This window comes from Mustela nivalis, assembly GCF_964662115.1.
Source record: "Mustela nivalis genome assembly, chromosome: 16".
Taxonomy (NCBI): Eukaryota; Metazoa; Chordata; class Mammalia; order Carnivora; family Mustelidae; genus Mustela; species Mustela nivalis.
In genome coordinates this window covers 49,597,898-49,669,986 of record NC_139035.1, presented here as the reverse complement: position 1 = coordinate 49,669,986, position 72,089 = coordinate 49,597,898, and the positions used below count along the sequence as shown (strand labels likewise).

At 33.8% G+C, this 72,089-nt stretch overlaps 1 protein-coding gene across 1 annotated transcript; it reads left to right on the top strand.

Moving 5' to 3' along the window:
- The first annotated feature begins 24,151 nt into the window (after positions 1–24,151).
- Positions 24,152–47,348, top strand: RGS18 (regulator of G protein signaling 18). The gene is made up of 5 exons (XM_082703865.1): positions 24,152–24,565; positions 25,292–25,393; positions 26,452–26,513; positions 41,931–42,097; positions 43,580–47,348. Exons 1-5 carry the CDS (start codon positions 24,447–24,449, stop codon positions 43,835–43,837), a joined length of 708 nt encoding a protein of 235 aa, XP_082559991.1. The 5' UTR covers positions 24,152–24,446; the 3' UTR covers positions 43,838–47,348.
- The last annotated feature ends 24,741 nt before the right edge of the window (positions 47,349–72,089 follow it).

Below are 72,089 nucleotides of genomic sequence, written 5' to 3'. Positions count from 1 at the left end.
ACAGAGATGAGCTATGTGAATTCCACCTTAACAATAATGATCTGCAATGCAAATGTTAGTAATATATAACTATATTTATTGATCTAGAAAAATGTACCTGATAGGTTTTCAATGAAAAAGGCTTCTAGAAATCTGTATAGTATACTCTCCTTTTTTAAATGCTAGATAAACAATGGAGGTCCATATCCAATATTAAGATTTTGCATACAAAACTTAATAATTTGGAGTAGAAAAATATGGGTAATTTATTCATTTTTCATTCTGGAATTTCATATTTTGCTTTAGACCAAATCTATTAATTATGTAATCAGAAGTAATAGAGAAACACCAGTTTGGAATAAACCATTCATATTATCCATATACAGCCTGGCATATGAAAAATATATACATTGAGACACAGCAGATGAGAAGGACAAATCAAGATCAAGAGTCATAATCCTCACTGTACACATCAGGTATCTCTGATAGAAAATAATATCCATGTGGCCAGCCTGAAAGGTAAAATAACATGTTCATTTTGTACAGAATCCTAGAAAGTTCCACTAGTATAATAACAATAACAACAAAAAGGGCATTTTCCTAAAGGCATTCATTGCCCATCATTTTTATAAGTATTAATGCTCAAAATAAGCTTGATAGATCTTATAGATAGATAACTAATCTGACAAATTAGTGTTTGTTTCAGTTCTTCATACTACCAATTCTGAGAGTTTACTTAGTTTAGGGTATATTTCAGGGATGCTTTCAAAACCTAAAAAAAGGGGGCGCCTGGGTGGCTCAGTGGGTTGGGCTTCTGCCTTCAGCATGATCTCAGGGTCCTGGGATCAAGCCCTGCATTGGGCTCCCGGCTCAGCAGGGAGCCTGCTTACCCTTCTCTCTCTCTGCCTGCCTCTGTGCCTACTTGTGATCTCTCTCTCTCTCTCAAATAAATAAATAAAATCTTTTAAAAATTAATTTAAAAAACCTAAAAAATTATATTAGAATTATGTATTAATTAATTTAATTTTATTTGTAGACATAATTTATACTCTACCTGTTTTTTTCAATGTGACTATTTACAGGATGCTTGGAATATAAGCTATTACCAGAAAAGAGTGATGTGACAAGGAGCTAAAATTTTAGAGCCAGGGCTAGTTCCTTGGGAATGTGACCTATGCAGTGACACAGGGTCCAGTGCTCAGAGGGTCCCCACACTTGGTTTAATGCTCTGATGTTGTCATCTTGAAATTCTTAATAATTTTTGAGAAAGAAGCATTTAATTATATTTTTCTCTGGGCTCCACAAATTATAACAGCTGATCCTCCTTATAGTATCTTATAATTTGTGATCTACGTTGTTCTGGGATGAGATGGGAAAAGTCACACAATCAAACACAAAAGATTAATTCATTGGACATCAAATATACAGGTGTTAGAAATAACCAAATGAGGGGTGCCTGGGTGGCTCAGTGGGTTGGGGCCTCTGCCTTTGGCTCAGGTCATGAGGGTCCTGGGTCATGAGGTCTCAGGGTCCTGAGATCGAGCCCCACATCTGGCTCTCTGCTTCCCCCCCTCCTCTCTCTGCCTACTTGTGATCTCTGTCTGTCAAATAAAAATTAAAAAAAAAAAAAAAAGGAAAGAAATAACCAAATGACTATTTGGGTATTGACCAAATTTTCTTTTGAAATTGCTTCAGTTATTCCCTGATATAAAAGAATATTTTTTTCAAAGATCCTATTTATTTATTTGACAGAGAGAACGAGAACATAAACAGGGAGAGCAGCAGAGGGAGAAGCAGGGTTCCCACTGAGCAGGGAACCTGATGCAGAGCTGGATTCCAGGACACTGGGATCATGACCTGAGTCAAGGCGAATGCTTAACTGACTGATCCACTCAGGTGCCCCTGAAAGAATTATTTCATGAAGAATTTAAGGTAACAGAATCAGGAAATAAAGTAGAATTTCTAGAATTGGTTGGATTGTTTGAGTGTGACTTCGTCTGTGTCAGGACCTGTGACCAGCAGAAGCTGTCAACTATAAGCAACCCCTGGATCTTCGAGTGGTAAGAAGCAATTAAACTTTTACAACGTCTTTGAAAAGGCAGGACATAAGCTGACCATGGTAGTCTTTAAAGAGAGCTGTGCACGCGTGTGTAGAAGGTGGAGAAGAGATTTTGTTTTTCTAATAAAAACAAGAGCACGGCTTGGTGAATATGATACCTTCTCATAAACCCATAAAGAACCTAAGTTTATGCAATTTTAAAATACCTCAGGAAATGTTCATGAATATCTTTTAATTCCAAGTCATTTAACTTGCATTTAAACATGCTAGCCTAGCAAAATCATATTGGTAATTTCATTGGTACAAATGAAATAGATATGAATGGAGTGGGATTTGGGGAAAAGAAAGAAAATTAAAATTATTGCCTTTAGGAAATAACACTTTTATAACATAAGAAAATTTTAATAACTTTAAGCTTACCTACCTAAAAAAATTTTTTTTTAAAAGAGTTTGAATCCAAGCAATTAGCTGAGCTGGAGAGACTATTGTGAAAATCCTCACTCTTTTACTTAAGATCTGACCAAGGGTATATGACATAACCTCTCTCAGGAGCACATCATTCATGTGATTGTAATACTTTTTTAAATGTTATTTAGAGATTAAATGTGAAAATATATGCAAAATGATTGGCATATTGATGCACAAAAGATGCAACTTCTAGATCTCTATTTTTATTTAGTAAAATAATATAATCATATACCACATGTATAAACATTTGCTTATCAGTTTATTGTCCATCTACTTAGTTGGCATAAACGAGAACCCAAAGTCCATCTCTCTCTCTCTGTCTCTCTTCTCATCTCCCCTCTTAACTTCTCCAGCCTTTCCCTAGGATCTGACTTGTTCTTTACTCAGTCTCTGCCCTACATCATTTAATCCTGCCAGGTACTGGAATGGTATGAAGGGCTTATGCAATTCCAGGTGAGAGGGAAAGGAAAAACAAATTTTTTCCCAATACAACTTTAAAATGAAACAACTAGTAGGCAAACATATTTTACCACACCTAAGATTGTCTACCACCTAGCATTAACTTAATATGCTAGAAAGAGTCCCTGTTTTTCTTTTCCAACCATCACAGAAGCTCCCTTCTGTTCTCCCAGATTGATTAGGCCATGCCTAGAAGATACTGTGGTGGTACCCTGCTTTGAGAAAGGGATAATCCTGGGAGTCAGGAATTCTAAAACATAAGCATACAGAGAAAGGTGTATACATAAACATAGAGTATATTTTATATAACAATTAGTTGGTAAGTGAGACACATTTTGAGCATTTAAGGATAAATGCACTATTCTGAGGAGATTGGATAGTTTTACTGCAGGAAGATGAACAAAGCAAAGTGAGTTTTATAAATATTGATCTCAGTGGAAGCAGACACAGACTCCACACTATGTAAATCTTCATAGGATCCAAACTTCCCAGTAAAAATACAAATTATTTATATTAGAGTATCAGACTAAAAGCAGTAAGACTTCTTACAAAAAATGATTAGGAAAGCCTGAATGAGTCAAAGAAAATAGCAGTGTAAAATAATAATTGTTTATATGGCAGGTTTCCTCTTTGAATCTAAGCATGTAAGCACTAAGGAATATATTAGGGAAAACTGCTCCATACAAAATTTTTATTTGCCCAAAAATGACAAAGAAGAGACAAGCAGTTACACTTGAACAGTTTAAGGGAGGGTATTTCAGGAGGCTTCTGTTTGTCATTAGGACAGCACAGTTTGGATCATAAATTACATGCCTGAGAAATGCTATGGTTTAGTGAGATTAATTCTTTTAATATCACACAATGCATTGACATTACAAACTGCATTTGTTTTTGTGTAACAGAGGCCTTTACATTACTTTACATATAGTTATATAGAGAAACTATGAGTGAACTTTGTCTGAGTGGTTAATTGCCCTGATATATTTGAAGGAAGAATCTTTATAAGGAAACGCCCCTTCCTACCCATGAATGGAACATTAGGTAAACTCTCCCAAGGTCCCAACATTTCGAAAGCTCTCCATTCCATCTTAGCAACATGTAGTGCCTCTAAGTTGGCAGATACTGATAGAAGATTCTCCTCCACATTATGGGAATTTAGGAAATGTTTGTCTTTCCTGGTCAAAGTCTAGTATTTAATTGGTTCTCAACAATAAATCAATGAAAATAATATTGACATGGAATTTTTTAAAACTATGAGAAATATCCAAGAAGCACTATATCTTCCCATGTAATAATAGTATGTATATCTCCATAGATATACATACTATACACATTAACAAATAATCCAAGATACATACATATACACACAACACTCACACATACAAGTGATAAAACATTTTTTTCTAGGAAATCAATAGCAACTATTTTAGATATTAAATATAATATAATCAAATATACAAGTGGTCTGGTATAGCTAAGTATTCTTCAGTACGCGTATTGAGCCTTATTCTAATTGATTTATGTATGAATTCCTCATGTAAGTTATTTCTACCCTAAGAAATTATTCAGTGTGGTTAATATTCATGGTAAAAAATGCTGATGGGAAATACAGAGAAAGTAATCTCTTCCTCTGTCAAGGATTTGCATTTAAGATTAGAAAGCAATAAATAGAACTTTTATAAAGTAGTCAGAAAATAGCTTTATTATAGGCATTATCAACTGAAGTTCAAAATACTAAATTAAACTAACTTGGTCACAATCTTTACAAATTATCCCTCTGTTTAAAAATATTTTTAAAGTAATTATTCATTAATTTTACAAAATTATTAGCATAAATCAATATTAAATCCTGTAACTGATGCTATACTATCTAGAAATAACAATTTATGCTTTTTTCTCATTCATATCTATGTAGTGTCTCCACTGATTGGGAACAAATGAATATGTTCACCTAGAATCTTATTATGAAACTGTCTGATCCTAATGCTTGTATCTAAAATAGCATATGGTTACGATCCAGCAATCCTACTTCTAAGTATATATCCAAAGAAAATGAAATCAGTATCTCAAAGAGATATCTGCACTTCCATATTCATTACAGCATTATTCACAATAGCCACAATATGGAAACAACCTAAGTGTCTATGAATGAATGAATGGATAAAGATTTATGTATATAAAAGGTAGTGTTATTCAGCCAAGAGAAAAAAAGAAATCCTGCCATTTGCTATACATAGATGGGCCCTGAGAGGTTCATGCTAAGTAAGATCAGTCACATAGACAGACACTGTGGAATATCAGTTAAATGTGGAATAGATAAAAGTCCAGCTCATAGAAACAGAGCATCGTGGTTCCCAGGGGCTGGGTGTTGGAGGAAATGGGGAAATGTTGGTTAAAGGGTACAAATTTTCAATTATAAAATCAATAAGTTGTGGGTATTTAATGTACAACATAGTGATTATAGTTAGTAAAACTATACTATGTACTTAAAAGATTTTAAGTGTCCTCACCCCAAAAAAGAAATGGTAATTTTGTGAGGTGACAGAGGTTTTAGTCAATGCTATCATGGTAGTCAATATATAAGTGAATCAAATCAACATGTACATCTTACACTTATACAGAGGTCTATGTTACTTATATCTTAATAAAACTGGAAAAATAAAATAACATATGGTTAATAAAAATGTAAAATGTAGATTGCTTGCATTCATCAGTTATTATGCATAACATGTGGCCTTAAAAGCACTCATTTATTAATGTAGGTGGTGCATCTTTGCATTCTTATTCAGCATGTGACATCATGATAGAATGATAAAATTCCATTAAATGTAAAATTATGCAAATTTTATTTCATGCTATAAAAATACTGTGATTTACTTAGTCTTTCAAGAATTTAAAATATGTTGAAAAGTAAGTTTTGTTTGAATTAAACTATAATTCAAAATCTAATTCTTTTTTTTCTTTTGCTAAATCCTAGATCTCCATGTGAGCCAAGACCCATTTTTAAATCACATTTAAAAAATAAATTTATGTTATTTCCTAGTTAAGAATGATGTCTATAAGACAATTATCCAAAATGGAAATTGAAAATTTTACATGCTATTATATTAAACCATTTTAAATGACTTTCTTAAGAATAATACAAGATAAATTGCAAGCATTAACATGGTATGTGAGAGGTTCAGTGATTTCTTCTTTCCCTTCTTTTCCATCTTTATCTCAAGTCTCCACTTAGCCCCTGCCTCATTCTTTATATCAGGGTCCACAGAGACAACAGTCTTCAGAGGTTCGACAGCTTACCTAAATGTGTGCCCACAGTTGGTTCCTCCTCCTTAACTCCTAAGTGCACCTCTAAATTTACCTGAAGCTGTATAAAAACAGTTTTTGGCATGTTGATAGTATCTCACTCTACACACAGTATCTCTCTCCTTCACTACATGAACATTAACTATAACCCCATGGAAGCTAACTGCTGACTGGTAAGTTCTTTGAAAACGGGAGCCACAACTTATTCTCAAAGGGGAATAATACCAGGCACTGGTATGACCACAACACCTAAAATAAAATGAATAAATGAATGCTTTTTATTTCCCAAAAAAGTTCTTAGATGTCAGGCAGTGTTTTAAGTGATTTCCTATATTAGTTCATTTAATCCTGACGACAATCTCTTGAGGTATGTACTACTATTATCAGTATTTTTATTTTTTTTATTTCTTTTTATTTCTTTTCTTTTCTTTATTTTTTATTTATTTTCAGCATAACAGTATTCACTATTTTTTCACCACACCCAGTGCTCTTATTTTTTCACCACACCCAGTGCTCTTACACCGTACACAAAGATAAACTCAAAATGGATAAAAGACCTCAACGTGAGACAGAAATCCATCAGAATCCTAGAGGAGAATATAGGCAGTAATCTCTTCGATATCAGCCACAGCAACTTCTTTCAAGATATGTCTCCAAAGGCAAAGGAAACAAAAGCGAAAATAAACTTTTGGGATTTCATCAAAATCAAAAGCTTCTGCACAGCAAAGGAAACAGTCAAAACAACAAAGAGGCAACCCACGGAATGGGAGAAGATATTTGCAAATGACAGTATTATCAGTATTTTTAAAATGACAAAATTGAAGCAGAGTGAGGCTAATTGACTTGCAGGTCATACAGCTAGCAATTTATGAGCCCAGGACAGCTGAAACTCGAATCTATGTTATTCACAGCTCCCTGTCAATGTTCCTCTTAAGTATCAAAGCATAATATCTAACCAATATAAAACATCATTCACTATAATTTTTAAAAGATCTCAATATCTAATCTGAGTTAACCCCTGTTCTGCCTCTACCTGGTTTTCAAAAGAAGCTAAAATTCTCTCTCAAATTAAAGAATATTATTTACAAACGTACTAGTAAGAAAATATTTGAAGTGCAACATTCCTAAACATCATATGATTTGTAAGTGATCAGAGTAGATTTCCTTTTGTACCAGAAATTTACTTTAAAAATTTATTTAACACCTTATGAAAAATAAGATGCTCTGTGTAGGTGTTACTGGTTTTTAGAGGTCTCTATTCCTTTGAGAAAAGATTCAATGATTGTTTCTGAAAAGTGAATGATAAATTATCAATTCTCAGTTCATTGTTTAGCTATGTAAATAAAACCAAAATGTTAGGCTCCTACTACAGATACTGCTATTGGCAGTAGTCTTGGTAAATTTCAGAGAACAAACCTCAAGTGACACTGCAAGTCCTGTTTCACTCTGTGTGCATCCTGTTTCCTGTCGACAGTGGCTATAACGGGCACATAAACTAAAATTCACACACTATTTAATCTGCAAATGTTCTGTGTCCTTAGCCTTTAGCAATGGAAATATGCCAGTCTCTTCTTCTTATATAACACCCTGTTTTTATCAGATTTGAGGCAATTTTATCTATCATGAAATTATAAATTGTTAATGTCATTTCTGCATTAATATGTTCCTAATAATCTTTTTAAAAGATTTTATTTATTTATTTGACAGAAAGAGATTCCAAGCAGGCAGATGCAGGCAGAGAGAGAGAGAGAGAGGAGGAAGCAGGCTCCCTGCTGAGCAGAGAGCCAGCTGTGGGGCTTGATCCCAGGACCCTGAGATCATGACCTGAGCCAAAGGCAGAGGCTTAATGCACTGAGCCACCCAGGTGCCCCTCTTCCTAATAATCTTAAATCTAGATAAAGAGTTAAAGTAAAATTATACCACAGTCATCTGATCAGAAAGGCCTACAGTACATATCTAAAACATATTCCATTAAAAACAACTACAAATGCATCATCTAAATAAACTTGAGGAACTATTTAAAAATTTAGGAGTCCTTGGCCAAATCTCAAATGAAAGATGAAATGTCTAAAAAAATTATCTAAATGAATAAGACAAAGCGAAGAGATTTATTTTGTTAGCCAAACCATGTAATTTAACATTGACCTCTACTTTTTTACTAACCTAAATTTTCTGTAATCTCATTTAAGCCATTATTTAGGTACATGATTTATTTGCCACGTTCTTCTGTTCTAAGTGAATCTCAATAAGCAAACAGGACTTTTTATATGTGATGATCATTTAGAGTTTCAATCTCTCTTGTTTTTTCTAATAAATGTTATAGTAAATATATTTTACCAAAATATATAGTAAATATATTTTATGAAAAATTCTGTACCAAAAAGTACAGAAGGGAAATTAAATAAAAAGTTATGACCATACACATATGTGATATTTGCCCATTGATAGTTAAGTTTGTGTATCTCACCAAATGCATTATTTTATTTTTCTAAAAGTTACTTTCCAAATATGTTTCCATAAAACACAGTCTGCTCTCCAGCATAGAAAACTACTCAGTAAAACAATGTACTTTAGGTTTCAGGTAGAAATTTTAGTGTTATAAATATCTACAAAATAGTCTTCACTTGTATGGAACTGGTATTAATCATAAGTGGGAATACTGTTTCTTGAAAGCTTACATCAGGAATAAAATGTGAAGACACATTAGGCTTAATAGTTTTAAGAATTTGATCTGAGATGTTATGGGGTAATTATCAAGTAACATTTAATGAGCATATCTTAATTTTGTAAAATAAGTTAATTTTAAATTATTTCTTTATTTTATACTAGACAACTACCAGAGATGGGATAAAAATCAATTTATTTGCACATTTCTCTTTCAGAATTTTCAACACTTTTTCTTTGTAAATTTCTAAGTTCTTCTTTTTAAGTGTCAAAATTGAGACAATAGTATTTTGCAGTGCTCTGAAATATTTAAACAGTGTTGTTGACAGAAAATAGGAAGATAGATTTGAGAGGTTTTTGACTTATAGGAAGTAGTTTGCAGTTAACTACTAAGGACCTATGAACCTGAATATCTATGTGTACAAAGCTGCATAAAATGAATATGTAGATGACATCATACACTTCATGTTCCATTGCCCAAAACATATGCATGTGTCATAATAAATATTGTACACACTTACTTAACACCATTAATTAAATCATAGTACTTTTTGTTTTGACATATTTTTTAATCAATAGATGCTAAGAGAATCACAACTAGCTTGATACAAATTTGCATTGATATATAAAAAATCTTTGTGTTCAAAATACTTTGGAAATACTGGAAGGTGTGTCACCAAGAGGATAATTATTTATGTGCTTAATTTCAGAGTATTTACTGATCATTTTGGGTGTGATGTAGAGAATAACATTAATATGTCACTATAGTAAAAGAACCATTTTCTATCAGGAGTGAGGAGGTGAAGGAGATAAATGGTAAAGACAAAAAAAAAATAATCCTTTTCATTCCACATTTACATTTTTACTAGAAACCCAGACTATAATATTCAGGCATCAAAGAGACCATAGAAGAAAACTATTTGAGCAATGAAGTATATGAGGGCACAAAATCACTCTTACTTTCAAAATTATATCCTGTCATTAAACCAAACTCAGCTATCAGGAAAATTTAATTTTACCCTCATCCTGTTTTCTGGACTTTTCTTGTTAGGAATTATGTGTGGGAGAGAGACTAATGGCCATCCAAAGATGTCCAGGCCCCATCCTTAAGAACTTGTGGATATGTGAAATGCCCAAGGGGAATAAGGTAATAGATGGAATTCAGATTGCTAGTCAGCTGACCTTAAAATACAGCGATTATCATGGATTATCCAGATGCAACCAGTGTAATCACAAGGGTACTTAAACGTGGAAGAGGGAGGTGGAAAAGTCAGTATCAAAGTGATGTCATGAAAAAAAAGACTCAACTGGACATTGCAACGTATGGAGCAGAACTCTGAGCTTTCTAGAAGCTGGAAAAGGCAAGAAAATGGATTTACTCCTAGAGCCCTCCGAAAAAAACACAGCCCTGCTGACACTTTGATCTTAACCCAGTCAGGCACACTTTGGACTTTCGGCCTCCAAAACCCGTAAGAAAATAAATCTGGGTTGCTTGAAGCCACTGTGTTTATAGTAATTTGATACAGCAGCAATAGGAAACCAGTAGAGTATGCTAAGGCGTATGCATTTGATAAATATGTAAATTTTCATGAACATAGAAAGAATTAAAGGAAATAACAATGAACTAGGTTAGCCCTCTCCCAACATAACTGCTTAAACATCAAGCATTATTTTTTGATGTAAGGAGAAGAGATGACCTGCTTTTTCTCAGAAAAGAACATTTGAGACAGTAGGATGAGGCAGAAACCTGGATAGGTGCCTCACGTTGATGGGGATGAGCAAAGCACTGAGCCAGTGCTGTTCAATCCTGGCCATTTCAGGACCACCTGGTCTTGACTTGATCATCAGAGCGCTGATTCTGCACAGAGATGGGCCGAACAACTTAATGAAACCACATGATTCATAGGTGAGTGTGAGTACTTTATGGGAGATTTTAGGACATCCTGTGGGAGAAGAAATCCCTGGGTAGGAGGAGATAAAGTTAGAAAGGAAAGGATGAATTTGTTCTGGAAGAGACAGTAGAAGCTCTAAGTAACCATAATTTTGTTATTTAGAAGACCTGCAAACTCAAGGGTAGAAAGCATTAATCATTTGATTTACATTTGAATTTGTCTTTCTTCGTGTATTAATTGAGGAGAAAAAAGAAAAAAAGAAAGAAACCTTTGTTCTATAAAGAGAGTTTAGAGAGAGGTTAGCTGATAACTCTAACAGAGCCTCTCAAGGTGTGAGGGCAAGTTCCAAGTCCCAGGACTGGTACTCATTTTGTCAGGAGCCCAGTTGTGACAATACAGTCCAAGTCGGTTAGGGCCCAAAAGAGGGATTCCTACAATCAAACTTAATGATAATAAACCAGGGATGTAATTTATGTGTTCAAAACGAGAGCACTTCTTCCCTGTGTCTTCTGTCAAGAGCACTTCCTTCTCAGCGCCAAGGCAACTGAGGTACTTAAAAGCCTGCTTTTCCCTTATGGACAGAGAATAAAAGCAAAGGAAGTAGAAGTCCTGAAAGAATATTTTATCCAGTCATGAAAAACCTTGATGAACCATTCTTCCTCACAAACATAACTTTCTGGTGAGCTGAACACTAATGTCACTTGAAATACTCTAGTATTTCTCTCAATTTCTTGCACTCATACTAACTTGGAAAGAAAATGTCAAATTTTAGTGTTTAAAGTGTTAGAGTAAGTAGTTAGTTAGGTTCTAACAGGATGCCTGGAGGGCAGCTAGGAAGAAGTTATTGCTAACTATGAGAGTCAGAGGCCTGTCCTGGCAGCAATCCAAAACAAAACCACAAACCAGATCAAACCAGACAGGACCAAGATGGCTGACAAAGCAGGCTAGAAGCCCCTGAGCAAATAAGGAAGAAAAGGTACTGTAACCCACATTCGTGGAAGAGAGCACCCTGCTTCCAAGAAATCCCCACCTCAAGTAACGAATATTTCACCCCCTTGTAACAACTATCAGTAAAAGATAGAGACCCAAACCCCAGCACCCAGCTCTCCCATGAGCTCCCTGCTCTCATATCTCAAGAATATAATTTCACTTTAATAAACCTCGCTGCTTCTGCTGTTCATCTACTGTGTTTGTCCTTGAATAATTTCTCGTGGCAAGACCAAGACACTTTAGCAATATCTTTCAGATGGTCTGTGTTGAGGCCTCAGGGCCCAAGTTCTCCCCAGTCCAACCAGCAACAAAACCACTTTTATGAACTTATATGAATCATATTTAAACGCAAAGTTAGGAAAAATAGCTTAAAATATAAAAACACAATTTATCTGTTACGTATCATTTTTAGTTTTATTTCTATCCTAAATATAAAACCTGGTCACCTGGAATTTGAGCATCTCTTGCCTCATTAGGAATGCAATTATAAGCAGTATTTCAAGTTGGATTTCTAAAGATTGTTTATCTTTCTTTCACTCTCCCTCTTTCTCTCACTGTTTGTCCCTAGACACAGAGGTACTTTAATTATTATAGTAATCCTCAATTTTGACATCAGCTCTATATCCTAGAGATACTTATATTCTACTATTAAAAAAATAAAGCAAATAAGCAATGCTTAGGGAATGTGAGTATGAAAGTTGCCAGGTTCCATGAGCAGAGTAAAACTAAGACCAAAGAAGGTTTTCATTCAAACTGTTTCTCAGAGGTCATTTCTTTCACACACTTCCTAAGAATGATAACATACTCATCACCGAAGGAAACTTGGAGTCACAGGTAATCACTGATAAATGTCAACACGTCCATTCAAGACCACAAAGGAAATGTAGCAACATCATCAAACAGCGGCCATCTTTACCCTTAAAAAAAAGAGTGGTGTGAGTGAATATATGCATGTGGAGCTGGGAGGGAATTTCATTACAAAAACACTCCAGGAGTCTGTGTGAAATGTTCCTGAAATTAAAAATAACAAAATTATGTGGAATTGTCCAACCGAGATGCCTACAACTACAATATATATTTAGTCATTACTGGCCTCCTCTGATTGAGACACTCATCTGTAGTAAATGTGAAAGAATCACCACAATCAAGCTAAAACACTTATCCTCCTCTCTAAATAGCTACCATTATGTGTGTGTCTGGGTGTGTGTGTGTGTGTGCATAGAAGATTTAAGATCTATCCTCTTAGCATATTTAAAGCATACAATGCAGTTTTGTTAACTATTATCGCCATGCTGTTCTTTAGATCTCCAGAACTCATTCATCTTGTATAACTGAAAAGTTCTACTTTTTGGAGGTCTAATGTAAGTAACTGAATTATAGACCTCATTTAGATTTACCCAATATTTCCATAAATACCTCTATTAGTTTGTTTGATTCTCCCTTATCCAATGACTAAGACTTAGCATAGCTTCATATATTTACGTCCCACTTGCATTTACAGCTTCTGCCATTTTTCCTTCGAGTTTTGGTCTTACTCTTTCTGATTTTTAGGAGCTCTTTAAATATTAGGCTACTTTGGGCGCCTGGGTGGCTCAGTGGGTTAAGCTGCTGCCTTCGGCTCAGGTCATGATCTCAGGGTCCTGGGATCGAGGCCAGCATCGGGCTCTCTGCTCAGCAGGGAGCCTGCTTCCCTCTCTCTCTCTCTGCCTGCCTCTCCATCTACTTGTGATCTCTCTCTGTCAAATAAATAAATAAAATATTTTTAAAAAAATATTAGGCTACTTTTATTAGATATTAATTTTCTCTACTCTTTAAGTCTACTTCTAAACCTCAGATTTTTTTCTTTCAATCTATCAAAAATTGCAGCAATTGCATTTTTTAAACTGTGAAAACTTTATAATTTGTTAAGTATAGTCTTCTTCCCTTTGTTATGTGACTTTCTTAGTCATTGATATTTATTTTTTATGTCTGTGTCATTGTTTAAATTAATTAGTCTAGCACTGGATTGGTGGGCAGGGGCACTGTTTGTATCTTACTGAGCTTTTATTATGACTGTGTCTAATCTTTAAACTAAAAGTAAAGTCTATTTGTATTTAATGAGTGTTCTAAAGTTGTGCCCCAGATGCATTCAATGTATTTTTTTTTATTATTTTATGCTACATTTCAAAAGGGAGAATAAGATCTAGGATATTTTTCTTGTAAATCAACTATAAATGAGAATCTTAGAAATTGTATCACAGTAGTAAAGCATATATAAATACTATACATCAAAAATGAATTATTTAAAAAATAAGGACCAAGGATAATAAAGTGTGACAGAACATTGCTAATTTTGAAATTGAGGATTAAAGTACATAGAAAACTATGATATTTTGTCTACTTTCAAGTGACAGTGAACATTGTATGTTTCTTTCCAAGATTTTTTTTTATCAGCAAAAAAATTTCAGTAATTAAAAGTTTCTTTTCAGTATTTGTTGATATCTAATAATTTTTTGCTTCCCATAACATTTCCTTCTTAAAAAGCTTGCAACCAGCAACTAATTTGAATGAGCTAATTCAAATGAGTACCAATGACAAAAGCTAGATCTATTGTACATCAAAAAAAAAAATACTGTGGTCACCATACAGTCAGAAAAATAAAAATATACATGAGTTTATACTGATAGAATAAGTTGGTGAATAAAAAAAATGGGAAAGAAGAGACAAATGTTCCTTACAAAAGAATTAGAAATAATTTCTGTAGATACTCCCTCCTCCAGGAGATAGAACTTAATTCTGTGCCTTCCCACTTGAGCGTGGGCTAAACTTAGTGACTTGCTTCCTAAGATTAGAGCTTATAAATATTAGAAAAATGACTTTAGAAACTTTAGAAAAATCTGACAAACACTAATTCAGCCACGTGAATAAGGTTAGAATCACCAATGCAAGTTATACTGATAGTATGTACCCATTAATATGTTACAGTATAGGCATTCCACTTCTGTGGTATTCTTTTTCTAAACTCATCCTGTCTAGTCATGATAAAAAACATCAAACAAACCCAAAGTGAGAGATGTTCTGCAAAATACCTTACCAGTGTTCCTCGGAACTTCCAAAGTCATGAAAAACAAGGAAAGACTGAGATACTGTCATGGACAGAGGCAACTAAACAGACATGACTAGGAAATGCAACAAGGAAAAAATAAAATAAAAAAAAATAAGTGCAATGTGGAATTCTCAACAGGATCTTGGAACAGAAAAAAAAAAAATGACATGAGTGGAAAAAAGTGAAATCCAAATAAAATCATTGCATAGGAACCAACAGTGATTTCTTAGATTTGACAAAAATACCATGGTTATGTAAGATGTTAACAATAGTGGAAACTGGAGAAAGAATATATGGGGATCTCCTATACTATCTTTGCAACATTTCCACAAATCTATAATTCTTTCAAAATAAAATGTTTATTAAAAATAAATTAAATATTCAATCATATTTAAAAACTTACAATATATTACTTGAGTCCTAGTAAAATCAACAGTTAAGGATCAGAAATAAGCCCTTAATGGGTCTGCAGATGGGGAAGAACACGATCAAACTATGTAATAGTAGAACATACAAAGTGGGAGACTTGTGGGAGAAACAAGAGGCTAGATGAGAAGCAGACTAATGGTAGCTGTTTGTCTCTAGCTTTTAAAATCCAGTTGCAGGTTAAAGCTCCAGTGGAAGAGAAAAAGGAACCTTATCAGAGGCTAGTAAAGTCAAAAGCAAAGGGAGATGCTGGACATGGGAAAAGAGTAGAGCATTTTCCAAGCTAAAAGCTTTTAGTCACTTGTAGACGAGCTTAGAGAAGACCCGGGAGCTATAAAACTCATATTCCAGTTTCAACTCTGCCAGTAATATGCTGACAGTGAGCGAGTCGTTAATTTTTTCTCATTCTTGGTTCTTTCGACTATGGGTTAAAATCCACCATGGCTTTGATTCTATGAATTTACAAAGACAAGTTTTTCAATCCCTTTGGATATGTTACATGAAGTTTTATATTTGATAATGACATAAAAATTAAAATATATTGCAATCCTAAAAGGAAAAAAAAATAGATTCAGTCAGTCTATAAAAGTTTAAATTCTTATTTTGGCAAGTCCTTGGACATGGTACAAGCTAATTTATCATACAATTATAGTGTCGGCAGTTTTGACCATAGATAGTTATGCTTTTAATTCCTGAAGTATTCATCATGTTTGCTATAATAATACCTGAGAGTATCATTCATAAGCAGAAGGATATGTTGAACTGCACCATGAATGTGCAATCAGCAGGATTGAGATGGTGGGGAAAATTATAGCTCAGTTTTTCAACAGATAAATTGTAAGGAAAAGAAGGGGATTGATGAGGGACCTAGTAAAAGAAACTTAGATGTCATAGTAAGTTGAAAAAGGGAGAGGATAAATATAATATCAAAGGATACGTATCTAAGTTATAAAGTTAAAAATGAAGCGATCTTTTTGAAATTCAGAAAAATAGTTACCCATGAGAAGATAGAGGATTGGTAATTGTGGTGGGACACATGGGTGGAGCTTCTGGGTTCCTGGTGAAGTACTCTTTTTTTTATCCGAATAGTGATTATAAGGGTGTTAACCTTTTGATAATTTTTATGACATCCATTTGTTTTGTGTGGTTTTCATCATATTTTTCTGTGTATTACAGTGTGTAATAAATGTTCATGTGTCACTAACACAGTGCTATGTGCTACATTTACAAAAATAGGTAAGAAAATCTCCTATTGTCAGATGCTAGAATCCAGTAAAAAAAAAAAAATACAGATTTCTTGGTGGCTCAGTCAGTTAAGAGTCTGCCTTTGGCTCGGGTCAAAATCCTAGGGCTCTGGGATCTAGTCCTGCTTAGCCAGGAGCCTGCTTCTCCCTCTCTTTATGTCCTTCCCTGCCTCTGCTCTTGCTCCCTGTCTCTGTCTCTCTCTCTCAAATAAATAAATAAAATTTTTTTTTAAATGCAAGTGACAGAATCATGCAATTCCTATGAATACTTTGAAGAAATAATATGATGCTTAAACTTAACACTTACAGATTAATCACTTGGTTAATGAACAAGAGGTTGGGGCCATCTAGAAGAGGAGGCTGAATATTCTGTTGAAAGATGTTTCCAAAAAGGTAAAATCATGATTCTTATATAAATGTAAAATAAATATATATGTAAGATTTTATTTAACTCACTATTTAATAAGGGAATCAGTAAAATGGTATGGAGGTTCAAAAGAAAACTCAAAACACAAGGGTGCCTGGGTGGCTCAGTGGGTTAAAGCCTCTGCCTTCAGCTTGGGTCATGATCTCAGGGTCTTGGGATCAAGTCCTGCATCGGGCTCCCTGCTCAGCGGGGAGCCTGCTTCCTCCTTTCTCTCTCTCTCTGCCTGCCTGCTTGTGAGCTCTCTCTGTCAAATAAATACATTTTAAAACACACACGTATACTGTTCATGAGGAATGCTAAAATGAATTTACACATAGGTACAAAATTCATCAGTATCTGCAGGGCAATAATAATAATAGGCCTAATCTGCATTTATGTGAACAGGAATCACAGGCATTACTATTAGGATTGAACAATTTATAGACTTATACTTCAAAGACAATGGAAAGGGACGATGACTCTGAAGGCTGAACTGGAGAGGCCACTCAGAAATCTTTTCTTTATTTTAAAGTCTTTAACTATTTTACCTGACAATATAAAGACAAGGTGTTGCACAACAGCATGATCTAATCTAAGAATGGCAATAGTTCTTTATATCTGGAGCTAAAAGAACAAAAGGGATGGGGTAGGGAGTGAGGTTGGAAAGATGGGCAAGGCCCCTATAATGAAGCTAAATGACACCTTTTATTTTATTTGGCATTGGGGATAGGCAGAGAGAAATGTGGATGGCCCTGGTGGTCATTTCCTCTTTTTCTGTAGTTTAGGAGTAATTGAGCATTGCAGTTGTGTTAGTTCAATAGAAGAGTGTAGAAAACTATGGGGATTCTCCCCTTCTAATAAGAGCATTCCTCAATGGGTGCACTCCCACTGATACACAGATGCTCTCTGTCTTCCTTTCCTTATAAATACTTTGAGTGATTGAGGTAAAGCCTCCATCTTGGAGCTCTTCCATGAAGTTGTCAAGGGCCACTATGTCCATGGCAAGCTTGCTTTTAGGTGGAATAATTCAAGTATGGAAGACCCCATGCACTTTGCTGCTTCTCCACCTATGAGTTTCCTCAATAAAACATAAATAATATTTCCTCTGAGGACCTTAGGAATGTTTGTATATTTTCCACCTTTGCATTAAGGGTAGCCAACAAATTTGTTTTCTGTTTGATTTTTTAATTGTTATTTCTAGTAATAGAAATCTTTGGATTTTCCAGTTAGTAAAATCAGGTAGAATATTGGAAGAACTAATGTGATCCAGTATTTACATTGGGCTGCTGGGTTGAAAAATCACCAAATTACTATGATTGTAATAGTTGGAGATAATTATGGAAAAGAAGATTTGATTAGTTTTCTGGTATGTAAGTTCTTGTTGAGTTCCCTTACTTGGCGATATTTATACAGTTTACTGTTAAAATGGCTAGTAAAATAGTATGTCAATTTTTACTATTTGACTGGTCATAGCACATGGATGTTTTTTAGGTAAAAATCACTTAAGACTTTCAGGTAGAATTAATTAAGCAAATAGTCCTTTATTTGAGAAACATATTTGACTTATAGATTGATGTTTTTCAGTCAACCCAGAGACAATTCTGTTTCTCACTTATTTCAATCTCCCATTTTCCCTTACAGTTTACCTGCTGAAGAGCTGGGCTGCAGTTTCCCCCAGTCTGGATCTCACTGACAGCACATTCATGGTGTAGGTCACCACATTCTCTCATTCCTGCTAGTTGGCAGCTGGGTTCAGAGACTGGATCAAACTCTGATTTGATCTCTTTGGAAAACTAGAAGTAGAGTATGGAAAGGCTATAAGAAGTCCATAATGTTTATCTCTTTATGTGATTTTAGTAACAACTAAAGCCTATATCTAATTATTTGTTTGAAAAGTTGAAATTTTGATGCTATTATTTCACTTTTCTTTGTTAGAATACTTTTAAAAGAAATACTTGCTTTTATCTACTGGTTGATAAAATTCTTACCTGTGGTAGAATTAATAGGAAGGGCAAGATAACTGCTCAGTTCTTCCCTTTATTATTAAGTTTTCATGATAAAGTGTTGATTTCTAAAATCTTCTGAACGTAGACAATTCGTTTATATCTTTTGAATTGACTCCATTAGTCTTTGATAGCTTTCTTGCTAACTGATATGACAAGATGGGCCAGGCTAGGCATTAGTCTTTGATAGCTTTCTTGCTAACTGATATGACAAGATGGACCAGGCTAGGCTTGTACACCTCCTATCTCAGACCTCAGCAATGTCTCCACTAAATTTAGGTTGCTATTAGAGAAAAGTGACATTTCAAGACTATAATCTGGGTCATATTTCTAATGGATTAATAATTATATTGAGGTCTTTAAAGTATAAAGAGGTAAAAAATATTAACAGGTAGGAAAAATATATATCCTATCTTTATAAAAGACTAGAAACTATGGACAACCCAGTATCAACTTGCTAAATTTATAGTGATACCTGCAATCAAATTTCAAGATCACAGAAATTTTAACTAAACTCTTACCAAATGCAACTGTGTGCCTCTTATTTCACCCTATGAATTCAGTTTCTCAATGTGACAGGGAATGATAAATTAGAACATCCACTAATTAACCATTTTTAAAATTATTCTCGAAATAATCCTACCTCCACTGTGATTGCTGAATTAAATAAAGCTAGAAAATCTTCCTTGAAACCAAGTTCATTCTAAAAGTACAAGAAAACTATTTTCACAACAGAAGTGTATCAAGAGAAAATAAACAAGAAATGTACCAAGTTTAAATTCCATATGGAGTTATAATAAGGAGAATAAGGAACACAACTGTGTTATATATTGTGTAAGTTCACAAGAGATAAGTATGAAACCCAGCCTTGTTTTATTTATTTCTATTTATTTACTTTTAAAAGGTTTATTTATTTATTTGAGAGAAAAGGAGAAAGAGAGAGAAAGCTTAAATTGGGGAATGGGTAGAGGGAGAGAATCTCAAGCAGACTCCCTGCTGAGCACAGAGCCAGAAGACAAGGGACTCAGTCTCACAACCCTGCCAGAGATCATGGCCTGAACTAAAACCAAGAGTTGGATGCTTAACCAACTGAGCCAACCAGGCACCCCTGAAATTCTGCCTCATTTTAATGGGCCTCAATTTTTCCTAAAGCAAAGGAAAAGAAGAGAAGAATTCCAACTGTCAACTTTTTATACCAAAGTTATAAACTAATATTAGATTGGAAAATAAATTAGAGCATAACAATTTTAAAAGGGTGGTAGAAACTAATAATATTTGTAAAGAATCTATTTATTAATAAATTAAGAAAACTGATTTAAAAATCTGTGAATAATTCTATGAGCAATGATAGCAATAATAGAATTCAGTAAGATAACCAGACATATACATCTCAGGTAAAAGATGGCAGTGATCCTGATGGATTAGCTATCAAACATATTACTTTCTGCCATAACAAAGTAGAAAACTGAAAAAAACATGTAATACAACTGTTTTTAGGCACTGAAAAATCTGTAATCCATTAACAGATGAGAGAGAGATGAAGTGAGCCATACAGCTTCAACCACTTTCTTAAAAGACTTCAGTGTAGGGAGGAAGTTATCAGTCTCATTTAGAGACTGAGAGGTTTATAGGGTACTCCTTAAATAGAGGGGAAAAGTACTATATTAAGTTGAGGAAATAGTGACAGCAAGAGGACTGAAATTTGCAAGACAAAGTATTAGAGTTCAAGAAATTTGTGCAAGGTTACCTTTGAGTCTGGCTTAATACCAAGCAGCTCACATGCAGGATAAAACTCCATGAGTATTGGCAAAGAATACTTACCATAAGATATAAGTTAATAATTTTTGGAGCTCACACAGGGCTGAGGACATGTAATTTCTTAATTTTCAAATATAAGAAAGTTTTAATGAAGACCCTGGTAATTCATTATAAATTAAGAGTCATGATACTTTAATAATTAAGGCTAGTCTATGTCCACGATATCAAAGTTTAAATAAAAGTCTTTAAAGACAAAGTCAGTACTTACATAACTGCTGGTCGGTTTCAACTCCATCATCATTAAATGAAAACTAACAAAATCCTGATACTTAATATCATGAAATTCAAATGTCTGTCATCCAATAAATAGTTATTGGACATCTGATGGATTGGGAAAATGTGTTACCATCAGGAAGAAAATCGTGTATGAAAGCAGACCCAGAACACAGAGATGAAATTTTCAGAAAAGAGCTTCAGTATAGGTATTTTCAATATGTTCAAGTAATAAATAAAAAAGAAGATAAAAAAATTCAAATGATAAAAAAAATCAAATCTCTGCAGCTGAAATAAAAACATTACTGGATAAACTTAAAACAAATAAGGCACTGTGGCAAGAAAAGATCAGTGACTATTCTTGAAGACACTACAATGAAAAATGTCTGGGAAATAGACAGAAAAGAGGCAAAAAATTTAATATTTCCTAAGTGACCAGTGAAGCAGTGTCAAGGGGTCAAACATATTTGTAATTTGAGTCTCTGAAGATGAGATAAATGGCAACAAAGTGGAGAGTTAATACCCAGAAGTTTCTAACTTTGACAAAACCTATCAACCCACAAATCCAAAAAACTCAATAAATCCCAAGTAGAATTAACACCTTTCATATATTAACCAAATCTTTAGAAATCAAAGATAAAGAAGAAATCTGAAAAGTGGTCACACTCTTACATTAAAATGTAAGTCTATTAAACAAATTACCAGTGACTTCTCAACAGGAGAAATGGTGGCCAGAAGACAACAATGCAACATCTTGAAAATTGCTGAAGATTAAAAAAAAAAAAAAAAAAAAAAAAAAGCAACTGTCAATCTAGAGTTCTATCCTGTGAAAATGTCCTTCCAACTGAAGAGGAAAAAAAATTTTAAAGGAATATTTTCAGAATATCAAGAGCTAAGCAAATGTGTTTTCAGCAGACTTTCATTTCAGAAAATGTTGAAGGCCATAAAGCTAAAGGACAATGTTCCAGATGGACTCGTGCACTTCTGCACAAAGCGAAGAAGCTGGAAATGTTAAATATGTAGGTAAATTTAAAAGACAATTTGTTCTCATTTCAAATATGTATTTAAGAGATAATTGTATCCAAAAGTGATTATTAGCTGGTCACCCTGCAGCATCCACCCGTTTTCTTCCTCTCCTGTTTCCACCTCTTTGCATACACAAAGAGTAAATGCACACATCTTCTAATTCTTTTTTACACCTTTATGCAGGCCTTTATTGCAGTTTCCTTGCGTCTGTATTTTCACAATATCTCTTTCCATAGTTCTGTCAGCTTGCAGGTAGCGCACCTTGCACACAATTTCAACCAATCTTATGAAAAGCATCACTAAGTTTCTGTCTCTCTTCTGGATATGGTACTTCAAATATAGTCTTTTTACAGTCAATTTTCAGCTAAGGTGAATTTAAAAATGTTCAAAGTGAAAGTTATAGAATCAGGAATGAGTGTGTATAAATATGTACTAAATATTCTTTAATTTCAATTCTGCAAATGTTTTGAGCTCCTAGGTGGTATCCGTGCAACTACTTTCTTGAAAAGTGTCTTTTTTTTTTTTTTTTTTTTTTTTTTTTAAAAGATTTTTTTATTTTTTTTATTTGACAGAGAGAGATTACAAGTAGGCAGAGAGGCAGGCAGAGAGAGAGGAGGAAGCAGGCTCCCTGTGGAGCAGAGAGCCTGATGCGGGACTCGATCCCAGGACCCTGAGATCATGACCTGAGCCGAAGGCAGTGGCCTAACCCACTGAGCCACCCAGGCGCTTGAAACTACTTTCTTGAAATCAATAACTTGAACAGACTAAAAATAAAACAGGTTTCTTTTACATTTGTTAACTTGTTTTTTAATAAGTACAATTTTAGAGGAATTGAAGTATTCACTACTGGAGATCAAAGTTATCTTAGAAAGACGAAATCACATGCTCTGGTTATCAAAGGTTCTAATAATTCCAGATCTTCTATTCCACTGACCTCCCAGACTTTGCAAGAATAAGTCACTTAATATCTATCATTCTTGGTTTCCTTTTCTATAAAATGTGAATTATGGACTACATCAGTATTTCTTATATATTAGAGTTGTCATGAAACAGTAAAAGAAGCAGAGGCTGAACCAAATTCAGGTTGCCATTTCTTTTTTAATAAGGACATAAAATAACAAATATACAAACTGCTATCTCTAGTTACAATCTTTCATTAAAAAGAACATTGTAACAATAAAAAAGATAGGCAAATTCAAAATAATGAATTCCTTCATATAAATATATATGTGGTTTAAGAAAAAAATTTACAGGGACTTGGGTGGCTCACTCAGTTGAGCATCTGACTCTCTATTTCAGCTCAGGTCTTAATCTCAGTGTCCTGGGATAGAGCCCCAGGAAGGGTCTACATTTGAGCAGGGAGTCTGTTTGAGGATTCTCTCTCTCCCTCTCATTCTGATCCTATCCCCACTCACATGCACCTCTCTCTCTTCCTCTCAAATAAATAAAACCTAAAAAAAAAAAAAAAGAAAAAGAAAAAAGTAAAGAAAAAAATTACATATTATCTTTTTCCCCCATTTTCACCATGGACTGATAAAAATTTCTTGAATGTCTAACATCATTCCATGAACCTGTGCTTAAAAATTATTGAATGAAATGATTTCTATTGTCTCTTTCAACTATAAAACTCCATCTATATCCTTACTTTGATATAATATGTTAAGCAAATGTAACTTACATTACATTCCATTGTGTCAATTAAATGTAATTTACTTAATTCATTGTAATTAAAATAAGTTTAAAAAATTTAGGAACAAGGGGAAATATCTCCTAGTGTTCAATGTAATACTTCACCACAACATATTTAAATACATACTATACACATTTAAGAATTTTTTAGGGGTGGGTGGGTGGCTCAGTCGGTTAAGCATCTGCCTTCAGCTTAGGTCAGGCTCCCAGGATCCTTGGATCGAGCTCTGCATTAGGCTTCCTGCTCAGCAGAGAGCCTGCTTCACTCTCTCCTTCTGTCTCTCCGTCTGCTCATGCTTGCTCTCTCTGAGTCTCTTTGTCAAATAAATAAATAAAGCCTTTAAAAAAAATTTTTTTTAAAGTTCCTGTGGGAAATGACAGTGTCATTTGGGTCTACTAAAGCATCATTCTGGTTGCACAAACTAGAAAGAGAAGTTGCACTGTTGTAATACCCGTCTTTATCTTAGAGACCAAGAGTCATTTTGAAAATTTGTAGTATCATTTCCCTAAACAACTTAGGACCAAATTGTACTTCTGTTCCTCAGTTCTACTTTTTTGTGGAGAGAGAAACACAGCTCTTGACTCTATTTTTACTTTATTTTTTTAAGCACTGCTGACAGAGTTAAGATAACTTTTATTATACCATGTATAACTATGAAATAGCATTAACAGGGGAAGGATGTAATAAATTAGACATCTCTTCATTTTAGAGAGAGAAGATGGAAACATCATTGGTTTTCTTTCCTCAATTAAATATGTGTGAGTCAAAAGAAAAAGCTTTTTTCAAGTTAATACATGGTTCAGGAAAAGAAGAAACAAGCAAAGAAGCGAAAATCAGGTAAAAATCATAATTTTTAAAATCAGTTTTATACTTTTAAAAACATGATTGATGTTGAATATTTGTTAGCACTTATTTTTAAAGTATTTGGTTGAAAATATATTGAATGTAGTGTTACAACTGGGAAAAAGGTCTTTGTTTATTAGGAGTAAACATCTGTTAAATCTAAAGTGTTGGGTTTGTTTTTGTTTTTTTAAGATTTTATTTATTTATTTGATGGAAAGAGAGAGAGAGAGAGGGAGCATGACCAGGGAGAAGGGCAGAAGGAGGGGCAGAGGGAAAAGTAGATCCTCCCCAACCCCCACCAAGCAGGGACCCTGATGTAAGTCTAGATCCTATGACATCCGGATCATGACCTGAGCCCAGGACAGACGATTAACCAACTAAGCCATCCAGGCTCCCCTAAAATGTTTTTCTCTTTGAAAAAGTGCAACAATTTTAACCACACAGAACAACTAGTGACAATCTTAATTGAAATATAATCTCAAATACTTTACAATCACTGAGGGGAAAAAAGCAAAATATATTTCACATACGCTATCCTAATTCTTCTGCAAATTGAATGAAATTCACTAGGAAAACCATTGTGAGTGTGTGTGTGGGGGGTGAATGTTGGCGAGAAAAGGTGTTCAGGTGATTACCAATCCCAGATTTATTTGACAGTTAGAAGGAAATATTTTAATTGTCATCCAAATTGTCCTGAAGCTAACACTTTTTCATTTTCAGAGCTAAGGAAAAAAGAAATAGGTTAAGTCTTCTTGTGCAGAAACCCGAGTTTCATGAAGAAGCCCACTCCAGTAGATCTGGGCACTTGGCCAAAGAAACAAGGTGAATAACTTTTAATTATTTGAGGGAAGATTTTGCTGATTCTATCATTAAAGGTTTAAGAAAGAGGAAATTAGGGATTTCCATTTTATTGGAAATTACACAGTAATATAAGGAAGGTTAGAGATCTCATTTCAAAAAACTAGGAATATTCCATAAAATTAAAACACTTTAATGGCTTAAATTAAATAACCTTATAAAAATTTAAAGGTGCGCTTTTAAAATTATATACCTGTCAATTTTAAATGATATATTTTACTCCTTATAAACTGATGAAATACTCATTAATTTAAGAGTTTCACAATGTAATATTGTCATAGATGAGAGCTATTCATTTCCTTCCTTAGTAGTTTGAAAAAATGCCTCTAGGTATAAAAGCAAAAAGCATAAAAAGGGATGTTTTGTCATTTTTAGCCATTCAAACAGAAAATGAAGTGGTCTTACGTACTTATATACTTAAATACTAAAATACAAATTTTTCCAATAATGAAATGACAAATATATTCAACCTTTTAAATTGTTACTATAAAATATTTGTTGTATTGCAAGTTTTTAAACATATTTCTTATCCCTTTAGAAACTCATAAGCCAAACTTCCTGTGTCTGTTTAAAAAAAAAAAAAATTGTTGCATGTTGTGTTAAGAGCTTCAAGGAAATTGCAGTTAAAAAACGTTTGGCTAAAAGTTACTGTTAGTTTAGGTTCTTCTATTTGCTGAATTAAACTGGATATGCAGAGATGAATAAAGAAAAAAATAAAAAGATAATTGACCTGATCTCTTTTTCTTTGTTTTTAACCTGACACATGATTAATTTTAAATAAAATAATTTATACACTTGGGAGAAAATATTTAATGTTATTTTAACATATTGTTTGATAGGCAAAATCAATTAAAAAGTTGACAAATGTTTTTGAAGTTTCGAATGTAAATACAACTTTCATTACATAGTAATAAAAGAAGAAACCCTATGACTGAAAAGAGCAGTGTTAAACAGTGTGTTAGAGCAGATCCAGAAACAGACTTTCTGCATACTCCATTACAAACATTTTGTTTCTTGAACAGAGTCTCCCCTGAAGAAGCAGTGATATGGGGTGAATCATTTGACAAACTGCTTTCCCATAAAGGTTAGTGGTGTTTTTCCCCAAATGCTTTACATTTTAATGGATAATTATGCAAAGTGTGCACATAACTATACAAAACAGGCTGTTATAAAAATGTAGTCCGATTAGTAATTTACAGCAATCTGAGTTTCTGATCAAGAGAAATAACTAAATAATAGAATAGTAAACAAATGGAAAAATTTTTAAATATTCTGATTTTACTAAAAATACTTATTGTGGTTGAAATATTACCTCTTTGTGTTGTGATTAATGGTTTCATATTTTTTAATTTATTGATTCTTTTAATGAGATCCTTCATTTTAAAATACCTGATTACACATGTTAATTTTATTGATCTAAAATTTAAAGTACTTCTTTCATTGGAAATTCAGGTAACCATCATGAAAATACTTTCTTTTCAAATTTTGTAAATATTTCACTCTTCATATCAATCATCTATTTTTAAAGTAGAATTTTGTAGAAGAGCTGAGAATCAGGTGGATATTTATGATGGAGCTTTTTAGGTGAGGTGAAAGATGAGAACAAATATTAAATCCTTATTTGACTGTTCAACACTGATAAGCCATGATTCAGGACTGGCTTCCTAGATTGTTTCTCTCTCTCTCTCTCTCCCTCCACCCTTTTTTAAAATTAATTTGACAGTTTATTATAAGGAAGCAAATGTCTTTTCATCTCTGGAGGCTCAAACCCATCACATCACCGGATAAATATTAAGTGCTTAGATAATATAAACAAATTTATTTCTAGGAAAAGTTTAGCCCACTGTTCCTTTGAGATCTGAGCTCTGATTCTCTTGCAGTACATAATGGTTGCATAGTCTTAGTTAATCTTCCTACTTTCTCTGACTTTCAGCTTCTTCAACTGTAAATGGAGATAACAATGTCTTTAGTTCCAAAAGGAAGTAAATTATTACTTCTATTATGAAAAATAATAATTATCAGCAATAAATTTATTTTTTTGAAGACTTTATTTATTTATTTGACAGAGAGTTAGAGCACAAGTAGGCTGAGCGGCAAGCAGAGGGAGAGGGAGAAACAGGCTCTTCATTGAGCAGGGAGCCTGATCCAGGACTCTATCCCAGGACCCTAAGATCAGGACCTGAGCTGAAGGCAACCCCTTAGCCAAATGAGCCACCCAGATGCCCCTCAACAATAAATTTAATAATCTTTTCCTATTTTCCAGTTAATTCCCAACTGGGTGAAATAACTTACAAGGTAAAATTTCAATTATAAGAAAGATATAAGCTGTATTTATTTATTGAACTTAATAAATTGGTACATAATAATTTCATCTTACTCTCATGACCCATACAGAGAGAAGAAAGCTTCAGCAAGGGTAATTAGCCCTACAGAAAAATTTCCCCCGGCATTCTGTAATCATTCTGTATTACAAGTAGTCAAAACTGAATGGAAAAAAATTGAATCTGCTTCTTTCTCTAGCTTCTCTGCTTGCTGGTGGAAATATTAAAGAACTGCAAAATAGCAGCAATTTGAATCACGAGAGTTCAACATGATAATGAAAGTCAGCCCCACTGACCCACTTGGACATTATTATCATTGCTCTTGATCAAAGTGCTAATTAAATTATATTGAATTCACAAAAAAATTATGTTACTAGTATCCATTTAATCAATCCCTCCAAAATCCAATTATTTTTAATTGCAAAGCTTATTGTAATATTAAATTATAAAGCATATAATAATCAGTTAAAAAAGTCTTTTGGTTGCAATGGTTAAATTCAGTTCATTTCTACTGTCTTGACTCCAGGCAAACAAAAAAAGGAAGGAAAGATCTTACACTCATTAATACACACACACATACACACACACACACACACGCACATATATGCACTTCAAGAAAGACTTTACAGTATCAAATTTTACAAAATTCCCCTGTGGTTAAATGAGTACGTTTCTTAAATTCTGTATGTCATGTCTATATAAAGGAAAAGGAGATTGTATTAAATTTAGCCAAATGAGAAATGCAGTGATAAATCAAACTAAATACAAATCAAAATACAATAGAAATTTGATTATTATTTTGACAAAAATGGCTGATATTAAAATTAATAAATGCTAATTATTAGCAACTTTAGGAATGGAACCACAAAATAGATGGTTCTTACTTTAGATTTTAGGGAGTTTAATCAAAATTCACTAGCTGGACAAGGAGAGAGGCCATCCAAGTGCAGAACCAACATAAGCATGGGGGATTAACCAGTGCAATTTATTTAGGGAATTAAAAATAAAGTAATTCTTTGTTGTGAAACAATTTGAAAAAAGAAAGGGAGGCTTAGAGTGACAGACAATAGACAGATGAGACTAAAACAGAAAGAGCATTGTTTTAGCTATATTCCACAGAAATGACAGAATCCATGGAGTGTTTTGATAATCTGGCTATTTCATCCAAATTTCATCCTTCAAATGTAGTTTAGCTCTTTTAAAAATTAAAAAAAAAAAAAACCCACAGACGATAAAATCCAAGAAAATCTAAACAAAGTATCGACTTTAGTTAATAAAAGTGTAACAGTATTTGTTTATCAATTATAACACGTACTTTGCCAATATGAGATGTTGTTAATAGGAGGAAACTTGGTTGTGAGGTATAAGGACACTGCCCTGTCATCATAACTTTTCCATAAATCTAAGTCTATTCTAAAATAAACTGTTCCTCTTGTTTCTATACAGATATTAGCATACATCCTTATTCATTGACAAATTTGTCTGAAATTGTGAATCATAAAAATTTATAATTTAATTACACATACAAAATCAATGATTTCTAAATGCTATATCAGATTATATATGATTCATAATCACCAATTTCAAATTTAGTTATCAGTCTTTTTATTTATTGACTTTATAAAAGTAAATGTTACCAATATAAAGTTAGCAAATCAATTCTAGTGGTATTATGTGTATGTGTATATTGTGTTTGTATACATATATGTATATGGTTCTACCTAAGATATCTTTGAAAGTAAAATAATTCTGCTGACTAATATATGTTTGAAAATAATTAGCTAAATAGTTTTAAAAATGCTATGTAACTTGCAATGTATTGTGTAACCTTTTAAAAATTATTAAAAGAGATTATACGGATGTGTTTCAGGATTTCAACAGGCAGAAGAAAAAATAACTCCTGAGCTGAGAAAAAGGCAGGAAAATGGCTAGAGAGACAAGAGATTTTGATATAACTTGGAAAATAAACCAGTTCACTTTCACTGGGACAGACTAGTGAACAAACACATTGGAAAGTCAAGTTGGGGACAAAGTTCAGAAAGTTTGTTAGAAAACTGATGGACAGAAAAGTAGAATTCTATACATGTAATATGGACTACCTACAAGATTGTTACAAATATAAAAGCTAACCTCAAAGTAAGGGCTATTTTGGAAAGAAAGACGGCTGAACTTGGTGACTGATTGAATCTGTGTGTGTATTGTGAAGTGAGATGATGAAGAGATGAAGAAAAAGGATCATCCAAAAATCTCTAGATTTTATTCCATATTAATAGGAAGGTGACAGTGCCTTTTACAGATGAGAAAAAAAAGTGGGAGCACAAGATTTGTGAGAAGATAACAGGTCAGAGTTTGAACTTATTTAGTTGCTGGTAAACTTTATTGAAAGTTTTGCAGGGCTTTATAGGGACACACCTAGAATATTTAAGAGTACTTGATTATAAATAGAGATTTTCTAACCATCACATCTTCAATCAGTTAACTAAAGATGTGTGAAAGAGGATGTTATTTCCTGCAGGGAGTCTCGGTAAAGAAAATATTCCAACTACTACATACCTGTACATTTTCTGGTCATTGCAAATAATTCCAATTTTTTTACCTTTTCATTAATGAATATTTGCTTGGACTTTTTTGCAACCTGTATTGTGGTTCTACTAAACTTGATTCTGAGAATAATTCATAATGATGAGGGACGTAGGATATGTAGGTCATGGCTCCTCCTTGCTTTAAAAATATAAACCGATACTATGGAAAATACTTACTACTGACTTTGCATAAAGCCTGCAAGGAAATGAGTACTCTACCTCCTTGCAGAAGGAAGTGAGTACTTCTCCTTACACGTTTTACCTTGTGGCTTTTCAGCTTGCTCTTCCCAATTTTCAATTACTGATTTTCTGCAAGATAAAGAATTCCAGTGTTCTGGAAAGTGAAATTTCTGAATCAGGCTGACCCATAACTAACAATAACTAACACTCAGTTTCTTAATCTGTCTCAGGATAAAAGTAAGTAAAATCCAGTCTACATTATAAATGGATCACATAAATACATCATTATTGCAGAAGTAACCACAACATTCTGTGTCAGGTCAAGAGCTATGAAACCAAATATTTAAGGGGGAAACATGCAACCAACCTAGTAATACCGTACTTGGGTTGCCAACCTGAGAGTTTCTTGACTTTTTGTTTCATTTGATTTCTTGGCATCAGAAAAATTCTCCAACAGATGCCAGAGTTTCAATTTAGAAACATGCAATCACAAGCATTTCATATTTGTATGACACATTGAGTCAGCTTCTTCCAGTGTGAATTCTAATCCCAGGTTCCATCAAGTACTTTTGGCAGCTGCATTCACCACTGCTGCCTTCTAAAGGACTGTTTGGTAAATTACTCCTTCTGTGTGCAAATGGTTCCGTTGTGACCTGACTTAATGTAGCTGCCCAAAGTAAGAGAAACAGGAAGTAACTAAGGGGCTGGGATAATCTTGCACAACATGGCATGTTACTTTTTAAAAAGTAATTTACCTAAGCCTTTAAATAAATGAACTACTTTTCCTTCATTATTAATTCATTTCTTGAATCAGTACTTACTCTTCCTTATTATATATTCATATTTTGCCAACTGAGCCCATTCACTTCAATTAACCCATTATCAGCAGGTTTAGGACATAGCACTTTTCCCACTGTTAGTTCTGTGACTTCATTCTGAATGTCTACATGAAACCCAAGACTAATCATGTAACAAAGTTGTTATGCATATCCCTGAGCACAGTGGCTGGTACATAGTTGACACATATTTTGTGCATTAGTAAAGGACTATATATTAAGAAGCATTTATTTTATTTTTTTTTTGAAAGTTTCTATTTGGATTCCAGGCAAATTGATTTTCCTCTGCTGCTCCAAACAGAATAAATAACCCCCAGAAATGTCCTTCATTAGTCCTTGGGTTATAAATGCCTGTCTTGCCTACTCATTGACTTTCATATTCCTCAGCAGCAGGGAGTTTGTTGTTTGATGGCAGTTTATAACTTTGAACAAAAAACATCTGGGTTCTATCTTCTGCACTGTATTTTACCAGCTGTAAACTTAGAGGAACTTAACTTTCTTTTTTTTTTCTTTTGCTTTTTCCAGTGTGCAACTTAACTCTTTGTACCTCAACCTCATCTGTAAAAATGGGTTGCTCCAGTAGGGTTGACATGAAAATTAAATGGAGCTGGGCCAATAAAAGGCATATAGCAATGTGTCAAGACCTTAGCAAACACCTAAAATGTCTATTTTAATTAATATTACTGCATTTCATTATATAATACAGTCCTCATGTTCATACTAGGTGTTTTATAAATAAAAGGTGAAGAAAGTTATTTTTAATATGTAACAATTTCAGTTGCCTGACATATGGATGATTCCTTTTAGATGTTTAGTGAAAAACACTTTATTATAATAGAGATCTGTTAATAGGAAAAGTAATGGTCATTTTCCCCAAAATTATAACTTTATTAACTCACTTTAGGAATAATTTGGCATTTAAAAACTGGTCAACCAGGGTGCCTGGGTGGCTCAATGGGTTAAGCATCTGCCTTCGGCTCAGGTCATGATCCCAGGGTCCTGGGATCGAGCCCCACATCAGGCTCTAAGCTCAGCAGGGAGCCTGCTTCCTCCTCTCTCTCTGCCTGCCTCTCTGCCTACTTGTGATCTCTGTCAAATAAATAAATAAAATCTTTAAAAAAATAAAATAAAAACTGATCAACCGTACTTATACATGACATATGGATAGCAAAAGTTGAAATCAGAAAGGTTTTTTCCTTCACTTGGGTCAATGTGACTTTATTTACAGTCCCAATAATGCTTATACTTAATTTCCTCTTTCCAAACTAGGTTTAATCTGGAACAGACTATTGTTTCATTGCAAGACAGCAGGCATTTTATTTTGACTCGGAAACATACATATTTAGGTATTTGAGGAAAATCTACATATCAAAATACTTCAAAGAATCTTTACCCATTTATATTTCCCTTCTACATTTGGAGAAAAGCACACTACACAGCATTAAGAAATAAACCTTGATTGCATGGAGCACCGGGTGTGGTGAAAAAATGAATACTGTTATGCTGAAAATAAATAGATTAATTAAAAAAAAGAAATAAACCTTGAAAATCAAACACAAACTAAAAAATAAGAAAAGTTGTTAAATATCCTACATTGATCATTCTTGCTTATTCTCAGTGATGAGTTTGTAAACTCATTCAGGAACTGTTTGGCACTAAGACCTCTTTAAAAAGGTGGTGCTTAACAAGTTCTGACTTGCTTGTCCATCTTAAATGATAGCTTCTCAAATTCTTGTAGCCTGACCTTTGCTTGTCTTCCTAGTTTCTTCACAAACATTTAACTAGCACCTGTTTCTCAGGATTAATTTATAGAGAAAAAAAAATCTCCCCTTAGTCCAGTGAAAACACCAATGGAAGGAATAGTGGGATAGAGCTGCATGATTCTTTTGTCATGGTAGCAGTTGAAATCATCTCATACTCAATACTTTGCAAGTGTCTATGGGTTGACATGTCATTTTCTGTTTCTGTATCTCTAACATATTTTTAAAAATTGCTTACAACATAAAAAAATGGTGCTTCATGAGAAAGAGGACAAGTTCTATATATAGGAAAAATAAAAAGTATATTGGTGAAATGTAAAAATATATATGGGGAAATAAAAAACATAGTTCGAGGATTGTATTAGTTTCCCCTTGCTGCTATAACAAATTTCCCTAACTTTAGTGATTTAAAAAAAACACAAATATAGTACCTCACAGTTCTGTAGGTCAGAAGTACAGTATAGGTCTTATCAGGGGGAAAAAAAAAATCAAGGTGTGATTGTCTCTTCTGGAGGGTCTAGGGCAGAATCCCTTTCCAGGTTTTTAGTAGAATTCGATTCTTTGCAGTTTTGGGCCAAGGTCTCCATTATGTTGCTGGCTCTAAACTCAATACAATTCATACCCTCTAGAAGCCACCACACTTTTTGGCTCATGACCATCTCCTTTCCTCTTCAAGGTCAGCAACAGTCCTTCTCATGTATCTCCCTGACCCACTCTTTTGCCCTCCTCTTCCACTTTTAAGGACTCATGTGCTCAGACTGGATTAGATTATCCACCTAGATAATGCAGGGTACTTTACCCATTTCATGGTCCCTAACCATACCCACATCTGCAAAGCTCCTTTTTCCTATGTAAGGTAACATGTTCGCAGGTTTTGAGAATTAGGGCATGGACATCTATGGAGGGCTGTTACTGTACCTAACCACAGAAAACGTTGCCTTCCTAAGAAAGATATACTTCTACAACTTTGTTTGTTCAAAAAGTGAGATCTGGGGAAGTTGAATTTATCTGAATCTCAGTTTCCTCATCTATGAAAATGAATATAAGGCATATTCCTAGCATCTGTTGTAAAGGTTGAATACAATAGTGTATATAAGCAGCACTTAGCCCTCAGAACCTCTCTAAACATGTCATAAATGCAAGATCTCTCAATTTCTGTAATTCCACCATAGAGATTCATTCTTCTTGCCTCACTCTGTATGGAACATTTTATATTAGAAGCCATCACTGACCATAAAGAATCATTCTAAAGAGTAGTGAATATAAGAAATGAGCATAAATGAAAATGAGTTGAGGAAAGAAAGCTATCACTTTATTTCACAACTCTTTTAACCATAATGTTAGAATGTTTGCTTCTCCTTTCATACATTGCTAAATTTAAGTCTTTAAGTCTTTTTGTTTAGAATTTTTGCATCTCAGATCATGATGGATATTTGTCTATAGTTTTCCTTTTCTCTCTTTCTTAATATTTATTTTATTTATTTCCGAGGAGGAAGGAATATCAGGTTTTGGTATTAAAATGATGTGGAAAGTATTCATCCCTCCACTGTTTTCTGGAAGGAGTTGTATAAAATTAGAATACTTTTTCTTAAGTGTTTGATAAAATTCACTAAATCTGAACCCAAAATTTGCTAGGGGGAGGGGAGAGTATTTTTATTATAAAGTCGGTTCATTAATTGGATTAAGGTCATCAGATTTTTCACTTCTTCAGTGTCACTTTGCGTAGGTTTTTTTTATTTTTATCAATTTTCCCATTTTATTTAAGTTACATTTATTGGTGTAAAACTGTTCATAATATTTATTATCTTTGTGATATCTGTCAGATATGTGGTAATATCCCTGCTTTGCTTTATACTATGAAGCAACCTTGCTAGGGCTTCTATTTTACTAATATTTCCAAGGAACCAACTTTTGCTTTTGCTAATTTTCTCTATGTTTTTTTCTTTTAATGTATATTTCTCCTCTATTTTTATTATTTTTCCCTTCTATTTACCATGGCTTTAATTTGTTCTTATTTTCAAGCTTCTTAAGGTAGAAACTTTTATCTTGTCTTTATACTCTTCTTTTTTTACTAGTATAGATTTACATGCAATAAATTTCCCTCTAAATACTATTTAAGCTGAACTCCTCTAATTTTGATGTGCTGTACTTTCCTTATAATCCAACTATAAATATATCATAATTTCTCTTGTAATTCCTTATTTCACCTATGAATTTATATGTGTTTATTTCCAAATAGCTGGAGGCTTTTGTAGCTATGTTACCAGTATTAATTTTATTTTAAAACCCTTGCGGGCAAAGGACATACTGTATAAAATATCATTCTTTTGACATTTAGATTTATTTTACATCCTACATACCATGTGTCTATCATGGATATTCTTCCTTATGCTCTTGAAAATGTGTTGGGCAGAGTGTTATATAATTATCAATTAGGTCAACTTGAAAAATAGTGTTAATTTTTTTTAATTTATTAATTTTTTTAAAAAGATTTTATTTATTTGACAGACAGAGATGACAAGTAAGCAGAGAGGCAGGCAGAGAGAGGCAGAAGCAGGCTCACTGCTGAGCAGGGAGCCCAATACTGGGCTTGATCCCAGGACCCTGGGATCATGACTTGAGCTGAAGGCAGAGGCTTTAATTCACTGAGCCACCCAGGCGCCCCAATAATGATAAATTTGATATGACCTTATTAATATTGTCTACATGTTCTATAAATTTATAAGTGAACAGAATTAAAATCTCCAACTATAATTGTAAATATTTCTACTTCTTTTAGTTCTGCCAGTTTGCTTCATGTATTTCAGAGCTCTGCAACTAAGTCCATATATATTTAGGATTATTATTTAATAGTAATAGTTGACCACTTTATAATTATGAAATGGAAATACTCTTTATTTTGAAGTCACTTTGTCAGGCCACATCAGATTGTTTTTACACAGATTTCTTATGCTAAGCACCTATATTGTGTATCATTTTCATTTTTTTATTTCGCTGTAGTATTTTATTTTTAACATATGTCTCTTGTAGCCAATATATAGTCTAGTTTTAATTTTTAATCTCTCTAATGATCTTTGACTTTTAATTGGAGTATATAGTCTATTTAAATGTAATGTTATCTTTGATATAGCTAACATCTTATTTTCTGGTTGTCCCATAATTTTTCTGTTGTTAATCTTTACCTCTTTCCTTCTCCTCAGATTAAATAATTTATATTCAGCTCTCTTCCACTTGACTCACCCTTTCTTATGTAGTCTTTAACTTGTTGTAATGTCCATTCGATGAATTTTTTACCCTAGTTTATTCCAATTCTAGACTTTCCAGACTTTCTAGTTTCAGTTTCTCTGCTGAGTTTTTGCATCTAATCTCTCAGTATGTCTTTTTTAACATTTATGTTCCTCAACAAGTCAATAATAGCTTTTTTACTGTCCTTGTATGCTATTTCAAATATTTTGGATACCTTGTTGTCAGTTCCTATTGACTCCTTTTGTTATTAATAATGGTCACATTAGGCATTTCTTTCATGCCTAATAAATTTTTATTGTATGTGAGTATAAAAGAAGATAGAGGAGTCTAGACTATGTTGCTTTCCTTTAAAGAGTTTTGGATTATTTTTCTGGCAGCCCATTATATCCCCCACAGATCCTCTTTATTTTTTCTGGCCAATTTGATGCTTTGAAACCATCTCTTTGTGATTTGCCTCAATACTAGTATTGCCTCAATACTAGTATACTAGAGACCTGTGGCTTTAGTGTAATGTTTGTAACAAAATCATGATCCTTGTGGAGCCACAACTCCAAAGTTTGGTGGCAAATTAGACAAGAGTTTTCATCTCATGAATCTTAAAAAGTAGCATGAGAAATACAAGTGAACAAGCAACTACAGCACAATGTTTTAAGTACCTGAAGCTTAAAGTATGAAAAAGATAGTGGAAAGAGATGAAAGAGATGAAAGGAAAATATTAAAAAGTAAAGAAACATGATGAAGTCTGTATATAGAAATATACTACTGACTAGAATGTCGATAATAAACTATGAGGATGTGGAAACAAGGGTTACTAGAGTAAGGGTCACTAATTAGAAGGTTGTCAAAATAATTTATTTAAGAAATAATTCTGCTCTAAATGAAATAAATTTTTAAAACCCACTTCTTTATATTTTTCAATGGGTAAATAAATAGTAGTATGTCATTATCTTACTTCTGATATTTTATTAGAGTTAGCCCTTAAACAACTGAGCTTTGAACTATACAGGCCTAATTACTCTTGGATTTTGTAAGTAAATACAGGACAATACTTTAAATGTAGTTACCATTAGATTTTAACCTAACCTTTTCTCTTTCTTGTGATTTTCTTATTAGTAGTTTCTTTTATCTGGCTTTTTTTTAATTCTAAGAATACTGTATACCATACACATAATATGCAAAATATATGTTAATTGACTGGTCAATTGTGATAGTTCGTGTCAATAGTAAACTATTAGCAGTTCAAGTTTTTGAGGTGTCAAAAGTTATAAGTGGATTTCTGACTGCATGCAGTGGGGGGTTGACACTTCTAACCCTTGTACTATTCAACAATAACTGTATAGTTTTGCAAAATGCTACATTGGTGGAAATTGGATAAAGAGTACATGGGATCTCTAGTCTCTCCTACATGTGAATTTATAATTTTCTCAAAATAAAGGTTTAATTTTTTAAAAAATGTGTATAAGCCAAAAGAAGTAAAATATCATAAAAAGTTCAATGAGCACTAGTTTTAAAGTTAATTTGTCTTAGGGATGAATTTTGATTCTATCATATTCTAACTATGTAAACTTTACCTGACTGAACCTTAAATAAATGATAGTCATCAAGACCATTAACATCATCATCATCAAAACCCACAAAGTATAATACTATGTGCCAGTCACCATTTTAAGCACTTTGCATGTTTTATTTTTTTTTATTTTGATGGGTGTACAATTTTGTGAATATATTCAAAACTACTAAAATCTTTATTTTTTTTATTGTGTTATATTAGTCACCATACAGTACATTATTTTTTGATGTAGTCTTCCAGGATTCATTGTTTGCATACAGCACCCAGTGCTCCATGTAATCCGAGCACTCCTTAATACCTATCACCAAGCCAACCCATCCCCCGACACCCCTCCTCACTAAAACCTTCAGTTTGTTTCTTGGAGTCCACAGTCTTTCATGGTTCTTTTCCTCTTCCGATTTCTGCCCCTTCATTTTTCCCTTCTTTCTCCTAATGTCCTCCACGCTATTCCTTATGTTCGACAAGTAAGTGAAACCATATGATAGTTGACTTTCTTTAACTGACTTACTTCCCTTACCATAATCTCCTCCAGCTCCATCCATGTTGATGCAAAAGTTGGGTATTCACCCTTTCTGATGGCTGAGTAATAGTCCATTGTACATATGGACCACATCTTCTTTATCCATTCGTCTATGAAGGGCATCTCAGCTCTTTCCATGGTTTGACTATTGTGAACTTTGCTGCTCTGAACATTGGGGTGCATATGGCCTTTCTTTTCACTACATCTGTATCTTTGGGGCAAATACCCAGGAGTGTAATTGCAGGGTCATAGGGTAGCTCTATTTTTAATTTTTTGTGGGACCTCCAAACTGTTTTCCAAAGTGGTTGTACCAATTTGCATTCCCACCAGCAGTGTAAGAGGATTCCCCTTTCTCCACAACCTCTCCAACATTTGTTGTTTCTTGCCTTGTCAATTATTGCCATTCTAACTGCTATGAGGTGGTATCTTAATGTGGTTTTGATTTGAATTTCCCTAATGGCTAATGATGATGAACACTTTTTCATGTGTCTGTTAGCCATTTGTATGTCTTATTTGGAGAAGTGTCTGCTCATGTCTTCTGCCCATTTTTTGACATGATTATTTGCTTTTTGGGTGTTGAGTTTGAGAAATTTTTTATAGATCTTGGATATCACCCCTTTGTCTGTAGTGTCATTTGCAAATATCTTCTCCAATTCTGTGGGTTGTCTCTTTGTTTCATTGACTGTTTCCTTTATGGAGCAGAAGCTTTTTATCTTGATGAAGTCCCATAAGTTCATTTTCTCTTTCATTTCCCTTGTCTTTGGAGACGTGTCTTGAAAGAAGTTGCTGTGGCCAATGTCTAAGTTGTTACTCCCTATGCTTTCCTCTAGGATTTTGATGGATTCCTGTCTCACATTGACGTCATTCATCCATTTAGAGTTTATCTTTGTGTATGGTGTAAGAGAATGGTTGAGTTTCATTCTTCTGTAAAAAGCTATCCAATTTTCCCAGAATCACTTATACTTTGCATGTTGTAATACTTTTAATTCTCCCCTCTCTTGCTTTCTTCTCTCATGGTTTGTTTGCTTTCTTTAATGATATACTTGGATTCCTTTGTCTTTATTTTTTGCATATCTATTTTTTGTTTTGATTTGTGGTTACCTTTAAGTTTTCATCTAATATCTAATGTCTATAACAGTCTATATTAAGTTTATGGCTGCTTACATTTGAATGCATACTTTACTCCTCTCCCCCACCCTCCATGTTTTAGGTATTTGGTATCATACTTTGTATCCATTTATTTTGTGAATCCCTTAACCAATTTTTATAGATATACTTTACTGTTTTTATGCTTTCTACTTTTCTTATTCCTACTTCTGGTCTTTCCTTTTAATTCAAAGAGGTCCTTTTAACACTTTTTTTGTAGGAATGATTTAGTGGTCATGAATTCTTTTAATTTTTGTTTGTCTGGGAATCTCTTTTATCTCTCCTTTTCTGAATGATAACCTTGCTGCATAGAGCATTCTTGGTTGCAGGTTTTGTTTTGTTTTGTTTCTTTTAGCACTTTGAATATATCATGCCAGCCTGCAAAGTTTCTGCTGAAAAAGCAATTTATAGACTTACAGGGCTTCCCTTGTATGTAATTGTTTTCTTGTCTCTTGCTGCTTTTAAAATTCTCTCTTTATCTCTACTTTTTGCCATTTTAATGACTGTGTGTCTTGGTATGGACCTCCTTGGTTGATTTTATTGGGGCCTCTCTGTGCCCCCTAGATCTGGATTTCTGTTTCCTTCTTGGATTTGGGAATTTTTTGGTTATCATTTCTCAAATAAATTTTCTTCCCCCCTTTCTCTTTTTCTTCTGGGATCCATATAATGAAAAAGTTATTACACTTGATAGTGCTGAGTTCCCTAAGTCTATTTTTCCTCTTTTGTACTGTTCTTTCATTTGAGACATATCCCCTGTCTCTTTATTTTGTCTAATGGTCTGTGTCTGTTTCTATGTTTTAGGGAAGTCAGCTACATCTGCTCTTGAAAGTACTGGTCTTATGAAGAAGTCCTGTGGTTTCCTCTAGTGCAATGTTCCCTATTCCCGAGAACCTGGCACTTCAGGGGTGTCTCCTATGTGTGTTATGTGCTCTTCTATGGTGGCTGAGCCTGGGGTGTCTGGCATGAGGGTCTGTTTCTCTCCCCTCTCTGTGCCTGCAGTGTCCCTCCCTCCTGCACACAGTCTGGTGGATCTGCATTTAGCTGTGGAGAGTCTGTTCTGCCAGGCCTTAGGTCATTCTTCAGGTTATTTACACTTATATGGATGCTATCTAGTTGTATCTGTGGGGAAAGTTGAAGGTTTTCCTACTCCATCTTTCCCAGAAATCAATGTTTTTAATTGTTTAAACAGCCCGATCAGGTAGGTGTCATGATTATGTTAATTTTAAATATTGAAAAACTGAGACAAAGAAAGAAAAGTATTCCACTCAGGACTACATAGTAACTTGCTAAACATGAATTTGAACACTGGCCATCTTCCACAAGATACCAATGTCTAATATTGATGGAGCTCAGAACAGAAGTTAAAATGGAGACCTCATATTAAATATCTAAATGCTTAAGAGCAATAAGTCAAGCTAACAAACTGTTAAAAATACATATTTCATCTTATTATTTTTATAAGTGTACTGTGTAACCACTAGGCTTAAATATAAAATTCTCAGACTTTACACAGTTCTATTAGCAACATGCCTACCTTCTTTCTCTTTCTACGCCTGGTTCAATTCCATACTGTGAAAGTCCTCTTTGCATATTTGGGTAGACACCTCAACTTTCAAATTCAAGTCTTATCCTAAGTACACATACTTTTGAGTCTGTGTGCCTGTAGTCAATGAACTTAGGGAAGAGGGCTGTACAAACCCTGGTAACACAGAGCTTTTAGACAGGGAATTTCAGGGTCCTGAGTATAGAAGCATAGTCTAGAAGTGGGGGCGGGGGGATTGAGGGGAGAATGGGCTCCAGGTGGAATAGTTTCTTGGTTCCATAGAATAGCCCCCACATCCCCGAGGAAGGCACTGAGGAAAAGAGACCCAAAGCAAGGTCCAGAGTAGGGGTTTGTCCCTCTTGCTCAGGTCCATGTATGATAGGTCTATGTAGGATAATTAGCCTCATTTCAACAGGATTAGTACTTTACATAATTGTGAAGATTACAGCTAATTTATATGAGGTCTCTCACATATAGTGTCCAGAAGTGTGCATCTTCACTACATTAGAGGGAAGCCATAGCTATTCTGTTAATATTTGCAGTTATACTTTAATATCAAGTAATACAATACAGAAGGAGAAGTGGGTGGAGATGTGTTGGTATTAACATGAGGACTTGTGATTAATACTAGCTGTTGTATGTAAGTGATGAATTACTAAATTCTACACCAGAAACCAATATCACACTGCATGTTAACTAACTGGAATGTATACATATTTGGAGGGGGAAAATCACATAATCCAATTCCTCACCATTAATATTCTATAGTTAAAATATATCACTTCTTTTCCTGGTAGATGGACTGAAGACTTTTACCACATTCCTTAAAACTGAATTCAGTGAGGAAAACATTGAATTTTGGATAGCCTGTGAAGATTTCAAGAAAAGTAAAGACCCTCAACAAATTATCGTTAAAGCAAAAGCAATATATGAGAAATTTATACAGAATGATGCTCCACAAGAGGTACAGTAGAGATAATTGTAAAAATTTAAAACTGCTTGAAACTTTTTTGAGAGACTCTGTCTTTATCAAGTTGGTATCTTCATATATTCTATCAGAAAGGTCAAGATTTTCTTGAAGCAAATTCAGATATTTATATAAATTCCTACATATGAACAAAATGCATTGTAAGGCTTCGCCATGAAAGTTAAAGTGTAACTGAAGTCATTCCTTGGGGTTATTTTTATTCTAGACTAAGAGTAAATACAGTTACTTGCAGCCTTTAGATTTATTCACTTATCCATATTAATCACCTAAGCATAAGCAATGTCTTAGCAAAACAATTTCTATAAGTGAGGCAGGCAAGACAAATTAAAAAGTTTGTATAATGTACCATTTTAGTGTGAGCTCATCTACCTATGCAAAGTTTTGATTGCCCCAAAATAATTATTCCTCCGTTTTAAGATAGGCTAAAGAAAGTTTCATAATCGATAGATGAGCAAAACCTAATTTGACAATGGTTCAAGTGAAAAAATAGTCGTGATTCTGTCTGCAAGCACAGTGTGAGATAATTGTGTGATACAACTGCTGAAACTATAGCAATAAAATTTTACAACTAGCAAATATTACCTGACTGCCCTCAAAAATAATTTAAATAGAGTTTCTATATTTATATTATGTGTTCAATAAATAGTGTTTCTTTGCTGAAATGGTAGGACTGGTAGTATACCACTGTTAAGAGTTCTGTTTCACTATAAATTAATATGTCCATGAGGTAGCATTGTTTATATGGATATCATTTTACATGGAATGATGATTGTTTTTCTTGTATCAATAAGTCTCAATCTGTTCTGTGTTTCAGTGCTTTATTCTGTTTTTCCCAAGGCCAATTTTATAAACAATTTTTTAAAAAGCAGCTAGTTGTATAGTGTTACCCCTGAGGGAAAAGGAAGGAACCCCAAATGAAAACTTAACATCTGTCAGAATCAGATACAGCGGTAGTTCTCTGATAAAAACCACTAAAGGATTTTTTTATCTTTAAAAGATATCCATTTTTAGCATATACTTGCCTGTAAGAAAGCATCATAATAAAATGAATAGAGCACGGGGATAAAACAAAAGCCCTGCATGGAAATCCCATATATGCCCCCAAGTCACCCTTTGCCCTCATTCAAAATAATTTAATTTCTATGAAGTTTCATTTCCATGTTGAAAATGGGTTAATCTGATGGTCTTAATGATATTTACAATATTTCATTATTCTAAATCAGCAGAGAGTGAGAAGGACCAGGAGCAAAGGAAGAGAAGAGCCAGATGAAATGTCACCCCAGAGTAAATCACTGGATCCTTAGACTTATAACCAAACAAACAAACAAACAAATCACAAAAGCAACCAAGTGCTTTATGCCCACTCCAACATTGGATCAGTCCTGCACTGTTTGTTTCTCAAGTGTTTACTTAAGTAGATTGACCATAATCATGCTTTTTGTTATTACTATCATCCAGGTTAACCTTGATTTTCACACCAAAGAAGTCATTACCAAGAGCATCACCCAACCTACCCTACACAGTTTTGATGCTGCGCAAAGCAGAGTGTATCAGCTTATGGAACAAGACAGTTACACACGTTTTCTGAAATCTGACATATATTTAGACTTGACAGAAGGAAGACCTCAGAGACCAACAAATCTTAGAAGACGATCACGTTCATTCACCTGTACGGAGTTCCAAGATGTAAAGTCAGATGTTGCCATTTGGTTATAAAGAAAATTAATTGTGTTCATTTTGGTGGCAAACCTGTAATCTGCTTTTAAAATATAGCATGTTTACTTCTAACAAATGAGTACATGTTTTAAAATAAAATGCATTGTGTCAAAGGATTTTAAAAATGGAAATCAAAACTTAACATTATGACAACACATACTATATCTGCCAATATATTCTGTAAAGCCTCCATTTGACTTAATTCCAGTCATAATCAGAAAAACATATTACTTAATGGAAAGAAAGTAAAGAAGTAATAAGAATGTGTTATAAGACCATAACGCTGCGTTAAAGTTAAGCTTTTGCAAAATTGTCTATACTTAGACTATATATCTACTTTGGATAATTTTTCTACATATAAAAAAAGTTAATGTTCAGATGTTGTATATTCAGAACACATTTTCCATAATGACAAAGACTCTTTCGATCTCAGTCATAGAGAGTAGAAGTGATCTGGTTCTTATAATAGGAAAGGACAATCATCGTTCTTGGGTTACTAACCCTGGTTCAAGAATAAACAATGTAAAAAAAAAAAAAAAGAATAAACAATGTATCACTTCTAGTTATAAGCCAGAAACAGGATCTTTAGGGAAGACACATTCACCTCTTTAGAACTTCCAGGTTAAACATGACCCACATTGATAACTGAAAATGGGATCGACATTTGGGTTCATCCTTAAATGAACAGAGGCTTACCCAGTAAGCAGAACACATTTCTAGTAGTCGTAAAAACCTGACCATATTATATATAGCTCCAAGGTTGGGACTACGAGCATCTTCTCATCTGCTAGCAGAAATTGCTACTAAAGTAGTGGTCAATTCGTAGTTTGGATGAGGCCCAGAGGAGGTTTATCCCAGAAGTAGTTAGGTTTCTTTTTTGGACTTTTAGGACTGGGGTAAGAATTAGAAATGAGAGGAGGTAAGAAACAAGGAGTCCAAAACTCGGGTGACTTGTGCATCTGCTACATTGTATCGTGTAAATAAAGTACTTCCCCTTTGATTGTTTTTCTTCCAAGTCTCATTGAGTCATTTAATATTATATCATTCAAATAAGAGTATGTAGTAAGTATATATGTCTCTGCTTTAGGGAAATATTTTATTTTAAATGTGTGTTGCATGTAAATGTGTGTATTTAAAGATGCCATACATTTGGCTCTGGCAAATGTTATTTTAGTTGAAATGTAAAATATAAAAACGCAGATCACCTATAGTAATAAATATTTTTAACTTCTTCATTCATACAGTTAATTTTTGTTTGGTCACTAAGTGCTCTTGCTGATTGTTGATTATCCATTCTGTCATCAAACTACACACAGACGTATTTTCTTATTTTAGAATGATATTGGGATAGAAAGAATTAAAGTGTTTTGTCACTGATCTTAATGCTAATTCAATTCTTTATACTGTTATAAATATGAAAACAAGGTATCATGCATTTCAAAAACCAATTAAGAAAGTGATGTTTAATTTTTCTTTGGCTGCTTTGTATTTTCTTTTTCTGTAGAAGTGTCTTTTCAAAGAGGCTGATTGCTTCATGCAGTTATGATTTGATATACAAGCTTTCTGATCTCACTGGAAATATCATGGGCTGATTAGGATCACAAATAAATATTATGCAGCTTTTTCATTTGTAATACTTTTCCAATATCTTGTTTAAAGAATTCAGTGGGACCCTTCAAAAACATAGAAGGACTTTTTGATGAACTTAATGTCTGACTTCAAAGAACTTGTATCCATGGAAGGAAAACATGGTCACAAACAGGAAACAAAATGAACAATTAAAGAAGTGAAAAAGCCAAGTAAAAATGTGCAGACAATACTGAGCACTGGCTGAAGGCATTACAGAAATACAATGGAAGCAGGAGACCTTGAGAACCTCAATGCTTGAACTACCTAAACAGATGTGTGTGCTTCAGAAATTCGTTTACGTTTGAGCATCTTTACCTTACACATTTTTTTAAATATAAAGGCTCAGCATTTCTGATTCTAATCCTCTATCCTCTATGGTCTCTACATTTTGGTCTCTAAGTAGACCACCTGATATTCTCTGAAGCACCTCTTGATTGACACACAAGCAAGGAAAAGTATGGCAAATAAGTATGGTTAATGAAGGAAAACTTCAGACTAAATATTAATATGAGATACTGATCTAATAGTAAAGTGTAATTTTGTAGAAACCTTAGACATAAGTGAAAGGAAAGAAACAACAGGAAATACAGCTTACATTTTTTTAACCAATATCTTTAAATGGATAGAAGATAATTTGGAGTATCTTGAAGCTCATAGACAAAAGTCAGTACCCATGCTCTCATATTTTATACATGATAGAAGCTCAATAAAGGACTATGGAATCAAATGGAAGCAAAAGGAAGCATTATGACGAAAGCTCACATTTCAGGAAAGAGTAAAGGCATACTTTTATCTGAATGTGGCGTATATTTATTTGAATCTTGGCTCTGCCACTTATCCAGTATAGTATATTTGTAAGCTTCCTAATTATTTTGAATTTCAACTTCTCAGTTATAATATTGAAGTAAAACATTTACAGTGATCCTAAGATGATTAAATTTAAAAATGTTTGTAAAGTACCAAGTATATATTGACTTAGTGTGTAAACAGAAATATGGGAATTATTCTTGGAATTTAAATATCATATTTTAATTATAAATTTTCCTAATTTTTATGTTAAAATCAAATAAATGTACTTTGAGAATAATGAGCTTTTCTTGGATAAATATGGAGATAACTCTTGCTCTTACCAAGTCTTTTATCATTTTACCCCACATAGAAAAGTAAATAATGACATTTAGCCACATAAAAATATATTGGAAAATTATAAATTTAAATATTCTTTTAAAGACAAAGCTGAAAAAAATCTTTTTAATTATGTGCAATGTTCCCTGGAGAAAAAAACAAAAACAGGACAAAGCATATTCAAGATATATACTCCCCAAAATGCTCAGACTTAACCATAACATTAACTAAAATTAAACATATTAAATTTATTTTCACTGTGTGACACCAACTATATTTAATTTTCTTGCTTTTTCATTATCATTGGTCCATAAAGGGGAAGCAAACGCAAAGATACTTACCATTTTAACCACAAATTTATTCATTTACATTACCTGAAGTAATGAAAGGTAATATAGCATAGCCAACCCATCTTCTGTAGCATGCTGTATGTATGAACAAATATTTATTGAACACTTTGTGTTTGATTGGTAGTATTAGCACTGGACATTCAGAGGTGAATTAAAAGTGAAAGGGAGAGAGAAAGAAACTTTCTTCATGGTATGTTACCTGATAAAATTTGCATAGTACAATATTCAGCTGAAAGCTATGCTTTATATAAAACTACATTTAGGTAGTGTGGTATTTGGCTTTTATACTGAGGATATGTGTCATATATTATTTGTTAATCTCTTAAATTCATTTTTTAAATAGAAGCTACCTTAATTTTTGAATATTTGGTTGAATCATTTTAATAAAATTTTATTGGAGCCACTGATTTATTATTTTATTTTATAAAAAATATCATTGCTTGTTTCATACTTTATATATGCTACCTATAAATACTAGAATGAGTAACAGTGGTTAAAATTAATGATATAAAAAATGAACATTTAAATTATAAGTTTTAACCACAGAGGTTAAATTTTCTCTTCCATGTTATAAGGCTAAGTCTTGAGCAAAGATATGGGTTGTTTGCTCAAGTCTTTTCAAAGGATAAGTAATAATTCAGACCATATTTTACATCAATGAGAAAAAAAAAAGAAGGGTTCTGAAATCAAATGTAAAATCGCAGTTATACATTTGAAAGTTTTTGATGAATATACTCTCTTTAAAACCTCTAATTTTGCCACATAAATTAAAGGAGCATTTACCATCCTAGTAAAATAATGAATCATACAGAAGGAAATGTAGGCTGTGACAGAATGGGAGGAAGGAAAAGGGAGGTTGGAAAAATAGAAAATAAATGTCTATGAAAAATTCCTCAAATGAGAAAGAGTTTTGGGTATTTATTAATGTTACATGTAGCTGAGTCATAGAATTTACTAAACAATTATAGAATCTATATTTTTTTTTGTTTTCCACCCCCTGAAGTCAACAAGCTTGAGAATGTCATGACTTTATATACTATTATTCTGTCTTCTAATTCTTTTAAAATTAAAATTCCTGAAAAAGAAATTGGGTCTTTTGATTTTATAGAGTTGGTTATTCTATCTCTCAGACGATGTTCATCTTCCTAAACTAAGTAATAATTTATCAAGATTATTCTAAAATCTATATACTCTGTTTTTATAGGTGTGTTCCCTAGAAGCCTGGCATACAAACAAAACTTTCTTGGTGTGAAAATAAATACCAATGCTTCTATTTTCGATTCCATGCATGATGTTACATTAAAAAACACTCTACTATGAAAATTGAATCAGGATGTTTAGATAAAGGAAGTAAAGCCAATGTAATATATTGAAAATAAGATGCAATGTGAATTTAAAATAAACAGTGCACAGGAAACTCAAAGTTTTTCTCCTTCTTTAGTATACAGGACATCAGTGCCACCAGGCATCAGAAGGTTACATATGTAAAATTTAGGAGGCAGCTGAGATTTTGTGAATAGAAAATACCTAACCTGTATTTTTCTTTTCCTTGCAAATCATCAGAGATTAAAATCTGTTCTGAAGGAGCACCTGGGTGGCTCAGTTGGTTAAGCATCTGTCTTGGTTTCAGCTCAGGTCATGATCTCAGAGTACTGGGATGGTGCCTCCCTTCACCTGTGGGCTCTGAACTGGAGTTTGCCTGTCCCTCTGCCCACTCATGTATTCTCTCTCTCAAATAAATAAAATCTTAAAAAAAAAAAAAAACACCTGTTCTGAAAGCACTCTCAAATAAAACAGAAAATAGTTTCATTATGTAGTAACATGCAAAATTTTGTTTCTAAGTATTTAAGGTATTTTTTTATTTCTTAATATATGAATATATTATTGGAAGTACAAATACGGGATTTTCAGATATTTACAGAACTAAAATGTCTTTGTTTCAGTGTGTGTTTCATCAATTTTCAAGCAGCCTGAGGAAAATGTCAAAATAGGCCAATATATGGTTAGATAAGCATCTTGAAATCCTGAAAATATTAAGAGCTAATTGTTGTAGTTACTTTTTTTCTTTTCTACCATATTCCAATATTCCAACATTGTTATTTCATTTTCATCCTGAGACAAACAAAATATTTTAATTTTCTATCAATTAACTAGATTTTCATTTCATTATATAATAGGATTTATGACTTGGAATGCTAAAGGCTTCTGGTGAACCTCAACAACATAAAGAAAGAGACATTTTTTGAAAAAGATTTTCCTAAGCAGATTCATTTTACAATTTAATTTCCTTCAATGAAGTAAAGGTCAGTGTGAGGCTATAAGAAAGTTAATTTGCATGAGGCATGCACGTGGAATATGAAAATAATATAATATGAAATATTCATAATTCAAGCTTTAAAAACTAACCTCAGGGCTAAAAAAGCAATTATTATAGGAAATGGCTCAACAATTACAACAAAGTTTTTGTGATGATGTCAACTAACATACTTTCATTCTGAGAGACATGAAGAGACAATCCTGTAGAATAATGACAAAGTCTGAGCGTTAGCAATTGTTTTTATGGCCTCTTGTATACGTTTATCAAAGCTAAGTTGGTCAACTACTAACATAATTCTCTATGCAGTTCTACTAATCAAGTAATTATATGTCAATTTTATATTTATTCTGATTGTTTCCTTGCCTCTCATCAAACTTATATTAGTATTTTTTTGACCATGGCAACCAAACACAAATGCCTTTATTGACTATGCTCCACGTTTATCAATTTGAACAAGATTAAAATTGCATTCTTATTCACAGAAGTGTGGCAGATGTCTGTTGATCTGTTTCTTCTTTATCTTAAAATCAAATTAGTTTAATAAAAGTATTGTAGAATTACAGTTTTCCCCAGGTCATTAAATTGATTCCTAACCCTCTTCCCTTTAAATCAGAATAACTAATAATAACTTATAAAGTCTGATTTTCATTATTCTTACTGAGCAGGTGGAAGAGTTTCTTCAAATTATACAAAGGGTCCTATAAAATATTAATTCAGAAATATGATCTCATTTCTCTGCTGCTCAGAATTGGCATAATGCCTAAAAAAGCACATTTCATGACATGTCTTGTTCTCAGTTTTTCTCCGATAGCATTTAGGTCTTGTTATTAAACTTCTTATAATGCCTCTTTGCCTCCGGTAGGTTCCTCTAGCCTTCCATAGCCACCACCACCTGCTAGAGCAAACCTGACATAGAGTCTGATTCTTAGTGACTGGCTGGGCTTTGGAATCTCTGCCCCGATGCTGGGGAAAAAAATGAATTGGTGGGACAATTGGTATTGGGGGGCTGGGTATACGGTGATAAGAGATGAGGAAAAACCACATTACTGTTGCTACCTAAAATCAGCCTTTGGGAACTGGAGAAAACGTTGCTCATATTTCTGTTGGAATAGCCAAAATCAAGCATTGAGAGGAGCAAAGCATCTTCTTACATGATTTTAGTTAGCTTCTTTACCATGGGGTCAAAGTTAGGTTTACGCTACTAAAGGAAGTTTGAGTTAAATGGCTCTCATTCACTTCTGAGAATGAATGGAGATCTTATCCTATTTGAGTTTTATGGTCATTTTAAGCTTTTGTCTCCCCCCCCCCCCTCCCCGGGATCTCTAGGTCAATATATTGAGAAGTTGAGCAGGAATGCAACAATTACTGCTAAACCAAAGATACTCTGAATTAAAAGTTCTTTCCCAATTTGAGTTTTTTTAAATGATTTTATTTATTAATTTGAGAGAGACAGAAAGAAACAAAGCATGAGTGGAGAGGGAGGGGCAGAGGCAGAGGGAGAAGCTGTCTTCCCCCTGAGCAGAAAGCTTGCCATGGAGCTTGATCGCAGGATCCTGGGATCATGACCTGAGCCAAAGGCAGACAATTAGCTGACTGAGTCACCCAGACACCGCCCCCACCCCCCACCCCCCACAATTTGATTTTATTCTCCTCTGGGATGCATCCCATCCTAGAGCAGTCCTGATATAAAACAACAACAGCGTTAGTTAAGTGAATATGTATATTTGTGTCCTTTTAGTTTTTCTATACTGTTTCCTTTTCTAATAATTCTAGACAATAATGAAATTAATAACTATTCACTGAATATACAATATATATTAAACAGTGTATCTTACCTATCATTGCCACTTACCAGTGTTTTGACTAATGATATCTTTGTATCTGTTGTCTATTATAAAAAAATGGTAATAATTTTACCTCTCTTATAGAGTTTCTGGAAGGCTAAATGAACTAATGTATCTAAAAAAGTTTAGGTTAGTGTCTGACATATAATAAACACTCAATTCATGTTAGCTATTATTCTACGAAACAAGTCAATTTCAAATAGCTGAACTATAGGTAGAAAAGAATCACAATCACCAATCATTTTTCCTTCTCTCTATTCCTAAAAAGAGACAACAGTAAAAAAATGGTAGTAATATTTAAATGAGGTATCTCTTTGATTTTTGCCTCAGGGTGTGTGTGTGTGTGTGTGTGTGTACATACTTATTTATTATGATGGGCAGAATTCTAAGATGACCCCCAAGGGGCTCAAGATTCTTGCTCCCCAGTGTATAGACCTTATATAATCATCTACACTTGAATGTGCATCTAACCTAACACTCACTCCCTTGGTAGTTTATATATGTTGCAAACTATGATGGGATAATACCTCCCATAGTTACACAACTCTAGCCAATTCCTTGATTTCAGCCTGGTGAGATCCTAAGAGAACCCAATTAAGTCCAAGCCAGAATCCTGACCCACTGCTACATTTGTGGTAGTTTGTTATGAAATAATAAAAACAAGAATACATTTCTTTAAACTTTCAAACCCTTTATGTATACACCTTTCATGGCATTTACATAATCATCTTTTGATATTAATTTAGGTACTACGTATTTATTGAACAACAATTACATATCATAGACATAGAAGAAATGCTTGGGATACATGAACTGATATATTAGACATGATCAATTACTCCTTTTTAAAACATTACACCTAAAATTGATCAAATACATCAGATGATTTCAGACCAGTGCAAAGTTCAATAGGACCATTGATCTGACTGTACACTTTGAGGCAGACAAAGGGAGCAATAGATTTTCAGGGGCTATTTATTCAATGTTAGGTCATTTATTCCCATAGAGAAAATTCTTTTTACAATGACATTTTAAAAGAGATGTTTCATTTTTCACAGAGTGAAGCAGTACGAAGATAGTTAAAAAGCACTTCCAGCCTCTTGAAAGAAGCACACTTTGTAAATGCAAAAGATTACTATTAACAGAAGACATTTTAGTTATCTTATTTATAGTCACCCTTATCCAAATATTGTGGATACAAGTGTCCTATTTATTTAAGAACAGACTTAATTTTTAGTGATTTCATCAAGTCAAATATCTTCCTCCATCTTTTAAAATGTTAGACAATGATTAGCGCTAGAAATGAATGTTAAATTACATTTTTACCAGCATAATTTTATTTTTAGTTTTAACAGACATCAGACTCAGTTGATTATGGTTTTAGAATTTCAAGTAGTATAGTAAATTAAAATACAGCCTTATATTTAATACTAGCAATAGTAGTCACATTTAGAATTCCTGAGATAAATATCAGGCTGGAATATTGTCTAACCTAATCACTTTATTATTGTTTTGCCAATTCCTGTAGGTCTCCAAAAAAGACCATTTACATTGAAATTCTAAAGTCCAAATGCGTGCTGCCATACTTAATGACTATAGGAAGTAAAACCTTTGAGTCAGGTTGCAACTAGAGATGGAAAAAATGAGCACTACAAAGGAACAGACACTTTTTGTTTTCCAAAAAGTCCAAAGAAACCTGTTTGAAAAAGAACATTGGTTAAAAAATAAAATACTTGCTTTTCATATCATGTATATACACACCTGTCTTTAGCTTGCAGTACAATAGTAAAATGCCAATCAGAGGATACTATCGTTGTTATGGAGTAAATCTCCATAACAGAAACCAGTACACATTTCTAGAAACATCTATTATAATTGTGGTTTGGAAACTGATGCAGAGTAAAAACTGTTTTATAAGCAGCTTGCTTGGTATTACATATTTGAACTTCTGAAGAATGATTTAATGTACGTTAGAATTACTAACATTGAAAATAATTTTACGACCACTGAAAACAAACATACAAAATAAAAGGCATGAATTTAGGAAGTAAGTATCTTTCATGTAATGGCCTATGTTTTTTCTAGCTTTTTTGAGCATTTTCCCCCTTTATCTTGTGACCAAATTTTGTCTTATCCACTGGGAGACAGATTGCAAGAGGATGAGGATAGGGTCTGCAAATTTAGGAAGGCAACAGAATTATTCCAAGATTAGCTCCCCCAAATCCAGGATGCTGTCAAAAGAATCATAAGTGCTTATGAAACTATGTTTATAACAATAATACCTTGGCCTTTGTGACTTTGTTTATTTGTCTTTCCATGAAAGCTAAGAATTAAGGAATTTTGAGATTTCAGGCAAAATAGAAAAACATACTGGTGTTGGAGTGCTCGGCCCCATGTTTTGTGCTAGCTTTTCCTCTTCTACCTGTGTGATTTTATTAGGCAGGAGCTAACAGCAGCTTAAAGAAAAAGAAACAGCATCATTTTTCTCATGTATAAGCATGCCAGGTCTGTCTGTTGGCTCAATCTGACATCTCTGAGCTAGGTTCCTTTTATTTTATTGCTCTATTGTTCTTTTTGAATGCCTTTTGTCTCTGTGATTGCAGTGTGCTGTGGCAATGTAGGCTTGAGGTCTGCTTGTCCAACAGAGAGAAGAGAGAGATGAACGAAGAGCACAAGGGGTTTCCTCTCCGGGTAGCCACCCCTGCTGTCTGAAAGGACACCCTCCCCAGGGACGTCTGCCTAACCCCGTAGGTCAGAATTGTGTTTCATGGATGCAGGTGGATTAGGAACACTGAAATTTCAATTTTCTAATTTTAATATGGGCAACAATTAAATGATATATATGAAAAACTCACCATAGCACCTGACTCATGCTGATACCAACACAAAATAAATATCAATTATATAAATGAAAATAGAGAATGTGTTTATTTAGAAATAAAAATATTGGCAGAAATACTATTGTTTTCTTCTTCTTCTTCTTTTTTCTGTGGTGAGAGTGAGGTGTCAGGATAGGGCATGGTGGTTCGTATTTCAGTATTTCATTAGTAAACTGAGTTTTTAGAACTCAAAATAGATTTTCCCAATCACACAGTTCAATGAGTAGCTTATTTAACACAAAACATGCACATTTCTATTTAACCTATAATATAGTTGAACTATGTCTGCAGGATTATGTACATGTTATTCTGAGTCACTGGTAGCTGAGTTAAAATGAACCACATCTGGATGTAGGCTGTAGGAGGGGTATCTTGGAATGTATATACTGAGATACTTGTACATTTGTTTATAGAAACACTTGTATAATTTTATAATATTTTTATATGTGGTATATATTTATGTGTTTATATGTATTTGCTGTTTAAATGGCAGTATCTCAGGTTTTTATATAAAATGTAATTCCATTCATCTCAATTTACTCTTATATTATCTTTTGAAAGTCATGATTTATACGTCATAGATGGATTTTAATGGATCAGTTAAGGATAAATTGAACAGACCAGGTAAGGAGAACTCATTACAGAATAACCCAAGTTGTTATTTCAATATGAATTAATTCACTTAATGAAAATACTCTGAATTTGAGGATAACAATTTTGGCTATTCTAGCATTATTTACAATAACCAAATTATGGAAGCAGCCTAAGTGTCCATTGATAGATGTGTGGATAAAGATATATATATATATATATATATATATATATATATATATATGGATAAAGATGTGATATATCACATCTTTATATTAATAGTCTGTATAGACTATTATTGAGCCATTAAAAAAAATGAAATCTTGCCACTTATAACAACATGAATGGAGCTCCAGAGTATAATGCTAAGTGAAATACTCAGAGAAAGGCAAACACTGTAAGGTTTCAGTCATATGTAGAATTTAAGAAAAAAGCACACGAACAAAGGAAGAAAGAGAGAGAGAGAGATCAGGAAACAGACTCAACTATAGCGAACAAACCAGAAGGAAGTTGCGTGGGGGGGATGGGGGAAAGAGGTGAGGAGTCAGAGCACACTTACCGTGATGAACCCCGAGTAACGTATGGAAATGCTGGATCACTGTACTGTACACCTGGAACTAGCATAACACTGTATGTTAATGACACTGGAATTAAAATGAAAACTTAATCTAAAAAAGCAATTTCGGCTGTTCTAATTGCCTAGCTAGCTTCCTACAGAGCTTAACTATAAGCATCAGGTGGAATATGCCCTCAGGTCAGTGAGTTACCAGCCCCACATTAAATCATCCTTGTGGTAGATCTGAAAATGACTTTGGTATATCATCGGCCTGAAATGATTTCTCTGCTTCTTACTCCGTTTTTTTAGTGACAGGTGCAGCTTTGGGTCTGTCAGTACTATGGTATTTGCATCCCCTTCCCAGGGTACACAGGAATTTACAGCAGTTAGAAGTGTAGGTACTGAAATATAATGAAGCCAGCTTTAAATTTCTGTTCTAAAACTTAATTGTTGTATAGATCTGCCCAAGCTGCGAATGGTTTTTTACTCCTAAATTTTCTTGTCTGTAAAATGAAAATAATTATTCCTACTTCATTTGTTTGGAGAACTAAGTGAGGTAATATATTTGTCCAATTCATTGTTCAATATCCACAATGTTCAAGGCTCATATTACCTACTTAATACAGGAAAGCTTTTTCAGTTTATCATCAGTAATTTTTGGTCATCTGAGCAGTCAATGTCTCTTGATTTTGTTTTTTTGCTGTGTACTGGTCAAAGCTCCAATTCTTTCAAGCCTTATACACCATTTTGATGCAATTATCCTCTGCACATATTTATGGTTATTTCTATTACATCCCTCTCATCTTCTCTCTACAGAAGCTTCATTGAAGATTCTAACTATGGTTTATTCATCTTTGCATCACCACACTGTCTCATATATAGTAGAAAGTGAAATGAGTTTGAATCAATGAATGAATGGGCTAAAAAAGCAGAACAAACTTTTCTAAAACTTGATACTAAAATTTTAAATATCCAGCCCTGTTTTAAATACTTTAAGATGCTAGAGTTTGAAATGGAATTAGAAGTCAGATTCCAGGGGGCACTTGGGTGACTCAGTTGGTTAAGTGTCTGCTTTTGACTCAGGTCAGGATCCCAGGGTCCTGGGATGAAGCCCTGCATTGGGCTCCCGGCTCCATGGCGAGTCTGCTTCTCCCTCTCTCAGTGTCCCTCCCCTCCCTTCCCCCATGCTCCCAGTCTCTCTCTCAAATAAATAAATAAATAAAATCTTTTTTTTTTTTTTAAGTCAGATTCCGGGGTGCCTGGGTGGCTCAGTGGGTTAAAGCCTCTGCCTTTGGCTCAGGTCATGATCCCGGGGTCCTGAGATCAAGCCCAGCCTCAGGCTCTCTGCTCAGCAGAGAGCCTGCTTCCTTCTCTCTCTCTCCCTGCCTCTCTGCCTACTTGTGATCTCTGTCTGTCAAATAAATAAATAAAATCTTAAAAAAAAAGTCAGATTCCAACTCAAATCCAATGACAATATTCCTCCCTATTACTTTCCTAATCAAAGCAATACGTGAGATGCGCAAAGATGGAAACATTTAAAGCTACAATTATACCACTAATGAAAGGGCTTATTTGGGGTTCAAAATCAAATTAATTTTATATAAAATATTTTGTCTTGTACTAAATGAAAACTACAGAAAAAAGTAACCAGAACTTTTTTTTTAAAAGGAGGGAAAATAATAGGTAATTTTATATGCATTGTCATACACCAAACCCAGCATATTTTGTTTTTGAGACTTTTATAATGTGGAGGTGTCTGATATTCTTGTTCCTATTCTGCCTAAACAGCTGCCATTCACCACCTGCTGTGAAAATCCCACTCATATTTTTAAAAGCCTCTAGAATTATGTAAAAAAACGCTTATTCCAAATCAGTTAACCGTACTTCAAATGTCACCCACACCTTTGCTTGGCAGGCAAGAAAAGTATCAAAGTGAGAAGGTAAATAACACTAAGATTTACTTCTTACTCTCATCCAAACCCACAAAATCTTTCACATGCTAGCATAATTTACTTTGAATTATTCTGAAGAGTTAGAGAGTGGTATGGGCACAAGAAAAAATATGTATAAGAAGCCACCTATAATTTTTTTTAAAAAGATGTCATTCTTTTTTTTTTTAATTTTTTTTTTAAATTTATTTGACAGAGATAGCAAGTTGGTAGAGAGGCAGACAGAGAGAGGGGGAAGCAGGTTCCCCACTGAGCAGAGAGCCCAACATGGGGCTCGATCCCAGGACCCTGGGATCATGACCTGAGCTGAAGGCAGAGGCCTTAACCTACTGAGGCACCCAGGTGCCCCATGCCACCTATATGTCCAGGTAGACATGCCTACCTGGAAACCAAGTTGTTAATCCTCAGAAGACATTAATGGATCCTAATTTTAGGACTGATGCCAGCTCTGAGGAAGAGACCCTTGTCTCTATCAGCTTTACAGTCCTTGTACTACTGAAGTCAAGTTTATATTTATTTTAGTGTAAATGTCTGGACACTTCTACAACATCAGTTTCTCACGGACAATCCAGACACTTCCACCAACATCTCAAAGCTGGAGTAGGCATGGGTCGTATGGGTTCTGGGTTCAGCTGAGGTGCTCTATCCCAAAATGAATAGTACATGTTTTTAGGAACATAAAAGGATTCCTTTCTTTTTCACAATTATGACACTGCTGCTTCTTCAAGAGCCTTCACATGTCTGGGATACAAAATGTGGTCAGCTCAAGAAGACTTGGTGTAGAAGAGGTAGTGGCAGTTTATTTTAACGGATACCACACATACACACAAATCTATATAAATTTGATGTTTTTATAAGGATAAATTTTATATTGTTTGCTCCCAGGACAGGTTGTAGCAGGGGAAAGGAAGATGGCCCAGGACACAGGAGCTGCCGTGATACATCTTTTCTTTACTAAAAACGTATCAATATTATTCAATTATTCAAAATAATATTCAATATTATTTTCTAAACTTGCAGTTTAGAAAACTAGTAGAAAACCACTTCCTTTCACACTACAGAATTGTAACATATATGCATAAGGATGATAATTTAAGAGGAATGTTTTTCCTACTATTTCAATTTTCAGAAATTCAGATATCTATTCCCATAAATTTCCAAAGTTTTACCTGTGCAATGTTGACTCATCCCACCGTGGAGTTTTTATGTGGTTGCCAAAAGTACTGGAAACCCATTAAATTGGAGAAGTCCTGCCAAAGGGAAAAATAATAACCATAAAGAGAGTTAATTCCGAAAAGTAATTTCCTAGCAAATAATTTAATTACCTTTTATAATATCAAATGAAAGGATACACAATTTTCTTTCAGTTCAAATTTGTTAATAGGCACAAACTGCTGAAAAAAAACTAAAGATTTAGTGCTCTTTCAGTCAAAGAAGAAAGATTTATTCTTAACCTAATAGGAAGTTATTTTAGCCATAAAATATGATAGGAATGACAAAGAATGAATAAAACATAAACACTGTACACTCACGAAGTTGTTGTGATTAGTAAATTCATTAAATATGCTCAATATATTAGTCGTATATATAAAAAGTCAGACCACATCTTCCCTCAGAATTTGCGAGGTGACATTTTATGCCTTGCTTCTGCTTTCTTTTATCTGTGGACTATCTTTTATCGATGGACTGTATCATTCTTTGTTCTTACTGCTGATTATGGGCATTCAGAAGAAATACATTTTATTTCTGCTATAAAAGTTTCAATAATTCAAAACCAGGTGAAAGTGGAAAGCCATTAAATTAAAGCTATCAAGAAGATAGTAGGATGCACAATAGAAGAGAGTCAAGGAAAACTGATGAAAACAGGTGACCACCTTCTGTTTTAGCTAGTTATTATGGATATAAGGTTTTGTAATCACAACAAAAAATAAAGGTACAAGTTGTCACTGGACAGATGTAGATTATTGTTAAATCGCCTCTCTTCTTTATTCTAAATTCACAATACCTGCAGTCAGAGTCTCTCTTTAGTATGGTAATCACAACTAATCCTTTGGCACAGTAACACAAAAATCCTCTGTAAGATGCTTGTAAAAAGTGTGCTTTTACACTTATCTTGAGCAGTCTGTCCATATTACAGTACAGACATCAATGTCATCATTACTTGAATACCGGAAGGATAAGAAATTTTCAAGACTGTTTCAAAACCAAAGTGGTATTTGGACACATCTTGGATAATGGGTGGAATTGAATAGATGCCAAACATGAAAAGGGGGGATTTCAGGTGTGTGAGTAAAAGATAGCCCAACTCCAGACATTTGCAAGTGCTTATCATTTTCTAAGAATGCCTACAACTGGATCATAATGGTACATGAAGCAGAAGGAGAGGAGTTTTGTGGATGGTAACAGCTGCAAAGAGAAAGAGACTGTCTCTTTTATCAAGGGATTCAATGGTTGTTGAGTTTTAGAAAACATGAAAGATATTAGAGTCTGATTTTTATTCTCTCAGTCATTTAGAAAATCTTTTGGGCATCTCTTAAATGTTAAATACTGTTTCAGATGTTCAGACCCAGCAATTAAAAAACAAAAACAAAAACAAAAAACCCTAGTGTTTCTCAGAAGCTAGAATGTGATTGTAATGACAACAATTAGGCTATTAATTATAATAAATTTTGTGCCATGCCAGTTAGCAATATGAAGACACCTAACATTTGAGGGTGTCAGGAACAAAGCCTTGACATTTAACATTTAAACTAAGAATTGAAGGATAAGGGCGCCTGGGTGGCTCAGTGAGTTAAAGCCTCTGCCTTCGGCTCAGGTCATGATCTCAGGGTACTGGAATCGAGTCCCATATCAGGGCTCTCTGTCAGTAGGGAGCCTGCTTCCTCCCTCTCTCTCTGTCTGCCTCTCTGCTACTTGTGATCTCTGTCTGTCAAATAAATAAATAAAATCTCAAAAAAAAAAAAAAAAAAAAAGAATTGAAGGATGAATCCCGGTCCTCTGGAAAAGGAAGAAGTAGGCTAGCATAAAAGGAAGTGGTAATCCAGGGGGAAAAAAAGAACCTATTGTAAAGACAAAAATAATAAGTACTGGTGAAGATGTGGAGTAACTGGAATCCTTAAACACTGCTGGTGGAAATGTAAAATGGAAGAGTGGCTTTGGAAAACTGCCTGGTAGTTTCTTAAAAGGTGAAACATAAAAGTTACCACATGACTCAACAGTTTTATGAAAATGATACATCCAAGAAAACTGAAAACATATGTCCACACAAAAACATATGCACAAATGTTCATAGCAGCACTATTTATAACAGCAAAAAGTGGAAACAACCCCAAAACCCATCAAATGAGAAACAAATAAAGTGTAGTAATATCCATACAATGGCACGTTATTTGACAACAAAAAGGAATGAAATTACTTATTCATGCTACAATATAGATGCATTTGAAACCATTATGTTAAGTGAAGGAACACTGACACAAATCATAGTTGCATGATTCTATATGTGACATGTCCACAATTTGCAAGTCTAAATAGACAGAAAGTAAATTAGTGGTTGTTTGTGTTGCATCGGGGAGTATAAAGAGGAGGGGAGTCAAAGGAGATAAGGAATGATTGCTAATGGGTCTGGGGTTGCTTTTGGAAGTGAGGCAAATGTTTTTAAATTGGTTGTGTCAATGATCGTACAATTCTGTGAATACATTAAAAAGCCATGAATTGTACACTTTAAGTGGGTGACTTGCATGGTATGTGAATATTATCTCAATACAGCTACTGAAACTATTGCAAAGCTCAGGATGAGGGAAAAGCATAAGTCCTTTGAGAAACAGAAAATTCCATTATAGTTAAAACTAGAGTATATGCTAGGTAGTAATACTAGAGATGTGAGCAAAGGTCAGATATTTCTGGACTTATGAGGCATGTTAAGAAGTTTGGATTTTATTCTAAAGCTCAAAGAAAACAATTAAGTTTTATGAACTAGAAGAATGATATAATCGAAAAAAAATTTAGAGAGGTCATTAGGGCTACCATTAAGAAAAATAGATTGGAAAAAAATATGACAAGAGGGAAAGACATCATTAAAATGTTGTAGCAATAATCCTGGAAAAATGATGGCGAAGTGGTCGAAATATATTGGCAGTGGAGACATAAGGAATGGATGGGTTGAAGAGCAATTTAGACTCACGTATAATGAGACTTGGTAATTCCTTAGAGGGTACAGAGAGGAACACAAAACAACTACAGACTATCCCTTGGTTGCTGGCTTGACTATTTGGGTAGATATTAATATAAATCAAGGAAATTAAAAATTAAAGAGATTAGGTCTTGTGATGTTACATAATAGAAGGCTACACTATTACACATACTAATTATCAAACACCCAGAAAATAACCAAGCATATAGGTGAAACAAGAAAAATTCAGATGGCTCCAGAGCCCATTGATTAGAGATGCATTGCACCTATAGAATACTTACAAAAAATCGCGTCTTTACAATTTTACTCTTCACAAGAACACTTGCATTAAATTTTTCTTTTATATTTCTCAATAGCATTTTGTAGTATTCTTTACAAATAAGTCATAGAATCTGTAAAACTTTTCCTTCCATTTTGAAAGCATATTGTAAATGTAATTTTTTTAGGTCTACTATACTCTGTAAATCATATCACAAGTTGACATCAACATGTATAAACAAGGCAGTAAATTAAATATTCAGTATTTGAAATCTCTATGCATTTTTAATACCATTTGTTTTTCTATAAACCTAACATATATCTATCAAGCTTTTAGCAGTCTGAAACAATATAGAAACCTCCCCTATTTTTACTTATTCAAATAAAATACTGAGTAGAGGATTTTACTGAGGCATAATGACAGAATTCAGTCACATTAAGATCTTGGTCAATTTCATAAATAACAAAATAATAGTGGAAGATGTTTTCCAAGTTTAAATTTAAATCAGTAAATTGTACTTAATCTCTGAACCAATGTATTTGATATTAAAAATATTGATTCTACTCTCCTGATAAATATGGATAATCACTACATAATATGGTTTCTCAGAAAAGAATGTTTAAATAAATACAAAGTTTTAGAATGAGCCTCTTCTCTTTGATGATTGACATACAAATAAAATTATAAACATGACTATATCTTAAAAATAAGAATAATTGTAAATATTAGATAATAGTGATTTGCCTAAAAGCAATATGAAATTAAGTGCTAAGTAAAGTCTACTACAATCCTAGTAATAATGATAATAGTAACATGATCATTTGAGCTTCTATTTTGTACCAGGAATTCAACTATACAATTTATGTATATATATTCCTGACCTCCGAAGAACTCTAAAAAAATGTCCATTTTACATTTGAGAAAGCTGCATTGGGAGAGAACAGCAGAAGACTCAGATGTCTAAGAAAACTAATTGGGTCACAATATCAATATTTACTCTTTCCTCCTTATCTCAAATTCTAGAAGACCACATCTCCTTACATTGCATGATAATGTTTCTAGAAAAAAGTGGAGTGGATTCTTGTTTATTTAATGTAAATTAGTTATATCTCTGTTGTTGAATTTATTTACTATAAAATTAAAATCATGTACTTTCTTCAATCAAAGTCTTTTAGAGTTTTAAATTATAGTAATTTTAAGATCTTAAGTGATGCTTAGTGTTCACATTTAAATTGCAGACTTAACAAACCTAATGTACATTTTGTCTATCTTTTAACTGTTAAAATAACTTTGTATTTGGTTTTGGGTATATATGTGTATGTGTAAGCACAGGTGTAAATATGGTTTTCTATCCAAACCAATCTCGAGAATCTTTGTTTTATAATAGTAAAGTATAAAGTAAAATAATATTTTTTATCCTGATTACTATTTGAATTAGTTCCATTTCAATTCTTTCTACATTCTGTTTGTGTTTTACCTATTATACAAGTCTTCTATAATATGGAAAGTGATCTATTTTCTATGCAAAAATAATTGGAGAAGTAGATATCACTTAATTTCTCATTTTTTTCCTTTCAAATAATTGTACTTTAAGGTTCAAAATTTTTTTCTTCTAAAATTTTATAAGCATATTTATATTTATTTGATCTCGTATTAAATTCTATGGAGATGTTAAAAACTGCTAGGCTTTAATTTTGTGAAAGAGAACTCTGAGGCCAATCTCATTTTTACTTTTTTTTTTCTTTAAAGATTTTATTTATTTACTTGAGAGAGAGAAAGCATGAGAGGAGAGAAGTCTCAGAGGGAGAAGCAGCCTCCCCGTGGAGCTGGGAGCCCGCTGCAGGACTGGATCCCAGGACTCCAGGATTATGACCTGAGCCAAAGGCAGTTGCTTAACCAACTGAGCCATCCAGGCACCCTCATTTTTACTTTTTTTTTTTTTTTAAAGATTTTATTTATTTATTTGACAGAGAGAGATCACAAGTAGATGGAGAGGCAGGTAGAGAGAGAGAGAGAGAGAGGGAAGCAGGCTCCCTGCTGAGCAGAGAGCCCGATGCGGGACTCGATCCCAGGACCCTGACATCATGACCTGAGCCGAAGGCAGCGGCTTAACCCGCTGAGCCACCCAGGTGCCCCACCCTCATTTTTACTTTTTGAATTTTTTTTTCCTTTTTGCTTTTTTACCTCTCGAATTTTTAAAAATTATTCTTAGAAACTGGGATATGTCCACTGTACAATAATGGTGGACTAGGCAATTTAGAAAACTTCTGAAAATATTTAAAAAATATAGAAGTATAGAAAACATTTCCCCCTTAAGTCAGGGGAAATCCTCACAAAGCAGTAAAAAATTAAATGACTAAGACCCATGAAAAGAAGAAATTCCAAAGAGGATTAATTCATTATTTTAGGGTCTTTTCCTGGATGAACTTCAAGCCTGCTATGATGCTCAGATAGTAAGAGGCATTTTTTTTTTTTTTAAGATTTTATTTATTTATTTGACCTGATCCTAAGGCAGGGGCTTTAACCCACTGAGCCACCCAGGCACCCCAGTAAGAGGCATTTTTAAAAAGATATACAGACAGAAATGGAATCTAGGGCACTGAAGGAGGGAATGCTTGATAAAACCAGTCTCGCAGAGTTTGCCTCCTGAAGTCTTATACCCAATGGTAAGGGTGAAGGTTGAACTCGGAAAAAAGTGAACACTAGTTTCTAACGGCCTCAATCCTAAAAACTGAATTAAGAATAACTGATATGACTAGTCTTTAGCTTCAGATCAGAAGGAAAAACGAATCTTCGCTGGGGACAGATAACCTCATCTTAACTCTCAACTTATCTTGACAAATTTTGACATAAACTTTCCATAATGCAATTCCAAATAAGAGGATATTGTTAAGATAATAAAAGGATGAATAAATAGGAAAAAAGGCCATAGTAATAGGTCAAGAAAAGACACCAAAAATTGAGATACTATATACAATGATTTAGTGACTATCTTCAACACTCTCCAAAAGATTAAAATTATACATATATAAATGGGAAGAAAATTGAGAATTACAAAAATATCAAAAGGGAATTCTAGGACTGAAAAAAGTGGAGAAAAAAGTGAATATTAATGGGTAGATTTAACAGCAAATTAAACACAGATAAAGACAAAATTATTAACCTGAAAGGTGAGTCACAAGAAAATATCCAGATTGAAAGTTGAAGAGACAAAAATAATAGCACTTTCAGAAAACAATTAAGAAACTAAAGAATAGAGTAAAATGTTGTAATGTCTACTTTAATTAAAATACTAGGAAAAAAGGACAGACTAAATAGGAAAGACAAAATATTTGAAGAGATAACAACTGAGAATTTTCCAAGCTAATGAAAAGTAAATGGTCCTCATATCTTAAGCCACGATTATTACAAAATTCACCTAATCATGCCATAGTAGAACTGCTGAAAATCAAAAACAAAGAAAAAAAATCTTAACAACTTCAACCACAAAGCAGAAACATCATTGTTGGTGGGAATGAAAAATGGTACAATCTCTTTGGAAGACAGAGATTTTGCATTTTCTTACAAAACTAGATGTGTTCTTACCTACTCTCTAGCAATCATACTCCTTGGTATTTACCAAAAGGAACTGAAAACTTATGTCCACACATAAACCTGTGCACATATGTTTATAGAACAGTAGGTAAATGAATAAATATACTGTGGTACATCCAGACAATGGAAATGATGGAACTGTATTCAGTACTACAAAGGTATGAACTTTCAAAGCACAAACATGCATGGAAGAACTTAAATACATATTGTTAAGTGAAAGAAGCCAGTCTGAAAAGGCTGTATGCTATTTGATTTCAACTGTATGACATTCTGGAAAAGGTAAAACTATGGAGAGAGTAAAAAAATCAATGGTTGCAAGGGGTTTGGGAAATTTTAGGGCAGTTAAACTATTTTGTATGATACTGTATAGGTGGATACATGTCATTATATATTTATCAAAACTAATAGACCAAACAACAAGGGTCAATCCTAATGTAAATTATTGACTTCAAGTTATAATGATGTATCAATGTTGGTTCATCCATTTTAACAAACATACTCATGTGGGATGTTAATTGAGGGGGGTGTGCATGTGGGAGGGGGCAGTATATGTTAACTCCCTGTACTTTCTTTTTTTTAAATTATTTTTTTAATTTATTTTCAGCATAACTATTCATTATTTTTGCACCACACCCAGTGCTCCATGCAATCCGTGCCCTCTCTAATACCCACCACCCCCCCCCGCCCCTGCAAACCCCTCAGATTGTTTTTCAGAGTCCATAGTCTCTCACGGTTCACCTCCCCTTCCAATTTCCCCCAACTCCCTTCTCCTAACTCCCCATGTCCTCCATGCTATTTGTTATGCTCCATGAATAAGTGAAACCATATGATAATTGACTGTCTCTGCTTGACTTATTTCACTTAGCATAATCTCTTCCAGTTCTGTCCATGTTGCTACAAAAGTTGGGTATTCATCCTTTCTGATGGAGGCATAATACTCCATAGTGTATATGGACCACATTTTCCTTATCCATTCATCCGTTGAAGGGCATCTTGGTTCTTTCCACAGTTTGGCAACCGTGGCCTTTACTGCTATAAACATTGGGGTACAGATGGCCCTTCTTTTCACTACATCTGTATCTTTGGGGGTAAATACCCAGTAGTGCAATGGCAGGGTCATAGGGCAGTTCTATTTTTAATTTCTTGAGGAATCTCCACACTGTTCTCCAAAGAGGCCATACTTTTCTGCTCAATTTTTCCGTGAGCCTACAACTGCTATAAAAAAACAAACCCTGCTAAAAAAAAAAAAAAAAAAAAAAAAAAGATCCCAGATAGAAAGTCAGTGTATAACCAATTCTAAGATACAGAAACTATACCATCATTTGAGTAGAGAACACTTATTCTAAATAATAATTAACTATAACAGGGGATTGGGGCAATGAAGAACTGGCTGAGAAGTAAAGGGTCATGAGTCTGTGCGGGATTCTTTCTCTCCCTCTCCTTCTGCCCCTTGCCCTGCTCCTGCTCTCTATCTTTCTCTAAAATAAATACATAAAATCTTTAAAATGGTAAAGGAATATCTAATAACTGTGGTAACAGAAGGAGAAACAAAATTGTTAAAATAGATATATATTTCAAAAAAAAAAAGCTGAAAGCTAAAATAATATGCAAAACAAGGCAGTACAAATAAAAAGCACATAGTAACATGCTAACATTATTATTTTACCTCTATTATTTGTTTCATTATTCTACCTCTGAATTTGAAGTTTGTTTAAGGTTGAATGTTGGGCCAAACTTTTTTTTTTTTTTAAAGATTTTATTTATTTATTTGACAGAGAGAGATCACAAGTAGGCAGAGAGGCAGGCAGAGAGAGAGAGAGGAGGAAGCAGGCTCCCCGCTGAGCAGAGAGCCCCATGCGGGACTCGATCCCAGAACCCTGAGATCATGACCTGAGCCGAAGGCAGCGGCTTAACCCACTGAGCCACCCAGGCGCCCTGGGCCAAACTTTTAAAATAATGGATATTCGAGGCTCCTGGGTGGCTCAGTAGATTAAGCCTCTGTCTTCAGCTCAGGTCATGATCTCAGGGGCCTGGAATTGAGCCCCGTATCAACCTCTCTGCTCAGCAGGGAGCCTGCTTCCCCCTCTCTCTCTGCCTGTTGCTCTGCCTACATATGATCTCTCTCTCTCTCTCTCTCTCTCTCTCTGTCAAATAAATAAATAATTAAATTTTAAAAAATAAATAAATAATGGATATTCAATAAAAAGACCACTTAAAGTCTTTTTGGTCTTTACTGTTGGGCTGCTATATCTACTTCCTTTAATACTATAATATTTCACTTATATTTTTTAATAAGTTAATATCTGGTAAGATGTCCATCCAACTTGTTTTCTTCAAGAGTATATTGTCTCTTCTATTGAAACTGTATCAAAAACTTTCACTTCTAAATAATTCACTTATAGGGGTGGCTGGTGACTCAGTGGGTTAAAGCCTCTGCCTTTGGCTCAGGTCATGATCCCAGGGTCCTGGGATCAAGCCTCACATCTGGCTCTCTCCTCCGTGGGGAGCCTGTTTCTCTCTCTGCCTGCCTCTCTGCCTACATGTGATCTCTGTCTGTCAAATAAATAAAATCTTTAAAATAAATAAATAAATGAATGAATAATTCACTTATAAATAATAGTTCATCCTTATTTATTTGAATAATAATAATCAAACAATAGAGCTACTAAACAAAAATGCAGTAGAATATCCTCATGACCTTGGGTTAGGAAAATATTTTTTAAATATGGCAGAAAAGATTAACTGTAATAAATATTGATGTATTTGTGAACATTAAAATTAAGATCTTGTTACTCGGAATACTCCTAAGAGAGTGAAAAGGCAAGTCAAAGGAAAGGGAAAAGTCTTTTGATACATAAAGGATAAAGAGCAACATCCAGAATGTATGTTTTTTAAAAGAAAAGAAAGTCTATCACTTCTTAAGACTGAAAACCCAATACAAAAAAGGGAAATCATCATGAAGATACAAACACAATAGATAGTAGCCAAATAGAAATAGATGTAAAAACATGTTCAAGATCATTGGTCAACAGCAAAATGAAAATTTAGAATACAATGGCATATATGTACAACACGTGTGTGTGTGTGTGTGTGTGTGTGTGTGTCCATGCATGTGTTCATCCATGAGAAAGATGGCTAAAAATGAAAACTGGTGAAAATAGATAGGTAAAAAACAATGGAAGCCTTCACATGGTGGTGATAAAAGTATAGTTTTTTTCCTAAGTATAAATTTTTAAATATAGTCTTTTAACAAATGCTGAAAGAGAGGTGCTCTTGGATAGAAAAGCACTATTTCAGGAAGAAGTTTTCATGGAAAAATTGTTTAGTGTAGCATTCATTTCAACCAGGCCAGATCCTAGAGGGCTGGATATTGGTCTCCAATGGTGGATGTTCCATTAGGATGTTTTATTTCAGATTGGCAGAAAACATAATGACTACCATTTATATTCCTACTTCTATGCCAGAGAGCTTGGCTCTAGGAATAGTTGTTCCTGGTTTCTACTTCATTGATATTTTATTCTTTGTTTTCAGTATATTTGAAAGTCTTCTTTCCTTTATCTTTCCTTTTGTGAGTTTCTTTTTCTCCCATTATAAAACTCCTTTTGTGCATCATATACTATTTGGAAAAAAGTCCTCAAGTTGCCTTAGCTTGTTCACAATAGCTTAACACATAGGTTACCAAAACACATTTCAAAAAACCATATTTTGTTATGTTTTAAAATTCCTTGAAACCCATGAAAAACGAAGTGGAGAGATAACATCTCTGGTGTACTTTCCTTCAGTAGTGAAAGCTGGGAATGCTTCATGTACTGCACATACTATATTTTCCCACTTGTTAGGAAGCTGCTTAGATTAAAAAAAAAAAAAGTTTGACTTTATCAAAATAATAGCCATGCACACTAATCATACCAGTAGGTAAGTATAATTAGTTGTATTTCATTCCGGATTATTTCCCTTTAGGTCAAAAAGTTTAGAATGGTATCTAACTAACATCACATGCTCCTTTTAACAGGTTAAAATAATTATTCTTTTGAGAACATTTTTAACTTCATTTATAGAGACATAAATTCTGTCTAAGCCAAAAAAATATGATAAATGAAAAAAATCTATTGGAAAACTAAGTAGGTAGTGTTTTTACATTGTAGAAATAGCCTTTAAATTAAAATTGCAACTTTTTAACTTTATTGACCTTCCCTTTTGGTAGGATATGTGTGGAACAATACTCAGTTGTCAGATGGAAGTGAAAAGAATGTGATATATAGAAATAGTGAAGTCTGTGCCTGGTCCTCAAGGGACTGAAGCAAAGAGGAGAAAAACGTTCACAGTGCCAAACACTGCAACTACAATGAATGGCATTTAAGACAAAAGAATAGAGTCAGGGTGTGTTTTGAGAATACGAACAGCAGGGCGATGCATGAAACATGTTCTGAGAAAGACTAAACTGCTTATAGGATCTTCGCAATTGGTTCAGAAAATTCCCCAAACAACCTGGGCTGAATAAACTTATTTTTTCTTGTTCAGATATTTTTACATGTTTCTTTTCATTATGGCATATATTTTAAAAATTTTATTTATAGTTATATAAATTATCTGTGTTATTATTTTTTTCCAAAGAAAAATTTCCCATATATAGCTATGAGCTTCTCCCTATTAGACGGTTATGTGCAAGTTCCCTGGTTGATTTTATGCACCTCTTTCAATTTCTAAAACAGTGATCATATTTACAGATGCAGAGGGGAATTCATTGGAAGCAGACTGTCATCCTTAAAGATGATGGAAGTGAAAGAAATGCTAGCATCAAGCATGATAAAATTTACAATGTTTTGACATTTTATTTTACATCTAGAAAATACAAAATCAAAACACATATTTTTCTCTTATTTTGCTCAAAAATACCAATTCAATTTATTTATCTACTTGCTATTGTTACTCCAAAAAGTATACAAAATATGGAAAAGTGCAATAAATTGAAGGCTATTTTTATGGAAGTAATTGTGTAATTAAGTAGAGCATATGACACTATGCAATAAAAACTGTGGACTGCCTTCATTCAATGGGCAAAAGGGTATTTATTGTTTTACTCTGGAAATTAACTTTAAACAAAGTTCTTTAAAGCAGAGCCTCTAGGGTTTTGGTTGTACTTGTAAAATTTAATGAAGATTTTAGATGTCTTATCATAAGCTTATTAACCTGAAAATAGAATTTAACAAATTAAATAGAATGAGAATGTTCAGTTTGTTATTGTTGGGGTTGTTGTTTTCTAAGCTTTACCTCTTTTTCTTTTTCAACAGTTCTCATTTTTGTGAGACTATTTGATACAGGTATTATTTCAGTCTTGGTTGCTCTAGAGACATCACAGGTGAATGAGAAAGCAATAAAGATCCAATAACCTGGAAGAATACTTATAAATAAGACATCTGCTTCCCACTCTGACATGTATAAAGCTTAGAAGTTTCACTTTCATTCTTACAACAAGAAACCAGCTGAATAAACTGAAAATCACAACTCTTTTTAGAGTCAGCAGAAATGAAGTCACAGGACAAACTATTACCTTGAAAACTAGACAGAGGGATATGGAGAATGACAACTTACCAGGAGCATCAACCTAGAAGCAGAGGCCCATAGCTGAGCCAATATTAGTAGGAATGTATTAAACTATAATTGGTTTAATGGTTTGTTTAAAGTTCAGTGTAGACTAGCTTGAGAGTTTAAAAAAACTCCAAAGGGGTCCAGACTTAGAGGAGCTTCCACATTTGTGCTAATAACTCCAAAGAGTTCCTGTAAAATAATAGGGAGTTATAGATAAAAGAACATCAAGCTTCAGATTTAACTTAAGTCTCCAGGGACACCTGAAAACAACAGGAGAGACAAAAAGGATGATGCAAGAGAAAAGCTAAGCTTCTTACAGCAAAGCTACAGGCAACAGTAAACATAACCTAACTTCTAGTCAGATAACCATCAAACTTTCACACTGAAAGTCTATCTGCCTCAGTTCTTTTTACCTGGCACATCATGCCTGGCTTCCACAAAAAATTGCAAGGCATGCTAAAAGGCAAAATTCAAAATGTGATGAGATAAATTAAGCTCGAGAATCAGATTCATAAATGGTAGAGTTTTTAGAATTATCAAGACAAATAATTTAAAATAACTATGATTAATAGGTTAAGGATTTAAAGGGAACGTGTAGACTACATGTAAGAACAGACTGGAATAGAAACAGAGGGATGGAATCTCCAAGAACCAAAGGAAATGTTACAAATCAAACACATTTTAAAAAATAAAAATAAAAGTAAAAAAGTATAGTTGAAGAGTAGACTGGACATGGCCAAGGAAAGAATCAAAGAACTTGAAGACATGTCAGTAGAAAGTTCCAAACCTGAAATGTAAAGAGAAAAAAAGAATGAAAAAGATGGAATAGAATTTATAGGGGCTTAAGTGGGTAGGAGAAGAATAAATGAAACAAGATGGGATTGGGAGGGAGACAAACCATAAGTGACTCTTAATCTCACAAAACAAACTGAGGGTTGCTGGGGGGAGGGGGTTTGGGAGAAGGGGGTGGGATTATGGACATTGGAGAGGGTATGTGCTTTGGTGAGTGCTGTGAAGTGTGTAAACCTGATGATTCACAGACCTGTACCCCTGGGGATAAAAATATATGTTTATAAAAAATAAAAAATTTAAAAATAAAAGAATTTCTAAAAATTGTAATGGAAATCCCAGGAGAAAGAAACAGAAAGGAACACAAGAAAAATTTGAAGAAATAATGACAGAATTTTCTAAAATTAATGATCTAATTAATTAAGCCACTAAACCACAGATCCAGGAAGCTCAGAGCACATCTAACACAATAAATACTAAAATAACAACAACAAAAAAACAATAACAAAACAAACAAACAAACAAAAACAAACTAAAACCTTCAAGGGTTATCCTAGTCAAGCTGCAGAAAATCAAAGACTTTTGTTCT

Excerpts from the sequence above, each read along its gene's own strand:
- RGS18 (XM_082703865.1), top strand. The coding sequence starts at position 24,447 with ATGGAAACATCATTGGTTTTCTTTCCTCAATTAAATATGTGTGAGTCA. Across the intron at positions 25,394-26,451 it reads CACTTGGCCAAAGAAACAAG|AGTCTCCCCTGAAGAAGCAG; the intron begins GTGAATAACTTT and ends TTTCTTGAACAG. Across the intron at positions 26,514-41,930 it reads CAAACTGCTTTCCCATAAAG|ATGGACTGAAGACTTTTACC; the intron begins GTTAGTGGTGTT and ends TTTTCCTGGTAG.